This window comes from Scomber japonicus, chromosome 3 (genome assembly GCF_027409825.1).
Source record: "Scomber japonicus isolate fScoJap1 chromosome 3, fScoJap1.pri, whole genome shotgun sequence".
Taxonomy (NCBI): domain Eukaryota; kingdom Metazoa; phylum Chordata; class Actinopteri; order Scombriformes; family Scombridae; genus Scomber; species Scomber japonicus.
Genome location: NC_070580.1, coordinates 14,205,876 through 14,277,964, shown reverse-complemented (window position 1 = coordinate 14,277,964; position 72,089 = coordinate 14,205,876). Strand labels below are relative to the sequence as shown.

At 39.9% G+C, this 72,089-nt stretch overlaps 1 protein-coding gene across 3 annotated transcripts; it reads left to right on the top strand.

Annotated features, from left to right (window-relative positions):
* Positions 1-45,573: 45,573 nt before the first annotated feature.
* dlgap4b (discs, large (Drosophila) homolog-associated protein 4b) lies at positions 45,574-68,231 on the top strand. 3 transcript variants are annotated; one of them, XM_053316580.1, is made up of 12 exons: positions 45,574-46,785; positions 47,010-47,224; positions 48,581-48,682; positions 49,459-49,609; positions 50,831-51,083; positions 51,508-51,660; positions 60,992-61,431; positions 61,985-62,073; positions 62,860-63,347; positions 64,762-64,853; positions 66,787-66,957; positions 67,878-68,231. In XM_053316580.1, the coding sequence occupies exons 1-12, from the start codon at positions 45,574-45,576 to the stop codon at positions 68,118-68,120; spliced, it is 3,609 nt and encodes a 1,202-aa protein (XP_053172555.1). In that variant the 3' UTR covers positions 68,121-68,231. The 3 variants fall into 3 exon arrangements, with proteins under 3 accessions (XP_053172555.1, XP_053172556.1, XP_053172557.1); XM_053316581.1 differs by lacking the exon at positions 51,508-51,660 and having other exon boundaries at positions 48,578-48,670; XM_053316582.1 differs by lacking the exons at positions 48,581-48,682; positions 51,508-51,660 and having other exon boundaries at positions 45,574-46,806.
* The last annotated feature ends 3,858 nt before the right edge of the window (positions 68,232-72,089 follow it).

The following is a 72,089-nucleotide window of genomic DNA, read 5'->3' as shown; positions in this document are numbered from 1 at the left end:
ATAGATATTCCCACAATATGGCTGCTCTACCTGTTATTTTTAGAAATATTGAACAGTGCAGTCATGGAAAACTGAAGACGTCACATTGAAATTTAACCACAGAGCTTATATCGTGTTATGTGACATCAACTACCTTCTCATATACATTTAGCTGTACTGAGAACGTCATTAAATGCATATCATCACAGTAAAAGTTGTTGGTAACAGCAGTGCTCTGGGAAAAACTGTTTTTCACATACATGTGTTGCTTCTGTTGTCTTAATACCTGACTTACCCCCCACCCCATACATAATTCAACAGGGAGCTGGATTTTTGCAGCATGTGATAACAGCAAGTTGTAGAGGAAAGCACCACGACTTAACATCTAAGAATCAGTGACACTAGGAGCCATATCCTGCCATTTTCACTGGCTGCTTCCCCTATGTGAATCTCTCTCTATGGCGCCACACTCCTGCAAATACTCCCTTCCTATTCTGCACCCTTCCATTTTAACTAACCCACCCTCAATCCTCCTTTTACTCAGTGCAATAAATATTCCCCCTTTCTTCTCCTTATATCAAGTGACTGCTCTGTATTTTTCCCTCCAATCTGCGAGGCCATCTGGTCCTCTGTCCTCAGCCGCGTGTCTGTCTGCAGTATCTTTGCTCTCTGAATCCATTTGACAAGATTAATAGAGTGAACCTCAGACAGATATAAGCTGCTCATTTTGATAGGGATTGGTGGGAGGAGATAAGTTCAACGCTGGTCATGAGCAGATGAACAGGCTTTTTGTCCGTTTTTTCATCAACAATGACAGCTCACCTGGCCAATCAATAGGTACATTGGGCAAAAAACATCTTAGCTTAAAAAAAGAAACACGATGAGAGAAAAATAACAAATGCCTCCTATGTGAAATTAGACTGACATGTAAAGCAAAAATTCAACCCCTTCTATCTTTCAATCACAGACACATTGAAACCATCCAGCTGGCAGGATAAACTGTAGTCAGATTAACATGCTGTCAGGTGGAATCCAACTGAAAAAGCTGATTGGTTTGAGATCAGATGTGGTTTGCGAAGTGGACAGCATACAAGTATGTGATCAGTATACAGTAGTTGATTAAACTAATGCCATTTGAAACTAAGTGTACAACATCATGGCTTTCTCACTCATGAAACTTTTTCATCAGAATGTACTGCACTGTGATATCCGGAGCTGTGATAAATGTAGGGGAAAAGTAGAGCAATAGTACCGAAAAACAATAAGCCTTAGGCTTTTACAAGAGCTTTTGTCAAATAAAACAAAATAAATGGTACCACAGGCACTTCTAGGCAAAAGTACTATAGTGGCTAAGGGATATAGAAAATGTACCTTATCTGTGTATAATAATTGAAAGACTATTAAAAATTAGTGTCAAAAACACAATCAAATGTAAATCTGATGCCCAAGAATATAAAGTTTGGATTATTTGCATTAAATACTAATAAAGTAATGATATATCAATCAATCAACTCTGAAAAAAGAATCTCCAGAACCACTGTGGTTATTAAAGTGCACGTGCTGACATTCTCCGGTGCTCTGGATTAGCTGCATCAGCGATACAGTAAGATGTAAAACTAGTGCAATATTCCTTTAACACTGTGACACAAGTAGACGCTGTGACAGTACTGTTCTTGTAGCACAAGACAGTCCAGGTCTGTTTTGTAAAAACTGCTGTGGTGGTTCAACTTACTCTTATGCATGCAACATTTTTTTTCACATACTGCCAGGTGAAAATCTTAATGTAACACAATATTGAGTAAGCATCACACAATGTGAGGATGTGTTTGAGTGTGACCTCAGGTTGATATGAAATATTTCTCACCAAAATGTTTACTACATCACACTCACAGCACAATCTCTCCTTTGGGAACATGAAGATGTGACATTAAAACCCAGTGCAGGCACTACTCATTAAAGACACAGCACACACCCTTCAGCTAAGCCCAGCACCCAGGTAAACTACACACAACACAGCAATGTGATGATTCATGCATGATGTTAACATTTAACTGCTTTTTATGTGTTTACTTACCCAATTATAGTTTCTACCCCTCCAGACACATTCTGTTCTTTAATTTTCTACCGCATATCTCTTAACCTCTTCTCACCTTTGACTTGCATTTTCTTTTTCCAGGAACCAATTTATCTTGCTTGCTAATTAATGAGGCTGGCCTCAATTAAAGCAGTAATTGGACCATATGGAAAAACCAAAACTGAGACACATCATAGACACAGTTTCTTTGTTATCCTCCTGGAAAGACCCATTACTAAGATATGTTTGTTGTGTCTATGTATAAACAATATATGTATTATAGTAAGATTGGTTTAGTAGTAGTAAATGCTTCTGCAGTGAACACTTGATCTGATGCCTTCACTCCCTTTTAACTTGATGAAGAAGATATTTCTATTTCAAATGTCTTAGCATTCAAACATCAGCCAGCAGAATGTAAACTGTGTATGTATCCCAGAGGCAGAAAATTAACACATTATCACAATATCTGATCTATAAATGTGTTCAGTGTTTTGTTTTGTTGTTTTGTGTGTGTGTGTGTGTGTGTGTGTGTGCGTGTGTGTGTGCGTGTGTGTGTGTGTGTGTGTGTGTGTGCGCGCGCGTGTGTGTGTGTGTGCGTGTGTGTGTGTGTGTGTGTGTGTGTGTGTGTGTGTGTGTGTGCGTGTGTGTGTGTGTGCGCGTGTGTGTGTGTGTGCGCGTGTGTGTGTACGTGCGTGCGTGTGTTTGTGTGTGTGTGTGTGTTTGTGTGTGTGTATGTGTTTGTGTGTGTGTATGTGTGTGTTTTGTTTGTTTGTTTTATTTCCAGATAATTTTTGGTCACTTTAGGGCAAAAGAGTTCCTAAACAACTTGGCAAACACCAAGTTATCTAACTTAAATTGGCCAAAAACAGGTTATATGAATGGTACACTAACTATGCAGGCTCTAAAAAACCCAAATTAAAGTAAGCTAAAAAAGCTGGGTCAAAAATATCTCTGGGTTCATGTTTTATGATCTTAGACCAACATGTAGTGACACATACTTTTCTTGTTTTCGGGGTTTACAAATGCTGAGAAATACAGTGCATTTCTGCTTCAGATCAGATCATGAATGTGTCCACTGCCATATTTTGAGCTCAGGATATAAGTAAGCATATCTACCCTTTTTACCAAATCACAATAGGGAAATGTCATCCTTGAAAGACATAGCCCATTAAAGGGGCGAGCGTCATAATGTCTGTCAACTTGCACTAAAATGGAACAATCATGGAGCCTTAACAATGGTTGGAAGATGCACATTTTGTTTTATTTATGGAGAATTGCCCGATTTCAAATATAATTGAGCTCAAACAGAGTTCATGAAATATTTGTATATAATTCTATTGTAATTTTTATTCACATTGTAATATTCCACTGCTGAGGGACTCAGCAATCCCCTTGAGTTGTTAAAACGTCTTACTTATCACTATCATTGTTTTCCAGTAGCCCAGTTTTTAATCAATGAGAGATATTCCAAGAAGACATGTGTGAAATGATTCTTCTCTGTAAGCATGTGCAATAAAATCCACTAGCTCATAAACTTGAGCATTATTACAATAATGATGAGAAAGACTATTATGGCCTCAAGGGCATGAAGACTTTTCCTTGGTATTTCCAGTGCATCAGTATGCTAATTTTCCTGTGTTCCAGTTGCCATGCATGACATACAATGATACATTAAACTGTGTTGCATCTTTGCTTACAATTGCAGCATTACTGTAGTCAAGGGCATGAGAATGAAGAAATTAATTGATATTCAACAACAGATGTGGATCTATGAATATCATTTCACATTATTTTATGCTTTGGTACCATATTACTGAAACCTCAGTGTCATCTTTACAATGACAGTGCTTTACAGTTCTGCAGGAGAACTGTTCACGGAAGTCTCTAACAGCAGGCTGCTCACTTCCATAGCTCTTCAGGAGGGCAGGTTTTTACAGGCTTTTCTTCTTTTTAACGAGGAGACAGGAACAGGGACTATGTAGGTAATGGGCTTTGTTCTGTGTCAGTAATTAAGAGGTGGGGAATATAGTGCAGTATATTAATGCTTTTCTCTTGAAGAATAAAATATAGGGACTTAGCAATGATTAGCACTGTGAAGTGGCAGGCTCCAGATGTTAGCAGGTGTAGCACTTATTAGCACTCCCAGGAGGATGTGAGATTATAAGATATAGCGGTTAAAAGTCAGATGGGTAGGTAGTAGCCTGAAGGTTATAAAGAAGGTTGGGGAGGAAGGCTTGAAACTGGAAGGCTGCCAGTTTATATTCACACTCCTTCCTCCCTAAACAGCTGTAGTCTAAATGTGCAAATAATTAAACGCCCAGTGCCCCAGTGAAGCTGTGTGGTGACCAACAACACAATCGGTCATAGTGCACAGCTCCTTGGCATTAGTGTGTGCATGTGCCAAACCCTCTCAACCCTTGAAACCGTACCTGCCTCAGCCGGCTGCTGTCAACAGGATTGTGTTCATAAGATCCAAACAGCTGGACATGATTTTTGACATGCCATGTTTGATAGTTTCCTGGTGCATGACAGGTAGGATGATTATTCCACTAGCATTTCCATTTAATCACGTTATGACACATTTTATTCACAGGTTTTTGTATTTTGTTAATTTTCATCTCATCATTCATCAGTGACTCAGCTGTGTGAAGACAACGTTAATACCGTAAAAAATCATTATGGTGAATGTGTTAGAAAACATCTGCCTAATTACACATCCAAACACATCCAAACCAAAAACAATGAGCTGAATGAACTTTGATCTCTTATAAAGCTTAACATATACAATAATGTTGTCTAATAGTAATAATGAAAAAGGGGAGGGAGGGTTAGGAAGAATTCTGGGAACATTTGTTGTAACTTGTATTGTTTTTATGTATCTATTTTTAACCTTTGATTAAGTGTTACATCTCATGAATATGAAAATCACTTGGTGCATAAATAAATCATATCTTCAGTGAGGTGCCTGATGGGCATTTTCTCCTTTTCACTCTACTGCTGCTGCACAGTAGCTGCATGCTGCTTTCTAACACCAGTACTTAAACAGGGATCACATTGAACGGGAAGCAGTTAAATGCAAGAGTGGTCATACTTTCACAAGGCATTTTATCTTCAAAAGTATAGGTTTACACAGAACACTATCCATTTCTGTGTCACTATATTTTTTATTATTTGAAAGCTTTCTTAATTGAAAGCCTTGTTTTGCCCCTGTGAAGTATATGTTACCACTATGTTTATATAGACATAGGAGCATATTTCAGACAGCTATACAGAAGTACATTTTATTCTGTAATCGAAGTAGCCTATAAAGCCATTACATACGTGAGTTCAGAGAGTTTTAATACAACCAATGTGACATGTTTATATCTTCACCATGTCTTATGCTATCCTACCTGTGCCAAGACAATGCCTATAACAATATTTTCCTCTCATTATTCCTCCAAATATGAAGACGGAAGAAGCTCTTGGTCTGAAAATATGACTAACTGAACAAAGCAATCTTTTTAAGACACCGTGCACAATTAATCCTCCAGAAGGAATAAAGGATTTAGATTAAGCCCACACAGCTGCCTTGCAATGCTAACTTTAGCATTATCAACATGTCACTTCTGCAAAGCTTCTTTTAACAAAATAGGACGGTCTTCTACCGCTATTTATCAAACTGTGTGCTAATGCTTCACTTTGCTCTACATTGAAAAACATTAATGCTGAATACACAGAGGTTGAACTGGCCTGCAAATATAACCAACAGCACATTTGTTGAGGTTCTGTTTCTGCTCTGAGGCTTTGGTTTGCAATAAGGCTAACGTGTTGACGTGAAATGGTAAATCGACCCTAGGGGGGGCTAGGAAGAGATGAGATTAAGGCCACGTCAACTGGCCACAACTGGAGCTTTGGCATCATCAACACATCACTACAGGATGTCAACATGTCAAGCTACGTGCAAAGCTTTATTGAAACACTGGTCTAGATCATCCAACTAAGCTCCTCTGTCTTTGTCACACAGATACACATACATCTAATCATGCTGCCAACAAAGCAAAACCTAAGGTCATCGGGTCACATCCCAATTTCAGTATCAGTCCCTCACCCGATTCTCTTTCCTCCTCTAGTCTGTAGAGCCTACTAATCTTAGCGTGTTTCATCATCTCTCTCTTTCTATCTATCTTTCTTCTTCTGTTGTAGTCCTGTGTTACTCCTCCATCCATCTGGGATTAACCTCAGTTGTTAGGTCATGGCCATCCCCTATGTAAACTACAGTAGCTGATGTCAACCCATTAACATGGCGTGCTTGGACCTTTCCGGAACTGTGACGCGTGACTTTGTCTGGCTTAGGATTTTAAACCACCTGCTGTCTGCTCCAAATCTGGGATAGATGTTTGGATGTTTGGATGGATAGAAATGGTAATGATGGGGGAGAAGGTAGAGGTTATGTTGTGTGAAAGAGTGTGCCATTTTTTGTTTGTTTGTTTTCTTCCTTTTTTCTCTCAGAGCCACAGTTGACCATGACCTCCAGTGGTCTGTAGCAAGGGAGTGGAGGAGCACATCTGGTGTTTGTGTGTCTGTGTGTGTGTGTGTGTGTGTGTGTGTGTGTGTGTGTGTGTGTGTGTGTGTGTGTGTGTGTGTGTGTGTGTGTGTGTGTGTGTGTCTGCTTCTGTGTGTGAATTTGGATTGTGTGTAAGTTGAGCATCCCATCTGGCCCAGCAAAAAAACAGGACTGGAGCCTGGGGCGTGCTGCGGGAGGGGGCTGTCGCGCACTTCTGTAAAGACGCCCACATCTGTTTCTCTTGCTCTCACACACAGGAAAGTAAATAACAACACAAATACAAACAGCTAAAATTCCAGGAAACAGATACTGCATGTATCACAAAGCTCCATTTTTGAGGCAAAAGCATTTACTGTACAGTAGGTTAGCAAACAGCAGTAATAGACTGTGACACACATATCTTCTGCTGTTGAATTGCACCAAATAGGCCTCAGGCAGGTGTCCAACCCCGAGGAAAAGAACAGCAAAAATAGCATCCACACAAACACACGCATACTGTACTTGCACACACATTCACTCTATCTCTTTCTCAGCCTCTCACAAATCAATGCTCTTTCTCTTCTCAACATTGAGGTTATTTGGCCTATTGGTGAATGTTGCCATTTGAACCATGGTAGCTTAAAATATATAGACACCCATTTTAAAGGCTATATTTTATTACGCAATGTCAATGTGTGTGTTGTCTGTGTTTTGGTTTCTAGCTTTTTGTATAGAAATGCATCACTATTACAGCAGTGTAACCTGATATCTGAATTAAAATGCTCATGAACATGATTAAACACAATTGACCATTTGCTAAAACCATACCCCAAACGCAAATGTCCAATTGTAGCTTAGCAACTGTAACTAGGCACTGTACACCTGTCATGTTTTGGATGTTGTAGCAGCATAGTGATACTTCTATACAGTACATAATGTACGTAGAATGTACGTAGTAAATAGTATGTAGAATAGAGATAAAGATACATATTTTTTACCCTCTCTGAAACAAAAAATAAAAGAGCAAAAGTGGAAGTCAATTTAGCAACAGTAACTAAGAGGACATGTCTTGATTGCTTTGTGATATATATACATTAGAATATTATTATTCTTTGTATGTGGCTTTAGTTAGAGGCTATAATAAATATAAAGGATGAGGTTAGAGCAGACTTTTGCTCACAGATCATAAGGATCTGTATTAGCATAGCAAATAATAATAATAATAATAATAATAATAATACTAATGCATTTTATTTAAAGGCGCCTTTCAAAGCACTCAAGGTCGCCTTACAAGGCACATATAACACAACAACAGTACATCAAACAATATAAATCAGGTGACATTTAGTGCAAAGATAAAGAATAAATAGTATGTATGTAAGTATGAGGCTTTGTGACAAAGCAACTTGTAAGTCTTCTCAAACCTCAATTCCAACAAAGTAATCAAGATGGTCTCAATAGACCTTAGCATCTAATGCTTTTTCATAACTGGAAAAGTTTGACCCAGCTATCATGACTATGGACCTTCAGCATACCATCTTTACAGCTTTTGCATCAGTGGATGAACTAGTGGCACTCTACGATATATCAACACAACAACCTGTCTTTGTGAATTAACTGCTGATGGAAGCTGATGCAGAGTCCCCATTTCTCCTAATTCTCCTTGACTTGAGTGCTGCATTTGACACTATGGATCACATTTTCCTCTTAGAGCACCTCCATTCCACCATTGGATTGTCAGACTCTGCACTTACCTTTCCAGGAAGACTGTGTATATGTCTCTCTAGGAGGATGTGAGTCTAGATGGCTCCCTGTTACCTGAGGGGTTCTGGAAGGATCACTTCTTGGCCCAATCCTGTTTGCCCTCTACATGTAGACACAGGATGTCTTTTCATTGCTATGGTGACGATACCCAGCTGTATAACAAAACTGCCCCCAAGCTCTTCTGTAACCATGTCACATGTCACCTGTCTTAAGGAGATAAAGTCCTGGATGAGCACAAATTCCGTCTAGTTAAACAGCAGTAAAACTGGAACTCTCCTTATTTGCACTCCAGAGTCAGCGAGTCCCTCATGTTCTGAGGTTCTGAGTCCCTCATACCTCATCTAATTTTTGACAGCCAGGACAACCTCATTTCCTCCTCAGTCAGTAATATGGGTATTAGGTTTGGCCCTCAACTGACTTTTGATGACCATATAAGACCTCTTTCTACCATCTCAAAAAATCTCCAATCTGTGCCCCTTTCTAACCCTGTCAGATGCAGGGATCCCTGGCAGGAGCATCCAGAGGTTGCCAGGATCCCGATGAGAGTGCGAAAACATGGATATGTAACACCAATTCTGTTTTCATTGCGCTCCCTGTCTTGTTCAGGATGACTACAAAGTCTTACTCACATACAAATCTATCAATGGACATTCACTTCCATACCTACAGGAACTGATCATACCACAAACCTCCACCAGCACCCTCAGATGTGCCAGCAGCTTGCTCCTCCAGGCCCCCATTACTAAGCTCTGCACCATGAGGGATCAAGCCTTCTGCTCTGCTGTACTATGCTTGTGGAACGGCCCTCCTAACCATCTGACGGTAGCACAGATCCCCAACTCTTTTAAAAAAGACCTAAAACCCTTTCTATTTAGGAAGGCTTTTTCATCTTAAGACTTCTTAAAGTACGGGTAAAGTAAGAATGAATATGTGTTCTAAGTTTGACATACCACAGAAAAGTGTGTTGTTAACCAATCTGCCAAATTTGAATGATTAAAAAATCGCCAAATATATGAAATTGGGCTTCAAAGTTGTATAAGTTCTCTGCTCCCAAACGCTGTAGGCGTGCCCACCGAGTTCGCTGAAACCCCGCCCCCTACCAAGTGTCACCTGTCAATCAAAGTTACCACCTCTACCAGAAACCTGGGTCTGAGAGCTTTCTGCTTAACCAGCGGTTAACTCGGCGGCTAACTCAGCTAACTGACTAACTGTAGACTGTAGTAGTAGTGTGTGCAGACCCGCCCACTAAATCCTGAACACAGAAATTTTGAAACACAGTTTGTGAAGCCTAGCTCCACAATTGAAATCTAAATGGTTGAAATGATTTTTACACATTTTTTAGAAATACATTTATGACCTATTTAGTGTGTTTAGAAGAAGATGTCTGAATTCACTTTACACTGTCTTTAAGTTGTGTGTTCAGTGTTGTTAATACTGTAGCACTTTAAGTTTCACTCTAATAAAAAGATGAAGTGAAAATTAAATATATTATTATTATTATGATTATTACTATAATGATTATGATTATTATCATCATTATTATTATTATTGTCACGGGTGCCAGAATGAGACTGAGTTTTCTGCATCCTACAGCCATTTCCCCCCAGAGACACACTGTGTACTTGGCACAGAAAGTGGTGCTATCACATTCTGTGTCACAGCCACGCAGTCGTATTTAATGTGAGAGGAGGACCAGCAGTCTGGGAAATATGAGTCAGGCTTGGATTTTAAAAACTCTGCAGAAGTCATCACGTCAAGGTTGAGCTCGAGCCTTAAAAACTGCTTTCCTAATTCTTCCACAAAGATTTTTTAAAAAGAAAGGAAGGGAGGAGAACATTCTCGAATAGATTGTCCAGGTTTACGTAATCGTCCTTGGTGTGCTGTAAATTGTTACTAACATACACAAAAACACATCCCACCACTTCAGACATCTCTTTCTTGATATGTCATCATCATCCATGTTTATGCAATACAGTTTGGGATGATTTATTAGCCTTTCTTTTATCCTTTTCTACTGCTGCCATTCATTTCCTGCTGTATGTCTGCCTTTGCCTCCAAAAGTTTGTCAGTCCAGTGCATGAGGCTGCTGAACAAGTCAAAAGCTGACAGGTCAACTCAACCCAGCATACGATGATATGGTATTAATGCATGTTTTTTATGTTAAATTGTAATTAAATTACATTTTCATAAACTTTGACTAAGTCGGTCCACTTGATAATCTACTGTAAGTGTTCTGACCAATGCAACCACACATCAGCTCCTGCTGTAGCAACTTAGGATGAGTGAGGAACTAAAGGGGGTAAAACAACATGAAGTATCTTAATAAAGTGTTGGGCCACTACAAGTGGTGACTGGAAGAATAAGCATCATTCTTCCAAAACATATGCCTTCATTCGATGTTTTGATGATGGTGGTAGAGAGTGCTGTCAATCCAAAATATCTAGGACTGCAACTTATTATTTTCATTACTGATTAATCTGTCAATTATACCCATTATAAGTTCATAGTGGTCAAGGTAACATATTTGAATGATCTAATGATCAGCTGTCAAAAACCCAAAGAAATTCTCATTATTATCATGTATGACACAAGATAAGCTTCAAATCCTCACATTTGAGAAGCTGAAACCAGCTATGTTTGGCATTTTTCCTTTAAAAAACACACACACAAAAACAAAAAAACAATTAAATCAGCAAATTGATTAATCAACTACATTTTGCAGCACTAAATTCCTCCTCCTATAGTTTCTCAGTGGAATTGACATCTGTATAGGCCAACATACAATATGATTCACATCATTTTCAGAATCATCAAACCATTCAGTGACCCCTTGTGTCCAGCATTAGTATTTATTGTGTTGTTTCCTTTTATTTGTCACTGGTATGTATGTCACCATCAGTCAAGAGTATTGTACGTTGTTAAAACTGTTGACCTTGAAATAATGCATGCAGGCAGAAGAATATATGAGTCACTATGATTGACTGTCTCCTGTTGCCTTTAAATTCAAGCAATGTTTTTCTGCGTGCAGTAGGCATGTATGATTGAAGTGGCTCAAATTGGAAAAACTGTTAGGTGGGGCTGTAGAACAGGTGAACCCATTTGCAGATACAGATGAGGAGACAGGAATAAGTTAAAAAAGATATGTATTACAGAGCACAGGAAAGATGGGCTGCAGGCTAGGGAAAGTTTGAGCTAGTAGCTGAGGGCCAGGAGATTGGGGCAGGAACAGTTAGGGGTCAAGGAAGCATGTCCAGAGTGGGATCTGAGGGGACAGAGCAGAGAAACAGGATTGATGAGATAAGGGGTGGGAGACAGGAATCAGAATAGGCAGGACTATTAAGGGAAACAGAAACAAGGAGAAGAACAAAATGCTGAATAGCAACACTGGTAAATAATTTGGCTTGAAGTGTAGCAAACTGACTGATAGCAGAGTGGAAGTGGCAGGGCTGAGTAGAGGTCTTGATTATTGAGTTGGGGTGCAGCTGCTGTGGCTCTGCTCTGACTCCGGCACACCTTCTTCCACTCAATCAATCAATCAATCACAGTCACACAGTGAGAGAAAGGGAGAGAGCCACTGAATAACTGATAACAGGTGATAACACTTTTAACGGTTAATTTAAAAGGCTTTTAAAATGACACACCAAAGGGCTGTTATAGCAATGCATTATTGGTCATCAAGACTATTTGAATTCATGCTTTCAAATTGTGCAGTTACAATAAGCAGAGTGCATATGAGCTCATTACTTATTGAAAATACTGGAAATATGTGGGCTGCAGATATTTTAATGAATGCAAACTACTGTATGTTACACTGTATAGCATACACTAATGTACAGCACAGAGTATTTAACTCTAGGATTATATAAGATTGCCCTTCAGCTATAGATGCTCTTCGCCAGAAATGTAGTGAAAATAAATGTACCCAAGACATGTAATAATTAAATATATATGCTTCATTTTAAAGCAGAACTGCATGACTGAACCAGGTGTGTTGAATCAGTATTTGGTCATGTCAGTACAGTGGACTAGGAGCTTCCCTCTTCCTAGTAAAGCTGCTGTGGCAAAGACGTAAGCTTCTCAATTGGCTTGGGATTGGTTTGAGTGAGACAGGCTCATGTAATAACGTCAAAGTGGTTAAGCCCCCGGGCATCTTTAAAGAGCTTTCAACAGCCACACAGAGAGAAAGACAGCGGAGGAAGGAGGAGGAGGAGGAGGAGGTGGAGGTGGAGGGAAAGGTTGAAAGAACCAGAGAACAACATAGAGAGTGGAGAGACCTTTTTCAGCACGGCCATGAGAACGGTAGAGATCAAAAAGGTGGAGGAAACATATCTCATTAGGATAAAGTGACATATAGTAGCAATGAGAAAGACAGGTAATGCAAATGGTGAGGAGAGAAAAGGCGAGTGACAGAGAAACTCTGTGATCTCACACACCAGCAAACACACAGCTTCGAGTCAGAGATGACTAAGCTGTATTTCCGTGGATTCGCCAATGCCTGAGTACCTCTAAAGCCTCTGGCAGTGACACAGTAATGTTCCCACTCTTCAAAGGAATCTCCCAACGCCTCTGTGATTTACATTAAAGAGGACTAATAGAGTTTCTGTAGTTATGGCTGACACATTCAATTTTACTTAGCATTTTAAATGTGATGTGTTAAGTCTTGGTGGGCGGCGGGAAGAAAGCAATCCTGTTGAGCAAGAGAGTCTGAAGTACTGCGTGTTTAGTGGAGGAGTATACTTGGAGATGCTTCATTCTGACACAAAGCCTGGACCACAGCAAAGGCTATAGTGGGCCGACACAGTGCTCTCTTTAGGATGGTTCAGCTGAAAATGGCTTAAATCCAAGTTTTTTTTCTTTCAAAAGTCGTGCAAGTACAAGTAGAGCAGTATTCATGCTGTTTATTCTCCAACTGAGCTGAATGCCTCTCCCATCCATGATAATTACATATTCCTCACCTGCGAATCTTCCCGCTCAGCCAAACTCTCAGGAGGTGCATGTAGCATGTTATTAATCAGCCACCGAGTTCAGACAAATACGCCAACTCATCCCCATGTTGATTTCTTCTTGAATCAGGTAAATCATGCACAACTCCTGATGGAGAACACTTCCAGTGATACATTTGACTGTCAGTGACTCACCTATTCACATCCTCCAGATTATCTGACTCTAAATCGCTGCAGGAGAATGAGAAAGTCAGGCCAGCTGTCTCATCATTAAGTGAGTGTCCCTGCCTGTAAATGACAGCATGCAGGTGAAAACACCAGTCCTGATCTTTCATCTCTGCGGGTGACACTGGATCTTTCTGTGACAGGCTGACATGGTTGTTTGTCATATTTACACGGTTGGACTCAGGATATCAAGTGGAAAATTAAAGGAGAGCCTCAAGCAGGAGCAGTGCTATTTATTTATACCACTGAAACAGGAATCCACTTTTTTCCCCAGAGAAGGGAATGTGTATGAATAAGAAAACTGACTGGAGTTGCCTCAAATGTTTCTTTTAAGTATTGAGTGGAGAATGCTAATCTGTGTTTTGATCCTGTACTTTTATCAATTTTGGTTGAGGTCATGGTTTCATAAATTCAATATTTGCTGCAGTATATGTGTACAGATATGCATGCCATGGAGAATGAAAAAAATGCTGCACAATTTTTCATTTTTAGTGTAATTTGGTCTGTTGAAATGGACTGATCCTTTGTTTTACTTCATTTGCCAGAAAGTCTTCCTTGTTTTGCATTCTTATGACAACCTTTCCCCTTGTGTGAAAAACATTAAACTACCTCATCAATTTGAATGAGCATTCTTATAACTGTAGCAATATGACACCATCACTGTGTGTATCCGGTGGCTCATCTTTCTGATTTTTTCCAATTTGTCCCCATTTACAATGTAGCACAAAATGTTCGGCATCATCTTGTTGGTACAAAGATAGAACTAGCTGAACAGAATGAGGGCTCAGCTTGAGTTGTTCTACTTTATGTGTGGTTTCTATTATGTGTGTCAGTGTGAAGGCACTTTCAACTAGTTGCTGTTACTGGGAGTCTGGAAAAAGTTGAAAAATCAAAGCCAACAAGAATACATCAAGAATAGTGAGAGATAGTAAGTTAAAAGGACTTCTGGTGACTTTGTCAATGTATTGCAAACAGCTGTTTTAATTTATAAATTATAGAACATTTTAGGTTCACACATTTTAAGTAAAAGAAATGTTGAAAGTCCTCTCTAATGTCAGCACCTCCAAGTCTGAGGCCATGGTTTTCCGCTGGAAAAAAGTGGACTGCACCCTCTAGGTTGGAAGCAAGTTGCTGCCACAAGTGGAAGAGTTCAAGTATCTCGGTGGTCTCACCATGAGGTTGACAGGTGGAGCAGTGCAGCATCAGCAGTAATGTGGGCATTGTGCCAGACTGTTATGGTGGAGAAAGAGCTGAGCCAGAAGGCAAATCTCTCAATTTACCAGTTGGTCTGCATTCCAAACCTCACCTGAGGTTGCAGATACATGTGACCGAAATTAGTTTTCTCCGGAGAATGTCTTGGCTCAGCTTTAGAGATAGGGCAAGGAGCTCAGACATCTGGGGGGAGCTCGGATTAGTGCCATTGCTCCTATGCAACAAAAGTAGCAAGTTGAGATGATTTGGGCACCTGGTTAAGATGTCTCCTGGATGCCTCCCTCTGGAGATATTCCAAGCACCTCCAACTGGTAGGAGACCCTGGGGCAAATCCCTATGTCTTCTAGCCTGGGAACACCTTGGTACCCAGGAGGAGCTGGAGGGCATTGCTTGCGACTGAAGAATGTCTGGGTTTCTTTACTCAGTCTGATGCCACTGTGACATGGTCCTGGCAGAGACTGGATGGATGGAAGACATTGCATTTTGGGGGATCTTTTGCTAAGGAGGCTGCTTTATGGCAATACCCATTTTACAATTGACCAAAAACAGACATTGCAAGCTAGTTATGTTATCTAGAAATACTTTTTTAATTCAATATAAAAAGTTGACTATATCACAATGATTTTCATATTGCCCACACACAGTATGTATAACACAGACACATGACTTGTGTTGACATCGGATGTATTCCTTTAACCCATTGGTTATTCCAGTCTAACCTTGAGAACTGCTCTTAGGGTTCCCTCCTACATTTTGCTTTGAGTGGCTCTAAACTGATCATAAAATAGTGTTTAATTCCACTTCTCAGTAAAGTGTTGTACTCTCTAGTTAATTTTGAAGTGTAATTCTTTGTAATTTAAATATGTCCTATGGGCTTTCTATTGGGAAGAATTGTTTTCCACTGTACTAGTCACCATTGTGGCCCAGTTATTTTGCTCCTCTACTCCTCATTCAGCATGTGAGTTGTCTATACTGTGAGAAATCTGACTTATACTTTGTCCTCTACCTCACACCTCTGTCTTTTGGGGGAGAAATTGGCTACATTTTTTTAAGAAGATGCTCTGAGAGGACAAGAGTGCTTTACTCTGCAATGCAGTTTTGTTTCCTTCAATAGAAGGGAGCACAATATAGACCTCCAGTGTACAATAATGATCAGACAGCATCAGCATGTATCTTGTTTTCAATGTTTTTGTTTGGATCTCCCCTCAGCACCAGTGTGTGCATCAGGAAGAAGTGTGTTGGAAGTGATGAGTAGTAATGCTAATGCGCCTAGTGTCACAGCAGCACATCATGGCTGTACTGAGGCGTCCCTTGGGACCATGTCATAGATGTGGAAATCTGGGGCACTTTCTGATTCAACAGAAACAATCATAAAACTGTCTCCAGATGAAATCAACATTTGCTTGGCTGATTACGGGAAATGATTATATGCTTGACTTTGGGGGCTGTCTGTGCTAAGTGAGCAGTGTCATGAGCCTCTTTTCCTGGACTAATCTCAACTGTACAGATATTAGTCTTTTAGACTAACCCAGAAAAGGCTCAGCAGTAGTTGAAACTTTGACACAAAGACCTTCCAAAACTTGGAAGCAAATCTTTCAGTTTTGAGCTGGAGTCAAAATGTATTTCCCAGTAAAATACATAAGTGAAAGTAATATGGAAAGGGAGAGTTAATTTCGCAACATTATTATTCCCACAATTCTTAAAATTGTAATTTACCTCTACAGTACATTTAATCAGTTTTTGGGACATATATTAATGAATATGTATTGGCTAAAATGAATCTGGTCCTTTCTTTACTGTTTTGTTGACCTCAAGCTGCCGCAGAGCTGCTCTGTTTTGCGGTATTGCTATACAGTTCAAGCACGTCGCTGTATGAGTGTGTGAGTGTAAAAAATGAATTCGATGCACCAAAGAATTCACTGGGCTCCAATGCTAACAAATCCGTTATCTGTCCTATCATTCTTATTTGCAAAGAACAGTGTGTAATTCAGCTTCTTTGTTTTAGCCAGCACTGAGGGTTGTTGCTGTCACCAACAGCAGATCATATTGGCTTTTGCTAATTATCAGAATTTCATGAGTACCTTGATGGCAGCAATAAATATAATGATCTATGTGATCACATCACTTTAATACTAGGAGTTGCATCCCCCAGTTAAACTCAATCATATCAATAATTTAAGGCAAATAGTTTCAAACAAAGACTTCCACTATTTGGATCAAATAAGATACATTTGTTATTCCGGTGTGCCATGTAGATACATATTAAATTAACATGGCATACTGATTTATATAATACTGATTATATATATGTATCAGACTCAGTGGCTGCAGATAACCAATATAAGGACCTGATCGGGACACCTCTACCATATTTTGTTGTCGATCAGTTACATGCATAGTTGTCAAGTGTACAAAATGTTTTGAATCATTGTAAAACGTATGTAAATCACCTGAAACAAAAATCCCTAACTTTTTTGGCTGGTATTGTGTTTCATCCTCAAAAGGATTGAGAGAACAATGCCTTGTAAAACAGGAAAATGAATCACATAGTGCTCCACATTCTCAGCTAAGACAATCAATCCCAACCAGATCTCATTTCCTGAAACTGCCACAACTAAGGTATCGTACTAGATGACCTGATTCCAATGTTACAGTTTGATATCATAGTCTTCATACTGGCCCAGATGTGATTAGCTTAAGATGAACTGTGCAGTGAAGTGCCATAATTCTTGATTGATGAGTAGGACACAGTAATCTGTGAATATGCTCTCCACACAGGCTAGTTTGTTTTGGCACTTACTTTGGTTTAAGAAAAATTGGCTGTCAGAAGAGAACACTTCAAAACAAAGGGCCGCTTTTACCTTGCCGTTGAACCATTCCAACCATCAGGGAAAGAAGCGGAGAAGATTGTTTTAAGTGTGATCACAAGACATACAGCCCTTGATTCCTCATAAACCCAAAAGAGGTAGCAGGCAGCATTTCAAAGGCAGATTCCATATTTCTTTTCTGCATTACAGTAACCTCAATGCGCACATAGTGAATCCTATAATGATAGATGTACAAAGCCTTGTGAAGATTTGGGACTCCATACCGTGCATCCTGAAAAACATTAGGAGCTTTATGGCATTGGAAAAGGAAATCACAGTGACGTCTGGTGGTTTGCAGAAATTATAGCAGCTACAGTATTTAAACTCAAGAAAGTGAACCAAGCACCAGCACCTTTTATATATTTCAGATTTTAAAAGCTAATAGATGCAGAAAAATGCTTATAAAAGTTTTACACTTGTTCATTTGATATTCTAACATTCACATAAACGTGTTAAAGATCTGCAGTAAGGTTATGTCATTTTACAGTATGTGAGTCAATATGGTATAAATATTTTACCAGGCAATGTTCAAGTGAAGCCTGAAAGGAAACTGAATGTGTTCCCCATTTTTGTTGTAAATACCAGAGAAGTGGGTAAAAGCCAAATATTTTATCTTCACATAACATCTTACATGGATAGCTGGTCCATGACATAATAGTGATGAAACACCAAGAACCAGCTGCACAGCAGGGTGTGACATTTAATGCCTCACATGTACCAGACACAAAGTGAATCAGTTGAAAGTATAGTATTCAGTGTTATCATATCAGTTACAAGACTCAAAGTGCAGGGAGATACTGTATGTGCATTTGTATGCTGCACAATTCTGTTTTACCATAAGACTCCACCTGTAGTGCTTACTGAACAGCAAAAAGCTGCACAATTACTGCATTAGACAAATACACAAAAATACACATTTAATTCTTCATTTGGTAATGTGATTACTCATCTCTAATTCCTGTCTTGACAAACTTTCAAACATCAACATTTTACAGTATTAGAATTCCTTTTTTTTTAGATGAATTCAACATTTAGCTTCAGTTAACAGATGTTAACTGATGAATCCAGTTGTCCTCGGTAATGGTAGGTACCGATCATCTGCCTCTGCCTTCCAACAAAACAACCAACACAAATTGAGTGATTATGTCCATTTCCAGCATGAAGTGATCTGCGTATGTATTCTTGGAGGAACACCTGCACTGCTGTACACACACAATCTTGTTGCTGCTGTGCTGTAGCAGATGTCTGTGCCAATGCTCAAAGACTGTCCAGATGTCTGTTTCACGCAAATCTTTATTGGGAGGAAAAACACAGCAGACAGCAGGGCATGCATGGGCCATTTAGAGAGTATTATTCTGGGGAAAAGCATATTGAGACCATTCTGTACTTAGCCTAGATTCCTCTTCATGCTCCTCTGTCCCTATTTCTTCACTTAAAGTCTTTTACTGAAGCTGCTTATTCTTTTGGCATTATCTCTGTGAAAATGGGAAGATAAATATAATTGGATTGCTTTGTTTATTAAATTATGGTGGTTGAAGAAATGTGGCCGTTTAAACTGTGAAGTGAGCACTTTGCAGCTATGCCATCCTTTCCAGGTCAAATGAGCATAAAAACCCACTTTTGACACCACTTGTCTCGAGGGATTTCGAGTTGCAGTAACCTTGAGGCTGTTAAACTAATTGCACATCAGTGTGTTACATGTCAGGTTTCTGTAATGGCCATGAATATGTGCAGCATTTGATTTTAGATATTTTAAGACTGTGACCTCCTTGCAGCCCAGTAGTCTCTAAGGCATCTGTAGCCATTACAACTACGACTGGCAGGCCACTTTTAAACACTACTATTGTGAAAAGAAGCAAAGGGTAAATAATACTTAATTTTACCTCAAATCTGTAATATGTGGCAGTGACTTATGCTGCAAGCTAATATAAATAACATAACCACACAACTGCTGGTAATCAGACACGTTACTTTCTTGTTGTCTAGCTGTCTTAACAGGCTATTGTTGAGGCTCAGTAATGCAGCACTCTGCTGTCAGCGTGAGTGGTCTTTCTTTGTCTATGAGCATCCCATGGGCTTTTACAGTAGGCCAGCCTGTTCTTGTCCTACTTTCCAACATGCCTGTCCTCCCTCCTTGTTGTCTGTTAAATGTGACGTGCTGGCGCTCCTTTCACTGACCTCTCCAAGGTATCCAACAGCATGGCCGCTGGCCGTGGTGATAGGGAGGCTTGGTCTGCATCCATCTATCTTGATTGCCTCTGTAAAATCCAATTCCCTCATCTCATGCAAGCATCCATGCTTCCCATGAATCTGGGCCATCTGGTCAGGTGCTGCAAGCACATCATTTGTTGCAGTTAGGGTTTTATCCCCCATCCTACTTCTTTCTGTACTCTATTCTCTCTTTTCACATGGGCAGCCTGCTGGCCTGTAACTAACAAAGGGCTGGCTGACGCTATGTTCAAGGCTAACAATATCACAGTGGCAGAGAGGGAATGAAGTTCGACTTTTTGCCGTCAGCAGCTGCTCTAAACCAATAAACAGGATGTTAAATTGAGAATTACTGCCATAGCCAGGTTGTTGGCAGTACAGTCAGCCATATTCCAGACAGGGGTAATAGCATCATTGGCAATGCTATGGGTCTCAATGGGCTATAATTGAATGTGACTTATTCAGTTACACGTATATATCTATGTCTCCCACTGGGTCTAGGAAAGTATCTCCTGAGTTTCATCCTGCAATAAAAACGGCAGAGTTTAATAACGGTAATGGCAGCTTAATGGCTGCAACCTGCCAGCGTAATTGAAAATTTGAGGTGTCATATTGCGTCTTTGTTGTCATGGCTCAGTGATGTGATTGTATGTGCACCTTGTAATATAGCTAATAATAAAATGAAAACAGCACACATCTCTCTATGGTGCTGCTTTTTTATTTCATAGTCACCTCACATGGGAAATGATGGTGTTAAACCCTGCACTCACACACAGTGGTTAGCTTCATGTGGACACTTGTTGACCTCAGGCTAGCTTACCACTGCCATTCAGCAACCTTGCTAAGAGGCCCAATGTCCACACTGCTCCCTGCAGCTTCACTGACATGAATTCATCTTGGTTGGTTACAGAGCTCGGCTGGCAGCTCTAACCTGTTGCCGCACTGCTCATCTCTGACAAGGTTACATAAGCTCAGCACAGGCCCACAGTCTCTGTATCTATCATACAGACATGTGTTTGCAACAGTAGCTGCATAATACTGAACATTGATTCATAGTCAGTCTCTGCCTCTTCCAGCGAATAATGGAAAATGTTTTAGCAATGAATCGATCATCTGTTAAACCCTGTCCCTAAATGATGTTGTCCACTCATAGCTTAGTAACTAACTATAGGCATGGCAGACCTGTCAAGTTTAAGATTTATCAACATGCAGAAGCAATGTGCATGGGACTTTAATAGGAGCAACACCCAGTATCTCAAGAGTTTGGAAGGTGGTGGTGCTCTTTTAGATTTTTCAAATTATCTGCCTATAGCAACCAAATGTTATTTAAGTCTTTGGTACATTATAACTGCTGTTTCTTTATTTCCATGTCCTCTACATGGATCAACTCATTCAAATGTTTACATTTTACAAACTTTTACAGGGTTCTTATTATAAATCGAAACAGCTGGAATTATTAAAAAGCCAGCTGGAGATTAAGTTTCCAACCATCTCACAGTGTTATGGCATTAATGTTAGCTTACACCAGCCATTGGATAGCGATGAGAAAAATGCTATTGTTACTTCTGACTGAAATCAACATCCCATTGTTTCAAAACTGGTAAAGAATAAGAGCGGTTAAATCTGCCACTGTTTGTACTGTGGTGGATTCCTTGTAGTTAAAGGAAGATTGGGATTTATTTCTTTGGCTTGTAGAAATTTGTAATAGGGTATATTGATTCCTGCAGTATTTCTGGCAGGAAAGCAAGGAGTAATTGTAGATTATTGGCATGTCTCTCCTACACGAGCCTTCCTCTGCAACCTGCTATTTTCACAAATGTGATGGCCAATGGTTCATTTAGCCAGAACACCCATGCTGGAAAATGCACTATTTGTGGGTTAATTTAATAAATCAGCGATAGACTGGATGATATCCCTATTACGTGTTGGCAGCAGCTTTAAAAAAACCCTGAAACTAATGAGTACACAAAACTACACACAGACATGCCCACTCCGTAGACATAGATATGTACATCATGACAGCTAAGTGAAGCTGAAACATCTTGATCGCTGACAGGTGGGTGGCTGCAGTATAGGTCATAAATCCCACCCTCTCCATGTCGGCAGATGGGACATCAAAATACTGATTGAAATGCGAGAATATAATATCCAAATTGAAGGACCTATTGTTGACATAGATCTGATCTGTCAATCTTTTCCAATGTGAGGTGGAGGGGAGGGGCTAGGGAGTAGGGAGGGAAGATGGGAGGTAGGGAAGGGGGCTTAAGTCTTGAAGGGTCGATGGTTGTACATACATAAACAGTGTGGTTGTGTTTTCCTACGTTTCTGGCACATTAATAAAAAATTAATGAAAAAAAAAAAAGATGAAATAGGTCATTCTTTTTTGTCCAAGTACTCATTCATCACACAAGCAAAATGGCAGTTCCAAGCAAGGAAATATTTTGGCTTTACTTTTGCATAGTGGCAGGAAGTGGAGACACATTGTCCATATAAATATACAGTCAATGGTCCACACACACACACACACACACACACACACACACACACACACACACACACACACACACACACAATGGAAAGATAGGTGGGCTTTCATTAGCATCAGTTTCATCTCCCACCTTTAATCACATAATTTTAAGTAGGTACCAGATAATCCCTTTACCACTTCAAAGTCAAACATGGAGGCAGCAGAGATTAATTGTTTCAGACACTTAAAAGCAATCTGAGGAAATGTCATGTGGTAATTTAGTCCCTATATTCACTATTTCCATGGTTCTCTTTCTCCCTCCCTGCTTCCTCTATCCATCTGTCAGAGAAGCCCTTGACTCTGGTCATATTTGTGTGTTTGCGCATGGTTTTGTGTATGTGTGTCTGTGTGTGTGTGTGTGTGTGTGCGCGCATGTGTGTGTAGGTATGGCTGGTGACGCAAAATAAGGCTTTATTTCACTTTCTATGCCCTCGACATTTTAACCCTGTGCTGTATAGCTGCTGCCCCAGATAGAGAGACAGGTGTTGACTGCCTTGAGTGCCTGCTCCTCTGTCCCTTGTGTGTGCATGTGTGTGTGTGTTTCACATATGTACAGCATGCTTAGTTTGTGTGTGTGCGTGTGTGTGTGTGTGTGTGTGTGTGTGTGTGTGTGTGTGCGTGTGTGTGTGTGTGTGTGTGTGTGTGTGTGTGTGTGTGTGTGTGTGTGTGTGTGTGTGTGTGTGTGTGTGTGTGTGTGTGTGTGTGTGTGTGTGTGTGTGTGTGTGTGTGTGTGTGTGTGTATGCATGGATATTAGTTGGAGGCAGTTCATCTCTCTCTTGAGCCAGGTCCTGCAGAGCTAGCATGCTGCGTTCACAGTCAGCCAGCATTTTACCAGCAGTCTCCATTTACACCGTCTGCCACTCGACTGTCCATGACTGAAACATATACAGACTCTGTGGCTTATAACAGGTAAAGATGAGAGCAGCACACTGCAAGATATATGCAATGTAGTATGTTTAATGTCCAGTCTTCTTACACACAGTGATCAATAGGACATTGACCAGTTGATCCGTGAATGTTATCAGAATAGGAGTAAACAACTGATCCCCATATAATTCATACTGTAGTACTACACAAGGCTCTGATTGGGTTGGGTTGGGTTGCTTTTATACAAGCAACCCAACTTGTAGATAATATAAACAGTTGAAGGAGTAGACTGAGAGTGAGTGCATGACACTAGGGACTGGTGTTCCAAAACTTTAATTAAGTCTCTAATTGATAGGGTCAGCTAACCAACTGGTACATTTTAATTCAAAGAAAAGGAACCAACATTTGTCTCAACAGCCAGTTTTCCTCCACAGTCACTCAACATTGATGATGCAGCAAAAGAATAGAAAAATGTGGTAAATAAATATTGCATTAACAGCAGCTCTAAGACAACGCTCTATAACTTTCAGATTTGATATTACACCCTCTCCTATTAAAACTTACAGTTGAATTTTGTGCACTCTTAAAGAATGACATAAATTGGTCAAAACTCAACTCAACATCACTCACCACTGCACCAGTGTATACTATATATATAGTCATGAATGTACTTTATCCAAAACATAAAATGAAATGATTAGAAATAGAAATTAAAACAGTTATATTAGAAGAGAATATAAATATTCATTTTTTAAGACTAGCCAGCTCAAAATTTAAATGAGGTCTTCAGTTACCAATTTTATGCCTTTATTATTGGGTCTTTGGTTGTCGAAAAAGCGATTTGAAATACAACTGCTGAATAAGAACTGGGTCAACAGAGAAAAAAGATATCAAAGGCAAACTTGACATAAGGGTCAAGTAATTATATTTTATGAAATCCTTTTATAGAGGAAACTGCTGCTGATCCCAATGAAACAGCAGGAAGTAGTGCAGGAGAAAGAAAGACTGATCTTCCTAAAAAAAATAACTGTTTTAAAATGTTCTCTAAGCTTGTTTTTAAAGTAGCGTTTTTTACACTAGGTCTTATATCACTCTAAAGCTGGCCATTAACCACTGAGGATGTGCTTCAATCAAATAGTAAAGGATCTTGTGACACTGTCAAAAAATACAAAAAATTCATGAGGATACAATATAATGAATACTGGTAGTGTATAATTTAGATATTTTTGAGTATTTGTATTAATCTTGTGTGGGTTAAAGTCTCATAATATCTTTGTCTAGCTCTGACACTGTATCCCTGTAGATAGGGGTTATTCCTTCATGGTGAAATCATGTTCTGGTCAATATTGAGATTGTGATGTTTGATAACATTAAAAGTAAAGTTAGACTTTCTTGTTGGCTTCCTGACTTGTTTTAAAAAGGGTGAGAGAAAAACAGTACAAACAGAGCTGAGAGATAGACGGGGGAGCAGCAGTGGTTGAGTGAGCTAGAGAGCAAATGACGTAAGGGAGCAGCGGCAAGAACAAAGCCAGTAAATGACGGTGATAAAACATTATATTCTGAGAAATTCCCTCATCCTAAACTCCTAAGTCAATACTAAAGCACTCCCTTGCTTTGTGAGTGAAGCAGATACACAAGACAAAACAAGAGCATCATTACAAAGCAGAATGAGTCACAATAATCATTCTATCTTTATTATTTTGTTTTCATAATCACCAGAAGCCAATCACCAGAATCAAAAACAATAATAACATTTTATTAATACCCCAGGCCTACCTTTAGACTTGGAACCAGATTGCAGACTCATTAAAGTTTTAAAGATGAGCGAGAGCATAGACTTGGCATCCACAGAAAGATTTAGATTTTCAGCTTAATCTTGTGTGTGACTTTTCAGCCCTGAAGATGGCTTGAGCTGACTGTTTTTTCAGCTCTCTGTCTCTCTCTTTCTCTATCTCTCTTTTTACTCCATCACTCAGAGCACATAGGAAGTTCAAAGGACCAATACAAAAGCAGACAGTAGTCCTCAAACAGTTTCTGATCAGCTGCCAAGCAACAGGGTTCTCGTCTTACACTGACACAGGGCAGCTAGTGGAAGTCCAGCAATTATTCACATCTCTGTGTTCAGGTTAGAGAGCTCTTTAATGTTGTCCAACTTATGAAAAGAGATACAAACTTAGAGCCCCATCTTGGGGTTGGCGTACAGCGGGTGGCGGGCGTGGCGCATGTGTCTTTGTTAGTTTGCCCGGCGCAGTCGTCATGTTCTCGCCCTGTGCCCACGTTGTCTAAATAGCAAATGCACTTGCACCAGTCTGTGCGCCTATGGGTGTGTTGGTCTCAAAATGAGAAGTGGTCAGGCGTATTAGTGGCGCGTTGCTATTTTGACGCTACTGACTAAAAAGAACCAGGTCTAAAGTCACTGGTGCATATGTCACTGTATTTAAGGGGCACATCATCAAGAGTCCAATATGCTCCTACAGTATATAGGCGGGTGCGTAGCGTGCATGCACTGTTCCTGTTACGCACACACAGGCACGTAGCAGCACACAAACATGCAAAACATCACAAATAAAAGGAGCACAATGTGAATTTGTATTATGATGTACATCAATATATTAAAAAGAAGTCACAATGACGTGCCACTATGTATCAGAATCAGTCAATCGCAGTAATGATCAATGAAACTGTTAATGTAGCCAAAGTGACAGCGCTCCTGGATATTAAAGGGAATGGGAGATGACACTCTGATTGGTTTACTGTGTGTTACGCCCAAAACACGCCGATGATTAATGAAGGGACTTAAGTCCAACCCTTTTAGACCATGGGCCTGGCGCAATGACCATTTTCCCGCCGTTAAAATAGCAAGAGTGGATTTGAGCCCCATTTTAACGATCTATAGCACATGGCGTGAAGTGCCTTTTGGGCGTGTCCAAATCCACTTTTGCTATTTTAACGGCGGAAAAAGGTGTCTGCTGTGATGTTTTAAAAGAGTGCAGTAAAAGAGAACAGAAAAACAGATCAAACTGGAGATGTAATTTCCAGAAACTGCAAGGGTAAGAGTTATGGAACTTTTGGTCCAGCCTGTTGGATAATACTGTGAATTGAGAAGGTAAAACATTAAATGAAAGCAGGAAGGGAAAGAGTTGCACTGAAATCAGAGGGACATTAGTGAGTCCACAAAAGGTGTGAGGAGTAAAGCTGGGGACACACTACAAGATTTTTGGCCAGATTTTACCCACAATTTGCAGCGGCTAGTCTGCGCCAGTTAGCTCTAGTAAGGGACAGTTGTCATGGCAATTTGGCGCAAAATCTTTTAGTGTGTGATGTGGTACAGACTCTAATCAGTAGGTGTGTGAGGTGAACAGACTACGCCTGACTCTAATGAAAGAAGAAGAATATGTCTTTAGAATGACCTGTTTTTTCAGAAATGTCTGACTGATGATACAACATGAGTTTATGGTTGTTTATAAATATTCATGTACTTTCTGTCATCATCATGCCTTCATAGTATTATTTCTTGAGTTACACAAGTATTACCACAAATACTTACACGGCCAAAGCGAACAGTTTGCTTATCCAGCATTCTAAGAAATGCTTGGCTAGACATCCCTGGTGCTGCCATCTTCAACTCTACAAAAGAAAAAGGACATCTGTCGCGTACACAGTTAAGAAGTAAGAAGTGGCAGGCCAATAGTCGTTGCGGATCAGATCATCCACTCCAGGACACTCCAGGATCCACTCTCAGATCATATCGTCCTGAAAAAATAAGTTAATATATTGTAAAATAGGAGGGTTCCAGGAATTAAACTATCATGATCAGTCAGGATGCATAAGGAGACCATGCCACTTAACTATCCCCATTTAAAGAAACGTTCATTGTTTTACTCCACATAGGTGGGCTCAGCCAACCAAATAAACACACAACCTATTGACGCCTCTGGATTTCCACCATGATAAAGAAAATGTCTGGATGTGTTCCAGAATGTAACATGTATGAATGTGACATAATCATGATTTGTATATGTGCATAGTTGTGACAGAAAGTTAGAGGGGAGTAGATATGGGGTGTGATAGCTGTAAGTGAAATTCTGCAGCCACTTCTATGGTGGCCCCAAACAACCCATAAAGTTTTTCTTACCATTCATTGTAACCACAACTATGGACTGTCCTGCGATAACACTGGACTTAACTTTGGCTGCGACTGAGACCTGTTGTGGCAAAAAAAAGCAGTTGCATTTTACACTCAATGTCACAAACTTTTCCTGATGCTAGGCACAGGTATGTAATAACAACCACAGATACAGTACGTTCCAATTCAGACCTATGACCCCCTAGCGGCTTGGCGCTTTTCCGTTGTGTGGACACTTCCGTTGTGTTGACTCAATATGCAGCATTTCTCTGTTGCATGTGTGTTTTGGGGGTTTGTGTCGTTTTGGTTTTGCATCTTTGCTGTATTTTCAACATTTTGTTGTTGCATTTGTTTTATGTATTTGTGTGTCTTTGGTTCTGCATTGTTTCTTTGTTTGCACCATTTTTCCATTGCAGAATTTTGTTGTTGCATGTGTTTTGTGTGTTTGTGTGTCTTTGGTTCTGCATTGTTTATGCATTTGCAGCGTTTGGCTGTTGCTCCACGTTTTCCCTTGTCGGCCACCGTAGATAAGACATGGGAATTATAAAATAATGCATTAGCCTAATTAAAATGAGTACGTCCGTGGAAAAAAATGCATATGAATTATTGTTACGATCTCGAATCACGTAACCTCATAGACCTACATACACTCACTGAACAGAGGTTGTGAAAACAAAATGCAGGTTCCTTGATTTCATCTTGTGACAATCTATTAATCACTAATTTGTTTTCTTGTTGAACTAACAAAAATATTGAAGGGAAGCTCTTTTAAAGATGTGTCAACATGCTGGTTGCAAAATTATATTACTGAAAAAGCTGTTCTTTGAATATCAGAGTAAAGGATTATTTTCAAATTTAAAATGAATACATGGACGTGATGTTGGCACGTTTTGTAGTCATGTATACTCACACCTCTCTCTCTGCATTAGACACACACATCTTCCAGTACTGCAGTGACCACAATTAATCCAGTTGCTGGAATTGCAGCCAGCCACTGAGTCATTAGCATAATTATAACATGTTGAGATTTTCAGGAACGAGCGTGTGATTCTCTCCGAAAGCATTGTCACAATGTCTCAGTTGTGGGATTCATCATCAGTCACACTCAAGTTGCCTCCCATCTGCTCTCTGAATACTACAAAATGTATAAGAAGGATAAATTCTCATCATCATCTTGATGAAATGCCTCAACAGATTTCTTAAGCGCTCTCATCTTTGTTGGTACCTGGGCATGGTGACCTTCAGGTCCTGGAGTAATTGGATTTCATGGGTTAAAACTGAAAACAAGGGATTGTTTGATCTAGAGCCGATTACTTCCACGAGTTTGGCTCTCATCCCTGCATTTCTGAATGAGTCCACAACAGATAGGTGATATTACAACACTATACAATGATACGTTGTTATGTCTCATGCAGTGTTCATATGTAGTAGGAAGTATTGAGTGAAAAGACTATTTAATGAATGACCTGTGACATAGTACTAGTTACTGTAGTTATGGCAGCTATTAGTTATGAACAAACATGAACAAGCACATATAAGGAGTATCTGAACATTGATTATATGTGTAAATAGGCATATATATGCTTCATTTTCTCTGAAGACGTTTGTGCAAATACCTCTTCAACAGATTTGTTTAACAATTTCATTGTTTTTATGTTGTTATGTTAAATATACTCAATGGTAATGATTCCATTTTTGCCACTCACAGGAGTAGTGACATCACATCACGCAAATTGTATGTAATGATGGATGTAGCGAGGTGTAATGTCACTGAATAGATTACATTGGAGCCAGTTCAAAGACCAGAGTTGCTGCTTATAAGTCTTCAAATCTTTAACAGAATGACCAAAATGACCACCAGCAAATTTATTAGTGGGCCCAAATTTAGTAATCTAGACCATAATGATGTAAAGTTGATGCTTTTTGAATGGGAGTCAATTTGAGCCAGGGATTTCTTGATCCTGAGGGTACTTCCACAATGGCTTCAGCATCATTGCCAAGGTAGTTGCCAATTGTCATGCTCTTTAATATTTGAGAACAAAACCAATGCAACATGCGCATACTGTAACACAATGTCAATAAAAAATGATAAAAGTAATGGATTAAAATGAGATATGACTGTTCGAAGGCAGTGCAGTAAAAGTATTGCTTTTTCCTCCAAAATGTACTCAGTTTCTGTGAAAATGTTGCATGGTACCACTAGTACAGATTATTTCAAAAGTTAATGGTGTAGATGTAACCACCTCGCAAGCTGAACAGAACCCCCTACTTTAATGTCACAGTGGCCCTTCTACAAAAGTCATGGATAGACCATAATGGCCTTCAAGGGCTCTCGATAATGGATGTTTCTCTACTTTAGATAGCACCAGGATGGGTATAACTGCATAGGTGTATGCAGTTAGTTGTGAGGTGTGGGAGGCCTACAGCTATGTATCTGTAATGCATGTGAATTCAGAAGACCAACAATGTGAAAACAAGGATATCTGCCAAAAAAAAAGAAGAAGGGGGGAAAACCCTTAATCATCAATGCAGCTGCAACATATGAATGATCTAATCTAATGTAGTTGTTTCTCAATTGAGGCCAATTTCCATCAGGATTTAAAGTCCACGCATTCCATCAGTGAGAGAGATTTTCCCCAGCCAGTGAACAGACATTTATAATGCATTCCCTAAATGAAGAGCCCAATCAGCAGATCCCCCCATGCTGATGCCTCAATCTCATTTCTAATTTATCTTTCTCTGCCCCAACAAACCCAATGCCATGAAGTGCAGTTTGACATTAGTCCTTTGAATCTGCTGTGGGCGATGAAGCAGAGGAAGAGTGGTTTGGCATGAATCCCATTCCCAATTCAATCCCCAAAACTCCATAAAGTGCCCTTCATTTGTCTTCGATTCAAGTTCATCTGCACTTTATGAATGAGCTTAAAAATGTGCGAGTTTCTGATCTCCAGGGAAATGTAAGAAATCTTAATGCATTCCTGCTGTAGCCTTGGCTGTACATGGAGAAGTGAGGGAGTATCAGCTTCAGCCATTATCATTCACTATTTCTATCCAATGCATTTGTAGTTGTTGGATGTCTTTAATTCCCCTTTATCTTCTGTGTTCAATTAATGTTGTCCATATTGATAATGATTACTAAAAGACGGTTTTGGATTATGTTCTTGTTCTTGTCATTTAGAGTCTTATGAATAACACTTTGAAGCCACTATGAGATGAGATGACCTTTAACACTGTTAAGAGGTGTATGCATGTGTTTGTGTGTCTGTGCAATTTTTCTTGACATTTTGTAGCAAAAGGTCACAGCACTTTTGAGTTTTGTGTTTGTTGATTCTGTTTGAAAAATCAAAGCATACTGTTGTGGTGAAACTGTTTTTACAAATTTTACAATGGCTCTGGATGTTCAGATCAGAGAGGTGTGTCTAAGGCAGATGACATTTAGTGTTGCTACTGTTGAAGCTGGCTGAAGGGCATCATTCTGCAGCATCATGTTACGAAAGCCAACCAAAGGGACAGATTCAACCAGTTTCAAGCCATCACTGTCAACTGGTTTCATTTAAGGTCAATTCAGCAGTGATATTTGACAATCTCTCAGTCAGTAAAGTGTGATGTCATCCATTGGTAACTGCTCATGGTCTGGGTAATCTTTTTTGTTTAGTGCCAGGACCTTCCAAATAAGGAGTGCGGGGTGTGGCCTTTCACACTCTGGAAATACACCTTGCTACTACAATATTCCTCAACCAAGTAGGTTTACTTACTAACCACATATCCCCATAGAGTTGGTTAAGTGACCCCAGATCAGATATGAGGAACCACGTATTTTGTCATTTGCATAAAACTTGTTGGAATTTTCCACGCAATTTTCCAACACAAGTAGCAAGAACGTTTTAATAATATTCTAACCAGATATTACATTTATTTCAATACTCTGATCTACTGATCATTCAGAATTCATCCTTGGAAAAATTTGACCATGAAAATTTTACTGTACTATGAATATTGCTTTTTCAGCCATTAGAGGAAGAATCAGCTACATTTTAGCAAGGCTGTCAAGTCTAGTGGGGTTAAATCATAGACTATGACAATGAGTAAGATTTCCTCTCCCCACCCGTCAATTCTATAGAGACCTGCATATTTGTTTGTTTGAGATTAATTATAGAAAGAGAATCATAAACAACAATTACACACTCTGTTATACCTTTTGAATATTGATGAGGTACATTTGTTAAGGTTCCTGTGTGGATACTGTATATTAATTTGCATTGAATAACTGTGTAGTTTATGTGCAACCCCTCTCTTGAATGTTTTCCACCTATCAAAGACTACCAACAGACAAATGCCCAAAATATCAAAGAGAGTATCCAACAGTTTTCACACTGAGTAGGATTTATGTCATAGATATGACATAATATATGGAACACAGCAGCATTTGAATATTAACCCTGCATATATGTGAGTGCTTGTGGGGCTGATGAACAAAGGCCTGTTCTCACTGAATTGTAGAAGAAAAGAGGAATCTGTAATATAAAATAAGATAGCTTGGAAGCAGTTTGAAGTGTGACCTCAGGAGAGTCATTCTCCCACAGATTTTAGACAGCACCTGTCAGAGTATGGGCTTTTTGTTGTTGGTGCTGAGGAGCTTGAACTCCTCTGACTGTGAAGATGATCAAAAGAATGGAGAGACAGCTTCTTTAATGTGTCTGATGGAGCTGTAATGTACACTTAACACAGGTAACACAGATAAATCTGAGAAACTCAAACACACATACACGGATACCCATAGACACACTAACGCACTAACACAATCTTGTGTCCAAGCACTGATCAAATTCTCCTTTGTGGACTCTGTGGTGTTATCATACAAGACACATGGCAAGTGTATGACTGTTTGCTGAGGGCCAGGGTGACTGGAATCCTGATCCAACATTGTCATAGCTTCTGTAGCCCTGCAGGTGTTATAAAAGCAACTAGAATATGGATGAGTGGGAGACTGCTGTGATTGAAATGTGCTAAAGCAAGTCGGTGCCTTTGTACTATCCTCTAAGGTGTAGGAGAGGAGACGGAAGAGAGAAAGTAGGGCATAGAAGAGTAAAGTAGACAACAAGGTGGAGCTGCTCGCTGATACTTTGCTGGCCTGAGCCTGCACACAAGTTGCCCTCGAGCACTGGCTCTCAATCAGATTATTTTAGCCCAATTCGCAATGCTGCATGGCAAAGCCTTATCCCCAGCTCTGTGTGTGTCTGTGTATGTGTTCGTGTTTGTCCATGTGGATGTGTGTCCGTAGCAAAAGGTTTTCTTGTTGGTTAACAAGTAAAGCATTGACACGGTTGTACGGTTTCATAAAACATAAACACTGACACAGTTTTCACCATATCTTTTTCAGGATACTTCCTTCTGCCCAGATCAAGGCTTCTGAGAAATGAGCTGCCAATGTAAGTCCTTTGCTTGACTTCAGCATTAAAACTGGTAATGTTTTTAAAAGAATTAAACTGACTGAGAGGTATAATTGAGTACACAAACACCTTGAACCCCTAACCTTTAACTCCCCTCTCCTCACTAACCATCAGGGACGGGATCCACCACTGACATCATTTATTAGTAGCTAATTACCATTCCCTGCAAACACACTGATGGGACTTCAAAGGAGGGCTCAGTGCAGAACAAGTCAGTGAAATTCAGCGTTCAAACACATCCCTTCCCTCAGTGTTCTGCTACAGAGTTGCAACTTCAGGTTTTAGTTCGTCATCTCAAGCACAAGGAAGGCTTAAGGCACTATCAATAATGGATGATGATGTGAGACTTTGCAGCCAGTTTTCCAGAAGCTTCAGTGCTCACTCTCTGTACACCTGGAATCCGGTGTGTTAGCTTTCAAGCACTTCTTCAGAGACGTGTAGTCATGCAGTCAGTGCTGCTTACAGCAACGAGAAGAAAATCACGTTGGATAAGAATGTGAGATGTTAGGTACATATAAATGTTTTTGTTCACTCAAAAGTAGATAAATATAAGTTGTGAACTCCAACCCAGATTAAGGGGTTTATAGTCTTTTTTCCTGTTTAAAGTTGAGTCTTTAGAGTCTTCTTTTTGTAAAACCTCACCACTTGAATATTTTCTAAAATCAGTTATATTTTCTTGATTAGGGTGCATCAACCTATCTTATTTTATCTTGTTTCGAGTTACACACACTAATGTATAGATACATATTTGTTTTTTGTTTTTTTTATTTAGAAAATGTTGCAATATATGAATAATATGTAAACAAGATTTATAGGCCTCAATTATAAGTAGACAGATCTTTTTTCACTCCTGCTGTAGTGTAGTCATATTTTGTAATAGTATGATTACAGTGTTAAAACAGGAGAAGCACAAATGTAATATTTCACACATAATTGCATATCACGTCTGCTGGATTGTGTTTGTTAAGTTATGAACCTTAGCTAAATTGCAAAATATGAGTGAGCACAAGTTGTACAAATCACAGCCATAAACATGTGGATCTGCCTCTTGAAAGTAGCTTTTGAAGGCTTTCATACGGCTTATTCTCCTGGTGCCACGCAGCACATTCAATTTAGGGATTTTTTCCCACAAACATGACCTCTTCTCATATTTTGCCACATCAATGTCAAGCCACTGCTCTTCATTATTTCACACTCATCCATGTGCACACGTGAAAGATTCTGTCTTTGTAGTTTCTCTCTAATATTTTCGTCCACACTTCCTATATCACACACACACACACACATGCACTCACAGAGACATGCATTTGCATATAAATATAGTTCTTGACATTCACACACACATTGGCACACATGCACATGCAGACACCTCTGCAGACCTTCACATGTGCACACAGATTGCCAGTTTCCTGTAGAAACAGGGGTCCTGCCAGCTTTGTTGCTGTGGTTAGGAGATAACAGGAGGCTCCAATCACAGGTCTCTTTTCAATCCTTCCCATAAGGCCCCTAAAGGGAGCCTCTCCGGGGCTGGAGGATGAGAGGGTGTAACTGACATCACACTCACAATAGGCCATGCAAGAGGTGTTAGAATTGGATCTAGAGGTTGCATGAGACACTGCTTTTGTACAGTAACCGCTCATGAAAGGTTGCTCTGCCTTATGATATGACTTTTACTGTGGCAGATTAATTCATGCTTTCCATTTTGGGTCTAAGTGAGACATGCAGCATTTGCCAGGCAATAATCAGATCAATGTTAACTTCACAGAAGAAAGGCAGAAAGGATACAACCACAGTATTGAAACACTATGATCAAAGTGGAGTGCACCCTGTGAATAAGAATGAAGGGACAAGAGCAGGGCTGTAAAGGACAGCTGTGATTGATGCATTACTCTCTCCTAGCTGTCTGCACACAAAGAGATGGAGACTGTTGCAATTTCCCTGATTTACAGTGCAGAACTTCTTCTGTCTCTCTTCTCTCCTCTCTTTGCACACTTGTATTATAAAGTGCTCATCCTGTGGTATTAAAAAGCCTCTTATATATTCACTGAGTTAGTCTGACTTTGACAATGCATAAAGTGCTCTTGATGTCTTTAACTGAGAATGTATCATTTCTATACAATATGAAATTATTTCATCCCATTGACTGCTGCCCAAGACTTTTTTTTTTTAATTGAACACAAACTGAATTGAAAATGTGACATAAACCAAACCATTTTTCTACCGTTTGTTGTTTAAATTGCCTGAAATGCAAAGAAGAAGTGTTGATTTCCCCCAGAGATGAAATGCGCCGCAACCTCTGAAAACCTGTGTATTTTTAGATGAGTCATGAGCCAGATAAAACATTTGTTAAATTGATATGTTTAATATACCAGGACGAACTCACTCGCAAACACACAGCCCACTCACGCAGTGAATAGAAAATGTAGAAAAATTAATTAATGTCACTCCGTGTCAAGTCTGCCAAGGTCAACATCCTCTGTGCCTCAGAAATCATATCACCACAGATCCACATTACCTGCTTCAATGCAGTTGAACAAGGTAATGAGTCCCAACGGTAATACTCTTACCGCAGTGGGAAGGAACCTCATGAGAGCCCGTAGAATAAGAAGACTGCAGTCAAAAAATGCATGTAAATCACACCTTGGAACAACACAAATGGACATTATGGAACATTATTTTTTATTGCTTACAGCTTTTAAATGTGTTGGATTTAAATGATTTAAATAATGTTGAGCATCTTTGTCATCTTATTGTTTTCAACTGTCTCTTCTTAAACTAAAAGTTTTCCTACACTATTTTCTTTCCCGCTGTGCATTGAGTTGTTAAAATCTCAGCTAAGGGGAAGCATGTCAGGTTCACATTTCAATGGGCACTACAACATGAATAGAGCCATATGACCTTCCCAAACAGAAGTCACAGAACTTGTGTTTTTGTAAAAGGGTGGTTCCCATTTTTTTAAGTGCAAAGGATGTGATTTTGACCATGCAAATCCAGTGAAACTCACGCCATGGCCAGAAAACTCTGCAACCCCTCAATTTACATGTTAAGTAGTGTATTACATTAAAGGCCTCAGAGGGAGTGTGTTAACAAGTAATCTTGAAGCCCATTTAATGCTATCTTAGAAGTGAAGTACATTGTGAAGTCAGAAGATTGTCTGAACATTAAGATGTACTGTAGGTGTACAACGCAAGGACAAAACTGTAGATTTAAAGTTACAAATATTCATGTCTCCCTCAGCGTTAATTGTAGTAACTTTGGTTCTCTCCCTCAACATTTCATTTAGCACCAACATCAGGTCAAAAGTAGTGTTCCACTTGTCTAGGCACATTTTCTGGTGCAAGCCAAAGGACTCGCAACATGTGTGGCCAGAAAATCTAATTAAAAATAGCTGTTAATGAAGCTTAAATAAAGTATTATGTATGATTTGCTAATCCATGTTGTATGAATATACAAGCTGAAGGCAATAGCTCATGTCTCCTAAATGTCAGAGCTCCGTGTCATATAAAACCATACGAACCAACTCTGCCTGTCCTGCTGGCTTTATGACTGTTGTCATGGTAACGGCTCATCCCTGCCCTGTCGATCGGTTGATAGGTTGACAGACGGCCATTAGGGTATTATTGTGACGTCACGTGGGGATTGTGAGGCATAACACAAGGTTGACCCACTTGGCATCAAGAGAGGACCCCTGTCGTCCATCTACTGTCACATGGTCACCCTTCACATCTACACAGGAAGTGACTTTACACCCTTTGTTTTCACAGCAGGGAATCTCATTGCGCTGCTGCTTCCTCTGGTGGGGGGTCTAGGCTGTATGGATCGGTTAGACTGACCTATGGCTTCTAGTGTGTCAGGCCAAGGGCATTTTGAAGTGGGTGAGGTTTAAGGCTTATCCTGGTGGGATTTATGGTGGTGCTGTGGCTGTTCATAACAAGCTGCGAGTGACTGCTCATAGCTCATACACATGTGATGCAGTTACTCACAGACAGCAGTGGACCTCACCAGGCTGAAGCTCTGGAATAAGATCTGAAAGCTTTCATTAAAGCTTTCAGATCTTACAACATTCAACTATGAGGTCAAAGTCAGTTTTAGTTGGACTCCATGAAAACATAATAAGACTGGCTGAATACTGAACAGAACTGCAAGTTTTTAGTGCTTTGTTGTTTTCCATTGAATATAATTAGAGAGAGACTTCACTGTGCTAGTTTGGTGTGATAGTTTGATATCAAAGAACAGCTGTGGTTTATAGTTTTAAAGCATGTAATGCCTTCAGTATAATGGATAATGCCTGGATCTTTTTGCCTTTGAAGCTGATCCTCACTGCCTGTGAAAGATGGTGTGTGAGAGAGATTTTTTTTAAGTCTGTGTCTAAATGGTGTCTTTGCGTTCAAGCATTGTAATATATGTGCATTCGTAAAAATATGCTAGTGTCTGTGTGTGCATGCGTGCGTGCATATGTGCACATTTCCATGTCTGCTTGCATTAGTCCTTCTGATTTGCCCTGGATCTAGAGATGGAGGCCACAGCTGTAACCCACAACCTTCGCCTCCCTCTGTGCTTCGCCGTGTGTAACACCCAGCAAGAGACACCCATGTGTGTGTTAGTCCCAAATATAAAAATGTACTTTCAAATACTGTAGCACTTGCTCACCATGTCTTCATCTTAGAATTAGGTTCAGATTGGTTAGTCCTTTTGAATATGAGGTTAATTCAAGAAGCTAAATTTAAGAAACTACCTGCTCCCTGCATTTTGTAGGATATTGTTAGCATTAGTCATGGAAATGTAGATTTAATAAAGAAAGGTTCAGGAACAATTTTTCAAGTCTATCCTTGGCAATACGCTCATGTCCATATGTGCACTAAATGAGTTATTAGTCACTGTAATCCTGGTCATACTGGCTGTGAAGAAATCCCCTCCAAGAACAACTCCAATGTAAAAGAGGGGGGGGGGGCAGATTCCACAGTCAGTTTCATGTAGTCTAACTTTGCCAAATCAAGTGGATATCTTCCAAAGTTTGGTACAAAACTCTGTCTTTGTGTTATTACCCCTACACTGCTGTCCAATTAGAAGTTAACAATGTCTGACAAAACCCCAAGAGCTAACGTTGGAAGACTCTTAAATGCAATTTTGCAAGGAACAAGAATTATGCACTTTGTCCCCATCACTCACACAGGGAGAACGCTAACGTTATTGCCAGAATGGACAGCAGGAACAATTAATGAGAATAAATCTTTGAATACACATATGGGCATCTAAGTACTGAATTAATTAGACCATTCGAGTCCAAAACATTCTCAAATTATCTTTAAATGTTATATGACAATCTCTTTTGAAAGAAAGGAATCTGTCTGTCTGTCTGTCTGTCTGCCTGTCTGTCTGCCTGTCTGCCTGCCTGCCTGCCTGCCTGCCTGCCTGCCTGCCTGTACATATATGTATTTATGATGTACATACATACTTTGGTCCCCCCATACTCAATAACTGTAGTGACATGCATAAAACAAAGGAAATACTTCCACGGGCAGATCAAAACCAGTTTGTCTCATATGCTCCAAGACTGTGGTGATATTGAAGCAACACGACACACTTGGAACAAATCTTTAGAGCAAACGGACTCACTCAAATCCAAGCTGAAGGCACAGAAAATAGGAACGATCTAAGAACCCAATATGATTGAGCTACTTTATTTAAGGATGTGCTTTATTTTATTTTTAAATGCAGCCCTCATTGTACTTGAAATGATTAGACTGCATATTTATAACATCTGTGTTATAATCAGCCCATTCCTGACAGACAAGTTTTGAACGGGTACTGCACTAGTTGCTATGAAACTGCCATGACTAAACAGTTACGGATGAAGTTGTTCATGGGCATTATATACACTAGTCCACACATGAATTGTTGTTTGAATCTCTGCCTGCTGATTCGCTCAGTGGAGTTTCCATGCAGTTGCCTTCACACCTACAGGTAGGCTGTCCCAACATCCCCACAAAGCGAAATCAGCAAGGTCAAATGGGTGGGAGTGGATGGTTTATGCTGGAACTTGGCCAAGATAACTGCTGCCACACAGATGAGAGGTCAAAGTAAAAAAAAAAAAAAATCCATATTTTATATCATCATACAATTTAATGGTTTAATATTTTCACTTTCCTTTGTTTTACTTTGAAATATGCAGTATTTTTGGTTTATACAGACATATTTTTTGTGCTGATTTGCAGTCAGAATCGGCTTTTTCTGCATTGGTTTGAATTATAGAAAAGATAAGGAATAACATTTTTTAGTCTAACTATGCAAAATATGAGTGGTTAACATGTTGTAGCTGTTAGACCCAAGGACAACTAGGAAACACTATTTTAATAAAGGCATTCACAACACTCTTGAGATCTCTACATTCAATGGAGCATGTTCAGCTCCATTGAATTCACTGTATTTTTTATACTTTTTATTATTACTGTAAGATTTCCTCATCCTGAAAATGAGTATGGTCACAACACCACATCATACAGTTTGAGTGCACTAACTTCAAAAACAGAAACAGTTTTTAGGGCATGGAAAGTTCCATCACCATCATAAGCAATGAAGTGGTGCCACTGTCTTTTACTGGCTTCCTTTCTGGCTCACAGTCTTCAGAGATAGGCTAAAATGAGTGGGTCATCTATCACAACAGCGGGGAGAGTGGTAAATTTATAGCTGTGAAAATAGGCCAGAGCACAGCACTGATGGAACAGATAGAGTGTAATTAGGACAAGGTTAGACTGCTTAACACACACACACACACACACACACACACACATGCCGACATACACACTATTTATTATTAATTACGCACATACATGCAAGTGACAGTTTGTGCATTCACTCACAAACACACGGTAACTCAGAGGCATTCAGTGACTAACAAATTATTCCGTTACTTCTCACTTGAACGCATGAAGCCTCATAACTTAGCAAAAAGCTACGAAAATTCAAATTTCTCAAGCAGTCATAGGCAATTATTGTCTTGCGCACACATATGCTGCACATATTCACACTAATTTACACCCTCACACCTTTTTCTGGGATAAACGCATGCATCAAACATTCTGCTAACTGACACACATCTCCTCCTCCAGTATCATTGGGTGTCTTCTCCTCAACTAAAAACTTGGGCTTTTCTGATTTACGTATGCAGAAATTCAACGCATAACTCTTCTGACACCATCCTTTCTCTTTCTTCCTCATCCTTGCTATCTTCCTTCCCACATGCTGCTTTCTGTCTCTCATCTCCCCCTACTTCTTGATATTTCTTCACCTTTTCCCCGGTGAACAGTTGACAACACATTTACTCATTTTCACACCTTCTCATTCCCTTTAGATTGCTTTCATTTTCACTGCCGTCAAAACCCACACCTTTCTCCCCACAGTTTTTCCCTCACCTCCTTCTGTCCCTTCCTCCTCACCAGCAGTCTGTAAGCATTTGCCTCCCTTGTCACATGTAACTCACATTGCCTTTCTGCACAGCACACAAGCACACACACAAATCTGCCCCCCTGTGTTCCAGGGCAGTGCTGTAAGCCTATGGAGCAGATGGGCTCAGGGCTGACTGACTGAGCTCTGCTCTGACAAACTGCCTCTCTGTATAGTGTTGATGTCCTTTGCACAGCCTCTCATTTAAATCTGGCTGCCTACAGACTTGCCAATCCAGAAATTGGCAACTGGTCTAAAAGGCTACAAGACAGGCAGCCCAGAGGCTTTTTGATCTTGAATCTAGCAATCAGTTTAAATATTTCCATGATGGTAAAGGTTAGGTTTGTGAATGAAGAAGCTGGAAATGAGCATTCTCACTTTATCTTAACTGAGGACACATTTGGATTTGGAAATATTCACAAATATATGAATTCAATGATGATCAGGATGGATTAAATCTTCATTTAGTAATTTATCATAGTCAAATATTGACAGGAGTTTTATTTAAAGCAAATAGGGAAGGCTAAAGACCCTGTAATGATGAAGTGTTTTATATCAAATATGAAGTTCCCTTGTAGGGTTCAACCATTTTGGGATGTTAAAGATCATAACTGATCCCAGTATTTTATATAGTTTGAATTTTGCCCCAGTATTTTACATCTTTATCAGTCGTTTTTATTCATTTTCATCCCAAAACAAATTAGCATCAACTTTTCAGAAATTTAGGCTGAATACTGTCACTCCCTGACAATATAGACACAGAAAGTATCAGCTGCCTCAGAGACAATGTTGCTCTATGAGTTTTTGCTTTTCATCATTTTTGTGTTAACTGATTTGTTCTGAGATGAAAAAGGATCTGTATCAGTGACACCCACACACAGCTTTTCATAAGCATCGCTAATGCTCTCTGTCAGTTCCTGTGACTGACATATGATTCTCTTCACTCTGACTTGAACAAGAAAATCCCCATAAAGAGTTCACCCAAATGTGTGTGTATGAGAGAGAGAGAACTTGCCTACACACTGTATAAAAACATCAGACAGTGATGGAACTTGGCAGACCCATAGTCCAGTTTGTATTGAGTGTGATCGCCCTCTTCTGGTAAGTGGTGTGAACTGCCTGCAGCTTTGAGGATGTGGTGGCTGAGAGAATGAGTCAGGTCATGAATTGGACATGATGCCAATGCCCCTTTTCCCCCCTGAAGGAACAGATTGCAGCTCCCCAGTGCACAAGGCAGGGAGATGCTGCCACCAGACGCTCTAGGCAGGGTGTAAAAACACACACAAACACAGACACATTAACATTGTTGTTCGCACACATTTGTGAGCACACAGTTCTCTGTAAGCACTGGACACTCACATACACACAAACCTAGATACACACACACTTATCCGTCCAGCACCAAGCTAATGAATTAAAGAGCTTGACCTGAACTCTTTTATTTCTCTTGTCTAAGGGTCAGAAATGTCACTTGACTTCTTTTATTTGTTGATAGTGTAGCAGAGTTTTGTCAATTCTAGTCAGCGGTTGCACATGAAGCATAAATATTAGCTGCCAGGCTGGAATTTTCATACAGCTCATTTTGCCTTGCTTAGTGAAAACCACAATAACCTGCAAGACCTCCAAGCACTTTGAGTCATTCTGGTGAGCTTAAGACACCATATTTTTCAGCATTTTTATTGAGAGGCCAAAAGATCTAAAAGATCCAAAAACTTGAGAGTTAAAAAGATGCTGTTGCTTATTGACAGATATGCACTCTAACTGTGGTGGAAAATGTTATTAACACCCCCTTGTTTTGACATTCTGATTAATCTCAAACATTGTTCTGTATGTTCTATAAAAGTTGTTTCTTTTAAGTAGCACATACTCTACAAGTAACATGATTTGTGTATATTTTTATTTTATTAATAATGGCATACATTTATCACTTTACTCTACTCCACCAATGACCTGTAGCCTAAATCTTTGTATGTAAAGATATATCACTTGATTTCCCCAGATTTTCTACCACATTATTGTTGATGTTGAGTTTCAAAACATCCACAGAAATTAAGTGGACATAGGAGCATGTATGGGCACTCTAACAACATCAGGGAGTGTATCGTTAACAGCCCTAAAGTCCCGTGATGCATCCACATAGATGTTTTTCAAGATACAAGTTTATTTTATTTATATAGCAAACAGATTTGTTTCTTTACAAGTATTTTATTTTGCCTCATTAAATTTTGTTTGAGGGCTGTGTGGTACAGACTGTTCTTCCACTTCCATCCAGTTAGCATTGTTGCACCTGTTTGGGGGTGTTACATAATTTCAGCTGGTGTGTTGGAATGGTCACCAACTTAAAATATAGACATTTATAGAAAATGTCAATTAGGTCTATAGACAAATTTACAGTGTGTTTTCTGTTAGAACTCCTTAATTAGAGAGAATAATAAAAGTCACTCACATCAGTTTTTTCTTTTATGTCTGTACCTGAAGACTGTTTTTTCATTTTGCAGTATAATTATCTACAACTACTGAGCATTGACAAAAAAGCTAAAATGTTCCAAATGTGCCCAAAACTTTTGACTGGCAGCGTACAGTTTACAATCCTGCCTCCATTAATAATGCGACTATCACTGTCATTTCAAGCCATACTGGTTGACACATTGAGGAGGGTATGCTAAGCTTAGCTGAGTGGCGTGTCACGACGGGATATGAGGCAGTTAGCTAATGTGGTGTAAAAGGATTTAGAGGATTTGACCCTATCAGTAGAGATGGCTCTCAGAGAGCCTCTTGTAATGACACTAAATGAGTCTGTGCCTGCAGCATGCTAATAATGGTGGCATGAAAGCTGGGTCTATAATTTATATGGAGATTATTTTGCAAACAGCTAATTGCCAGGTGTGTGTAAAAGAAATGTTTGTGTGTGAACACTTTATGTAAAGACAAGGTAACACTTTTACCACACCTGCGATGCAAAACATGTCAGTATCTCAACAGTGAATGACAATCCATTCACATTACGCCATGAATTAAGTGTAATCTTGCCGGTGAGCTGCTCTCTCATGTCCCATCACTTACTGTCTGTCTAGCAGTACACTGCAACATGCAATTATCTCATTTTCTCCAGGTTTTTTTTCTCTCTAAAGGTGACCACAGTGCTTTACAGCAAAGTAGTCACTCTGTATTGTAGATTCAAATTGCCCTTTAACAGGAGTACGAAGTGTGTTTCCTCAATGTTTTTGCTCCTGTCTGCTGTTTCCTGAAGATATGACCAGTATGAGATATGGGTGTTTTTTGGGACCATCTACCAGTTTCCAATTTTCATCTTTTAAGAATGGTCTTAAAAAACACATCAATTGACTTCAAATAACCTGCCTCAATAAGGAATATGTGAGGGGAAAATGTCAGTTGCACTTTTACTGCAGGAGTACATGCAACAACTGACTTCCTTAGCATACATTTACCATTTAAACTGTACATTTATTATAGTAAAACTGGTGAACACAAGTTTTTTCTCAGATCTGCTGGAACATTATATATATTATTCATCTTGTGTCACTCCCATTGAACTCAACTACTTTTTGCCTTCATACATTACACCTACTCTCTCTGATAGAAAAGTGTATTATAACTATATTGAATATCAACCAAAACACATGAAAAATAATCATAATAGTAGTCATTTTTAGTTAATGACATTGATATGAAATGTGTAATGTTAGCACTAGTATCCAACAGCAAATGATGAATGCAGGAAAAAAAAAACATTAGCAATAGCCACCCCAAAATGTTCCCTTATTTGGTTCACAAACTGTAGCAAAGGAAACAGTCATGTAGTGTTTCAGATAACCTGTAATCCCAAAGCAGAACAGTAATCTTTAAAACTGCAGTGACTGAACTACACCAACAGAATATGAGAATGCACTATGCGTACTGTTGAGTTTTCAAAATACCTATGTATATATATATATATATATATATATATATATATTTAACAATGGGACCCTCTTTAAAATGCACAGAGGAAAAGTGTTATACATAGATACTCACCATACTTTATTTTGTCATATCTTCCTAAAAGGAATTATATTCCTCACAATGTCTCCCTTTGTTGAGGACGAGTGCAGAACAGGTAGTGCTGGTTGAATGGTAGATCCCTGCACTTTTTCACGACCAAATTAGATTTTATGTTGATGATTATTACATACCTACACCAGTTAATTAGCCATTTATACCATTATTACATGCCTACACTGGTTTATTAGCCACATAAACTAGTTAGTGCATAGATATCAGAAGTCTCTGTCACCTTCACTTTGCTTTTACATAATATCACTCATCCATTACCATCCATCATTTTCTATGACGAGACGTACCATATCTGCAGCCTTGCCAGGCAGGGCATTTGCACAGCTTGACTAGGAGGACAAGGCAGTGTAGCTGCCAACTCCTGCTGCCCACCACCCACTGGCCAATTCCTCTTTACTGGTTTCACTATAACAGTCTGACCGCCATCCTTGGCTCATCATGCAAAAATAGGACAGGAGCTTGGTGACCACTGCCAGGGATACTGACTGGAGATGGAAAGAGGAGAGAAAAGGAACAGTGGAGGAAGGGGAAAAAAGAGAAACAGATGGAATAATGGGCAGACAGAGAGTTCTACAAGCTGAAAGAAAGGGCTATCCTAGAGATTTGGCTGTTGTATATCAAAACTAACCTGTAGTACACAGAGAGGCAGCAGGTAGTGTCATCAGTGTTGTTATTTAGGTGTTTTCATCTGTAATTAAATTTTGTTTGTTTTTAATGAAGGGGAACATAATTCAATATCCAATGCTACCCCACTGATAGAGTTTGATTTGTTTGATTTGATTTGAAGACAGAAAAGAGGCAGTGTTTGTTTACTGGTCGCTGATATGTATTGTACATAGCTGATGGGTGCCAGCAACTGTTCTTTTTATTTTTTTAAATAATTTATGCTGTGACCCACCAGCTACAGCTCGTCATTGTTCCACATATTGTTGATCCATCCACTTCCAGCATTTTAACACAGATGTTCACTGTGGGAGGCAGTGGAAAGCTGGCTCATTCACCACACAGTCCCCTTGCAGCCCTACAGCTGCTTGTTTGTTGTCGGGTTTTGCTCATAAGTGGGCTTGTTTGTGTGGATGAGCTGATAGGCGCTTGTTGAGTTTGAATGTGTATGACTGTGTTTCTGTGTTTTGCACAGTACTATATTAACCAATTCTAAACTTCTTTCTCCTTTCTTGTGCTGTGTTTTTCTTTCCTTTTTGTCTTTTTTCTAGGAGTCACCATCGAGATCATCAGTCATCTTACCTTGGCCTGGGGGTCTTCTAGAGGGTTGGGCCTCCCCGCTATCATGAAAGGGTTGGGGACCAACCATAATAGACACCTGTCTGACTCCTGTGACCCATCTTCAGGCCATCCAGAGGCCCTCTACCCTCAGAAGACCAGCACCCTGCCACGCAGTCCTTACCTGCTGAGCCCCACAATGGAGCACTATGGCACCATGGACCCCCACCTCTACCCCTCAGCCAACCCAGGCTCCCTTCCACCAGAATACATGCTGCCCCTCAACAACCAGCTGTCAAACAGCAGCACCTTCCCCAGGATTCACTACAACTCCTATGACCAATCTGATTTCTCTCCACCCGGAGACAGCATTGGTGGAATAAGTACAGGGACCATGGGTACATCCATGTCTGTGGGCATGGGAACAGGCATGGGCATGGCAGCGCTGAGTGGACGAACACCTATGATTACAAGTGGCTCAGCAACTATATCACATCATATGACCAAGAATCAGGCACCACCCAATCTTCTGGAACAGTTTGATAAACAGCTACCTGGTGGCCGGGATGGATTCAGCACATTACAGTTCCATCGAACATCTGCAGTAGCTGCTGCCAAGCAGCGCACAGACAGTCCTGGTCGCATTCGTTACATGCTGCACTCAGTGCAGAAGCTCTTTGCAAAATCCCAGTCACTTGAGAGCCAGAACATGAAAGGAAATATCAATGGACGCTCCACAGGCAGTGGTGGAGGCTCATCTAGTACCGAAGATGGAGGGAAGCAAAATCGCAGATCCAAAAGTAAAGATCGTGGTACAAAATCAGAGGCAACTTCCAAACGACGACCACGCTCTAACATGTCAGGTTACTGGAGCTCAGATGACTTAGACAGCAGTGATTTGAGCAGTTACCATAATACAATGACCATGATGACTCTGGGGCGTCCAACTGGCCATGACAGTCAAGGGGGCCAGAGCAGATACATCCACAGTGGCTACAACACTATCAGCTCCTCCAAAAGCAGCAATGACATGAAGTATCAGACCCTCGCCGGGCCTGGGGGCGGAGGTGGACTTGGGGGACTTGCGGGACTTGGAGGAGCAGGAAGTATGTTAATGAATGATAGTGATTATATGAAAGGAGGGTCCTGGTCCACATTAACCATGGGCCAACCGAGACAGGTGATCCAGAAGGGCTCAGCCACTCTGGACAGGTCCATGCTCAAGTCCAAATCTTGCCAACAGGAGCTAACCTGCAACTACCTGCAGGTTGGAAGACGGGTGAGTAGGCCTGAGTTGAATGTAAGGCTTGATAAAAGTTTTGTCATGTACATTTGCAGAGTATTTACTCTTAAATATCTGTGTAGATCAATAATACTATCAGTGTCTTTAGCAACTTACTAGGAAGCCTTAGCAACTGGATCATCAGTGCATTGATATAGGAATGGCATATGTAGATATTTAAAAAATTAAAGACTAATTTTGCCATTTAATGCTGCCTGTAGGGGGATTGGAGTAGCACATTAGGCCGCAGTGGGGGTGCCAATGAAATTCCATGTCGACGGATGCGCAGTGGTAGCTATGTGAAGGCCATGGGAGACATGGAAGACAGCGACGACTCGGAGGGGAGTCCCAAACCTTCACCAAAAACCGCTGCTCGTCGCCAGAGCTACCTCAGGGCTACACAGCAGTCTCTGAGCGACCAGCTACCCCCACGCAAGTAAGAGAACAGACTGAGAAACAGAGCTTCATTATGCAGGCCTTATTTCCAGTCATGATCCCTTTAGGAATACTCAAATTGTTTATTTTTTATGAGTAACTTAACAGAGTTGTGAAGTGGAAGGAACTATTTAAGCTATTCTGCATAGCATTGGTGGCTACGGTTCTTGGTATATGATTATTTTATTATGTGGGAGAGTGCTATGTTTCTGTATTAACATTTAGGATTTTGTTTAAAGAGTTTAAAATGGGAATACAGAATGGGATAAAACATCTCGTAAACCAGCACACCACCAACTTGCAACTCTACACCCTGTATGTGAATATACGTAATATACAAGTTACTGATTGAGCCTTGAAAATGTGTGGCTATAAGAAGTGTTCATTTTCAAAGAACCCCCATACACTCGTATAAGAGCACATAATCACAAACACTGATTGGTGCAACCTCTCAATGGTTTTTCTGGGTGTACAGGAATGAAACCATCATGCCCAGCTTAACCATGCCAGTATGCACAAAAATACAAATGTATACAACATGCAGACACACATACACACACACACACACACACACACACAGTGAGACACTGTCCACGCTGCGCTTACTCACGCATATAATTAAGTGGTGTGAGACTCCCTGTTGTCGTCCACATGCCAGCCTTACTATAGCTCAGCTGTGATTGACCTTCTTTTTGTTAGGCCTACAAAGCATCAGTCGAGCTAAGATGATGCAGACAGCATTAATGTAGTTTACACAACTTGACATTTACTTTTGTTATCACTCAACCAGTAAATCACCACAAATCAGCTTCATCTCTCTGATTGATTGGCTTTGCACCTTACTTGTCTATAAAGGAGACCGGTGTGTAAGATATTTGGGAATCTGCTGGCAGAAATGGAATATAATATTCATAAGTATGTTTCATTAGTGTATAATCACCTTAAATTAAGAATCGTGTTGTCGTTAGCATAGAATGAGCCTTTGACATATACAGACGGAGTGGGTCCTCTTCCACAGAGTCATGTTGCACTGCCATGTTTCTACTGTAGCCCAGAACGGACAAACCAAACAATTGATATAGAGAGGACCTGTCACATTTTTTGTCACACATTGCATTACATATATAACAGAAGGAGCATTATTTTGAAAAAACATATACATAGGCTTACCAGATATAAATACCTGCACATATTGCAAGAAGAAAAGATTGAATTCCTTTAAAGTTTTTGTGTAGAACTTTAAGAATCTATTCTTCCCTTAAGCGTGTTTGAATGACTAACCCTACTCCCCCTGCCAATCCCTAATCATTCAACACAACTTTCTTCTGGTCTGCTCCACCTTGATTGGCGTGAGCAGCAGAACCCTGGATTACACCTTGTTGCAGGGGGAGCTGGATGCCCTGTGGTCTCCACTCCACAGTGTGTCCTCTCTGCACCAGCTGGGCAGGTCAATGAGCAGGTCAGTGATAGGTCCGTAAGCCACGTCTCAGGGGTGTGGTGCAAAACACTTATGTTTGATTGGGTGATCTACAATCAACGACTGTGCACTGCCCCCCTCAGACATTTGTAAAGTCAGTGGCAACTCCAAATGCCAAATTCATGCCGGGCTGTCAACAACTGCCAACCTCCCTTAAGCTTGTAAATACCATCTGCCCAGTGCTTTTAGGTGAAAAGTAGCTGATTTTGACACTTAAATGGGAGAATGAGGAAACATCTGTGTCCATAGACCATGGCATGGCAGCTTACTGTCATGTTACTATCACTGTGTGCCAACAAAGAATGTGTAAAAACATGGCTAGCGTGTTATTTGAATAAATCTAAACCTGTTCTTTGGCTTTGGCACCATGATGGCACAGAGAAATGCATCACCTGACATCACCGGCTTTGCATGCTCAGAAATTGTAATGGTTGATGAGAAAATTAGTTAAAATCAGAACAGAGGCTAGATTTTGATAAATAATGACTCATCAGTGAAAATGGAAATGAAAGGGAAGACTTGAATAAAAACCTTATCCTCTATTTATCTCTCTTTCAATTCCTGTTTTGCGGATCGCTCATTTTCTCTCCCAATTCATCTTTATTTCTGCCTCCCTGTCATCATATGTTAACATCAGCGGTTTTCCATATTTACCCTGAATATTACCTCTTGTGCTCCTGACATTGCCTTAAACTTTCCTATATTCTCAATGCATCTCTTTTATTTTGTCTTTCCTCTCAACTCACTCCCCTTTCCAGCTGTCTTCCGTCTCTCAGAGAGCTCTCCAATAACCGCAGCCTGGACAACCTAGACTGTATTGGGGGTACAGTCTCATCTTTGCCACAATGGGATGATGATGACTTCAGCCAAGCCTGCAGCACCTTGGGCAGACGTAGCTGCATGGGACAGGTCAGTGCTTGTGTGGATACGACAGACAGGGATTGACTTAAATGGTGGTGTTTGTGAACAGTGTTAGCCCAAATATTGCATTCCCAAGTCCGTTTCTATTTCTCTATTGTTTTCGCTCCTTAATCTCCTAAATCACCAGTTATTTTCAAAGACCCCATTGTCTGCTTTGAGCCACTAACAGTAATTTCTGTCGTATAATTTGCATTTTCACAGATACAGCTTGAATGACATTAATGAAATGACATTAAAATGAACAAAGAATCCCCATGTTTCAACTGTATCTCACATTAATTGTTACAAACCTCAAAGCCAAATGAGTGACATTGGTACTTTTAAGTCTAATTCATCTACTTACATAAGAGCTATTGACTTCTCAGTGGCAAGGTCACTGAGATGATGAACAGCTACACAAATTGGCTCTGATCTTTTTCAATGAACTAGTCAAATGAGGCAGTGCAAGCTATTAGTACAAGATTTACACCCAATCTCTGACAAGTAACTGCATGACAACAAATTAGTCCAGTGTATAAATGTATTGCTTTAATTTACATGTATACTGTAGCAGCATACAAAATGTGATAGTTATTAGAATTTAAACTCATTTCAGCTCTGTCCTACGTAACATGAATGCAAAGTGGGACAAGTGAAAATCACCTATACCTAAAACTTCAATTTCAACTTGGCTACAAAATGTGCACTGTACGCTTCATATTCTTTTCTGGTATCTCTCCTCCTTACTCTTCAAAGGAAATCTCTCCAACAACTGACTTTTGCAGCATGCAGTTGTCGTACAAATCACAGTAAAAACTTTTGAGAGCGATTCCTCCTTCTTTGATGTTTCCTTTGTTTTTTGTAAGTTGACAAGTCTTATATAGTAGGCCATGTAAGAAATGTCAAAAATTTAAAGAGCATTTTACAGATGAAATGACAGCCTATCCAGCCACTCTGCTCAAAGGGAAGTAAGAGGAGCAGCACTACTTCTACTAAGGTTACACAGCTTTGTGCTCTGCTCTGCTGAGCAGTAATTGAATGTTTTCACACTAACTTTTGACACTCTTTAGTGAATGCTACCAAATGTGTCTCACAGTTGAAGAGTGCCATACAGACTGAGTCAGCATGGCAGTTAGTGGTCACCTCCAGTGCTCAAGTGTGAATGGTCAAAAAAATGTTCTACTTGATACACATACTGCTAAATCCAATCTTTCTTTTTCCTCCGTCCAGCTACGGGACCTGGATATGAGTCATCATTATGAGGACCGCAGCTCCGAGTCCACATACAGAGGTTCCCGTTCCCATTCTCAGGACAACTCAGAGCCTCCAGACTTGCCCATGCCTACATGCTTCCGATCCCGCAGTCACAGCTACCTAAGAGCAATCCAGGCTGGCTGTTCCCAAGATGACGACACAGCATCCATAGACTCAGGCTCACCTCCTCCAATTGACACCACTGTTCACACCTACAGCACCAGCACTGGTGAGTCACTGGCCACAATGCAATGCATCTTGGCTGAAAAACAGATTATAAATTTGCTGCAAATGAATTAATTTAACCTGATAACCCAAATAAATAGGGTAAATGAAGAGTTCTTAACATCAATTCATGACAATAGTGTTTTAATAGCAATAAAACAAAAATAATATTCATATAAACAGTGAGTACTAACCTTTTTTTAAGATAAACATCACACATTAAACTTTGGTAACTATTTCTAATCACAATTTTAATCAAAAGTTACTCTGATACAGAGAGCAAATTCTTGTTTTGATTTTGATTTTCTAAAACTGTTTTTTTATGTCAAAACTTTGACATAACCTCAGTCGTGGTAAGGGATACTAGTCCTCTGACATGCACGCACCAGAATTTTTAGCTCAAATGCAGCCTCTTTTGCCCATGCTAGACGGCCTTTCTACACAGTGGAAGACATGGAAAGAACAGTTTGGCTCTTACCTGATAGCCACTGGCTTGGACAAAGCCCCAAAGGAGAAACAACTTGCAATTTTTCTTCAACGGTTGGGGACAGACAGACCACACATCCTACCCACACGCACAGGTAACAATTTAAAACCAGTTAATCTACCCCTTACAAGCTCCTTATTTGCTGCTGCAAAGAATCACTATCAGGCAAACTTTAGTGAAAAGAGCCAGTGGGCTGGTGACATGCACACAATTCTAATTTAGGTAATCAAACCCCTGCCTTGTCAGTTATTTGACAGCCAGGTATGGGATACATTGCTGCTCCCAAAGCAGATGAAGCATCACTGCATCGCTGTGGACTGTGGTTATCATTATGACTACAAGATATATGCAGACCCTCTTTATCTGTAAAAGGGAGAATTCACATGTCATAATAGCACAAGAATGCACTGGGCTGTTTGCTTACTAGCTTAATTTTTAATTTGCAGTAGTAGGGGAATGCTGCATGATGACACATAATAAGTAGAGATGCGTTTGACAAGCAGTTGCTGATCTGCAGCATCTGCCTGGGTTATTATCATAAAGCACCCACAGAGTGGCGCCCTTCATCACAGTCTTCAAAATAGACCACAGAGCACATGGTGCTTTCAGTGAAAATGTTTCATTTTTAACTTCCAAAATAGTGCAAAGCATGCCAGTCATGAATGTTAGTTGTTATGATATAAAGACAAGTCATTCGCGTTTAAACAGATGAGAAATAAGCGTTTTGACAGATATGTCTGTGCAACATACATTTTGGGTGTATGTTGTTTGGCAGCCTTAAAACATTTAGATAATCTAATGTCTTTAGAGTTCTTTTTCAGTGACCACGGGGATAAAATGTCAGTAATAGAAGTGGGCCACCAAGAAATTATCTATTATACAGTATGTGTTTATTAATACCTTTCAAACTCACCTTAATGTGCGACAAAAATATATTTACCGTCACCACACTTGAGAGTGAAGTGTCCGAGGCGCCCTTGAAGGCACCAGTAGACCCACCACCACGCCTCCCTGGAGCTCAGAGAGACGCCTAACAAAAGGCAACCAAACCCGGCTTTTCTTCTCCACACAACCGTGACAGTTAAAGTCGACTCCGGTTACTGCTGCCCTTAAAATTGTTCAGTTACGTTCACTCTAGACACCGCAGTGATGAGTTTTTGACTGAGTCTGACAGCAGGGTAAGTATTTTGACGGGCTGTTATTGTTAAGTGAAGTTTATGTTTGTAAAGTTAGTGGTCGTTTGCTCGTTTTTCTTGGTTATAACGTTATTGGACGTTTTTTTAAAAACATGAACTCTAACGTTAGCTAATTTACTCACGGTTCGTGCCTTCACTCCCTATCCGAGCATCCAAACAAGGCTAACTTTAAAGGTGATACTTTTACATCACGCTGTATTGTTGACCATGAATTTAACATAATATCATCAGAGGCACTGTCGTCTCCAGCCGAGCATGTCTTCTGTTCGCCTGTCTCGGCATGGACTTTAATTTATGTCAGAGTTCACATTTAAATATCTCAATTTTCTAGCTGAATGTAGAGAGCGTGGCTAATTTGTGAAAGTGGGTCAATTTAGGAAGAGTAAGACGCAAACTGATTTAATGTTGAATTAAGCAAACATTAGTTACATGAAAAACAAGTGGATCAAATAATCTGAAACAGCTCTACCATCATCATACTTATAAACTCTGACATATATTTTCTCTCTGCTTACCTATAGTCTGTATGTTTGTTTGTTTTTTAAGTCTAGAAACATTTTATGGTCTATCATGCTTTGGTGCACACTTGACCATATTATTTAATGAGTATTTCCTACTGTGTTAAGTTCAAAGTATTCAATTGCTGTCCACACTGGCTGTGATGCTCCACAATAGGGTATGGTCAGTGTAAGTGGGGTGCTGTTAAAACTGCATGAGGACAAATTGTATGTATTTGTCTTTATGGCCCTTCAGCTACCTGCAAATTCATGGTTTGTTATGTACCTCGGTTTTTTGGGTCACAGTTTGGTGCTATCTCAGTACAGCAGTAAAAAAAAATAAAGGTAGAAAATAACATTTTGAAAAATGTATTGTCAAACAATGGCTCATTGGCCAAAACTATTACTGAAACAGCTTATTTGTGCTGAGTGGAAAAAGAAAACAGCCTTTTAGTTTGTTGCAAGGCATCAGGACACCTGCTGACAGCTGTTTAATGCTGATTTATGGTCCGACTGTATATAAAGCAGCTGAAACTGGCTTCACCTCCAGCAGCTACAACAGTAACATGCTCCTTACACACTAATGCTTCAGTATTAATAATCTAATGATGTCATGTATTATAATCCGTCAGGGTGACCAAACCACGTCACTTTCCACAACCTTTTTCCCATGATTCCATCACAGGCGTTTTATGTTATATTTTGAACACTTAAATATATAGATATTAGTATTTTTCCAATGAAAATAATTTGAAAATTAAAAAAAGGTAGGATTGTGTTTTATATCATATGTTGTTTTATTGTAAATGTAAATGACACTGTACAAAGTGTAGTTAGCTGTAGCATAACTCCCTCAATTCCGACTCGAACAAGTAAATGCACAAAATGTTTTTACCCTTTTTTTAAATATCATATTAGTTTTGCATCAAATGAAGAGCATGTTCACAACCATACACTTTAATCGTTTTTCTCTATCGGCCAGTTCTCTCGCATTTGGTTTTAACAAAGCAGTGTCAGGAAAACCTACCCTTCAAAACTAAAAACCCAAATTGATGAAAAAATGTAATATAATTATAAAAAAGTTACTGAACCTCAGATAAAACCAATACTTGATCAAAGGTAACATTACAATTTGACAGAGTAATTTATAAAAGGCCCCTGTTATCGTTTCACTGCTGTGATAATGGCACATATTTTTATGATCGTGGTGCACTCAGTCAGTGTTATGAGTCTAGTTTGTCATTCTGACTGCCACAACACTACAGGTTACCAGGCTACCTTGGCTACACTGTTTAGCATACATCCATAAGCATGCTACAGCTAAGTGGCGCGCTGCTAAAATGGTTGGCAATGGTTTGGATCATGGCGCATACAGAACCGAGGTGTCACTTATTGAACATCCTGTATCAAAGGGTTATAAACAAATACACGTACCGTTACACCCCGAGTATTCACTTATCTTCATAAAAGCTGCTGGTTTTTGGGAGCTGGGGATTATTTAAGGGCTGCCCCACTTTTCTCCCACATGGTGGCCTGTGTATCACAACATGGATTAAATCCCATTTTGAGGTCACATTTAATAAAAAAAGGCCTCACAGTTTTGTTACTGTCCTTTTTATTGAAAGCTTCTGATGTGATAATTCATTGGGATAATGGTTGTGGTGACAGTTTCAGGCGAGGTTGTCTATGTCTTGTGGCCGTTATTGGATTAAACTATCCAGATGGGTCAACTGGCAAGCAGCAGGCTACTTGGCAAGCTCTGCTAAACTATTAAACAGAGCAGGACACAATCCACTTTTTTTTTTGTTTCATTGTTCCTGTATCTTGTTCAGTTCCAACTGAAACAGGACAGCATCACTTCAGGCAGTGAGCTTACAATTTATATTGATACTGGTCAAATAGTTCAGTAGGCATCATAAGACTAAAGAAAGTGGAAGCAAATTGTCAACCTTTGTGATGAAATAAGCGAGATGGGAGTCATGATATTATACGCCCAATGAAGGGATTCAAATTTACATTTGAGACCCAAGTATGTTCACTGAATTACGGCTAATATGATGTCACACCAAGGACCATAGTTTACTTTCCCATAATCTATATTACTATCTATTGTATATGACTTTGAACACGATTAGGTCGCTCTGACTGTGGATCAATAAATGACATCTCTGTGTCTCAGCTGGCTACAACAAAACATCCTGATCTGCCATTCAAGTGTAAAAAAAAGCTTAACATTTAAATATAAAGGGAAGTATATTTTAAGCCATATCTTATGTTTTGGAAACTAGAATATATGTGTGCTACCAGCAGTACTGATGTCATTGTGGGTGGTTGGTTAATTATCTCTTCACAGCCTTGCAATGATAAACAGTAAAATGTTAACAAACCACTGTGTGGGTTTTTCTAATGGATTTTCCTATTTTCATGGTTTTCTTTCACGCACATATACCATAATCAGCTATCTTAATATAGCCGAGATATAGCTACTAGATAGTGATGCATTACTTTGCTGATGCATCACTATATGTGGGATGCTATTACAAAGTGATGATAAACCTCAGATTTTGCACTGGTGAGAAAGTGAGGTCATGGGTTTGTTGCAAACTGTTTTCAGCTGCTGCAGCTTTTCTCAGCTAATTGTTTTCCTGCCTTGGAAATCACATCTTGAACCAGGCCTCACTGTGGACAACAGCACCACTGTCCAGATGGCACGAAAACAGCAGTGCTCAGTGCCCACTCCAGATTCCACTCCAACATTCTGGCACAAAACGTCTGCTTGTTTCTGTTGTTAAATTCCCTTCTGAAGAGCAACTAGTTGTTTCTACTGAGTGTTTCTTGTTCACAGGTTCAGCTTAATTGAGAATCAACAGTATTTGGCTTTGTGACCATTTATTCATCTCTGTTCTGTGGCACTGATGAGTGTTAAGATTTGTCTTTGTCAGCATTGGTACTATTGTCAGTAAGTAGTACACATTCAGGACAGGGTTTTATGCTTGCACAGCTGTGGTTGTGTGTTGCTGAGTTGTGTAGAATAAGCAAATACAGGATACCATCTTAATTAGAGCATGTGCCACTTACTGTCTGTCTGTCTGTGGGAAGTTTCTGCCGTGGGTGCATTTTCTTTGTGGACATTTATAATGAATAAGCTGGATTCTGTTTTCTGTACTGTAGTCAGTTTGCTGCACTATGAAATTCAGTTTTTACGCTTCACTTTCATCACTGAGATCTGAGATGTGGTTAAAAAAAACCCACTAGCCACAGCCAGAGTGTGAACAATAGACACTGTGATTTAAGTCCAGACTTGTTTACAATCTATCTGATCACTAATGTGGTTTACCTTTAACCTGTATCTAGCAGAATCACTGCATCTCATAGCTCAGATATACTGTATGTAGACATAGCAGCATGGAAAATATCTGAGTACTGTATGTAGTGGATATGTGTTTTTAAGGGAACCATGTGGTGAGGAGGATGTTTTTGTTGAAAAATAAACTTGACAATGCTCTCAAACATAGATTATCTTTTGCACCTCTGTACTGTGATTTCCTTTTAATTATCTGCTACCATATTTTGCATTATGGATATATTTGTGATAACATAAAGCTGATAATATCGGCCTCGCCAATTAATCGTATCGGGCTCCTCTACTCTATCTCATGTCCAATCTCAGAGGCAGATGTCAGTTATGATTTATGGCTTGTTTTTTTTTGTGGGTAAAGCAGATTCTGTGGTATTAAGACTTTAGGGTGAATTTTGCTCAGAATGATGAAATCATGATGTGACACTTGGAGAGCTGCAGTGCAGGTATCTAAATGCAGGGACACACACACACACGAATGCCCCCTCACACCCAGGGCACTGTGACCCTGCCAACTGTGCGTGCAGGAGCAGAGCCATGACAGTGATGTCCCTGTTCTGTCCAGTATGTATCTCTGTCAACAGGGATAACATGGACAGTGAAAAGCTGTCTCAGCAGATTTTCTGAATGCAAGGATGGTGGTCATAGGCCAGTGGATAAATCATGGGTAGTGGTTTATGTAGCTGAGTTGGATACTCACCAGCAGGTTGCCTTATAGTAAAATTTGAATACTAGATTTACTGTCTTGCAAAATGCCACGAGTGGACAAGATCTGCTCAGAAAATTGTGACAGCTGCAGATATCGTGGCCTTCTTTCTCACCATCTAGTGGATGTCAGACTTGACTGCGAATGTAATTTTCATCTTTAAATAAGGACCTGAGGATGTGTTCCAGTTGTCAAGGATCACACTTCATAGCTTCCCTGGTAAAGTCCAGGCCAGAGTGATGTTTGTGTCGTCCGCTACTTATTTGTAATGAGGGCTGGACTAGAGGGTACAGTAGTAATGAAGGCACAGCCAAGATTTGGGGATGGTCCTGTTTGGATATCATCGCTGTTCACAGATGGTGTGTCCAGGCTTCATTGGGACCTTGAGAGCATTGAATCAGTTTGGTAGCTGCTTTCACAGTTTGGAATAAGGCCTAGACTTAAAACTCATTACTCCATGCTGACAGGAAAAATGAAGATGAACAGTGTAGGAATTCAGGTATGTTTGTGTAAGGTTTAAGAAATCTCAGAGGATTGGACATTAGTAAGTAATGGACTCAGTCTACCATTGGCTGCAACTATTATTTTAACAGTTATTTTATCAATTAGTTGTTTAGTTAATGAAATGTTACAAAATGGTGGAAAAATGGCATTCACAAAGGTTGTTTTTTTGCCTAAATGTCTAAAATCATGAAATGTTAAGAAGAAAATTGAGAGAATGGAACAGGACATTTGGCATTTTAGCTTGAAGAATTATTGTTGAAAGTGTATTTGTTCATCAAAATAGTTTCCAATTACTTTTCTTTCAGTCGACTAATTGTTGCAGCTCTAGAGCAAACCTCTAACTCATGCAACGTTGACTGGTGCTTTTGTTGGGAGGCAAAGGCTAATCTTTTGGTAAGTTTAAGTGCAGTCAATAAACCAAATATGTGAGCAATTCCACAAAAGTTGGTGTTTGTTACTTTTTAACAAAGAGGACTGTGAATCCATTCAGTGTTTAAACTAGTATGAATCACTGGAATTGTTGAGTGACAACTCCATGAACACCTCAGCCTAACAGAGAGATATGTAGAAGGTCACATGAGTTTCGTTTTAGGTGAGGTTGCTTACACATCAGAGATAAAGCTAAGACGGGGATTATGATGAACAACAACCCTTTTGTTTGAGTGTTTTCCCAGCAGCTCACATGTTTGCTGCAAGGCTTTCTTTTAAAATCCATGATGACTTCTCGAGGTTTTTTAACCACACACATTTCAGTGAAGCAACATGATAAATAATGTTTGCCTCATGCAGTGCCCTAAAGGGTTTGGCACGCATGTTTTCTCAAGATCATTTCCTCTCATCTCTAAGGGAAACACTTAGGTTGTCAACGCAGTAAATGTTCAGGAGGTTATGACTCTTGTATTCTCATTTCTGTTAACAGTACAGAATGGCTATGCTTGACAGAAAGATATTGGTCCACTAATCTTAGTCCAGTAGATAGTTGAACAGCCACCTTGAAACAGACTTTAAAATGTGTTTATTTACTTGTTTACTCTGTCATTTATACAAGATGTTGATTTATTAGATTCTCCCTAAGACATTAAGTATATAATTTCATGGGGAAATAATTTAATTAATGTCTGTTATTTGATGGTACTACAAGGAGTCATACCTGCAGTCAGTACTAGGCTATACTAGACCTACTGCACCAAGCAAAACCATCAAAAGCAAATGCAGACTGTGTATCCACAAGTGACAGAAGAATTAATGATTCTTTAAGTAAATAAAATAACACTGACACTGCCATTTGTAATGAAACATGCACACATCATATCATGTTATAGAACCATCATTTCTTCAAACTTGATTTGTTTAGCCTCAAAATGCTGCCTGTTCGTCACTCTCTACCAACTCTCATCTATGATATTGTACAGGTTCCATGAGCTGTGTTTTTCCATCGTGGTGTCAAATAAAGCTTCTGTTTAAGGGATTATATAGCAGCCATAGGGTTCATAATGTTACAGTAAAATTCCCTGTTTAGACTGGTGGTTTCAGCTGTCAGGCATTACACTTTGCCTTTACTGTGTATGTAGTATGGGGGGATTTCTGTGGCCTCTTGATAGAAGGCACCCCAGAGACTGAATGTTCCTGTGGGCCACAGATGATTTTTTTTTAGTCTTTATGTGATCTCTCTGCATGGGAACTCTTGTTACTTTTGGTTTGCATTTGTAATCATCTTGATGAATTAACTACACACCATTGTTGATCTCTTCTGATATCCTGTTTATGTCACAGGCTGAATTCTTTTTCGTATGCCATTTTTTTATTTTCTGTATCCATTGAGCTCATCCATAGACTGTATAAAAGAAATGGACGTAATATCGTGATGTCACCCATTGGTTTGTGGACTGCTGCTCAGAAGCCAATAGTTTCGAATCTGGGCAGCGCCATCTTGAAAATTTCAGGTGCATGCTGGGAAAAATAAAAACATGGATTCTACTTATATGGGCATGAGGCGGGGCCATGGGCGGATCCATGGGCGGAGCCATGGGGCGAAGCTGGGAGGTTGCTATGGTTGCGAGGGCTGTCAACCTGTCAATCACGACGTAGCCACTCTCTAATGCATACCCTGCTTTATCGTCAAATATAAAATCAGGGAGGCCAAAATTTCACAAATGAACATCATACTGCATTGAAGAAGGCTTTAAACTAGCGATTGAGACCATAAACACATTAGGAAAACGTTTACTGAGGTTAGAAATCAAGTGAGAAGTTGGTGAATTCTCCATTGATTTGTATAGAGACGGAAGTCCTTTTGACTTTAATGAAGAGTGGGTCAAACTAACAGTGAAGAAGTGTAGAAACTTCATTCAGAGTTACAGAAAGAGCCTGGCCGCTGTTATGGGCTCCAAAGGCTGTGCTACAACGTCAAGTTAATGGTGCCAATATTTTTGGCCATGACATTTTTATTTGTTTTTATTGTATTTAAAAATATGTTATGTTATAAATCAAAAGCAATGTTTCAGTTATATTCAATATGAAATAAAAATAATGGATACCATATACTTCTGTCAGTTTCAACTTAATACAGAAAAAGTTTTTTGTTTTTTTTGGAGTACCACCAATATTTACGGCTATATCTGTATCTCTCTCTTATCCCATTCATCACTAGAGGCATGCATGTTCTGGTCTTAGGGAGTGGCGCAGTTACCAGCAAATGCTTCTTCCAACTTTTCAACCATTTTTGGTTTTCAGAGTCAGATGGTCAACAAGTTTCCTCACTGAGTTTATCACCTATCTCATGATCAAGTCTTCTGAAGCGTGACGTGAAATTTAATTTAGTCACCTGCGTGGAACAGTATGTTTGCTCAGTGTTCTGCCTGATTTAATTTTCCACTTTAGGGGATGCTTCCCTGATTCTGCTGGTATTCCAGTTTTCTTGCAACAGTGTCCCTGTAAAGCTCATTCTGAGAAAGCTTAGAATGAAGATAAGCAATTATGGGGGTTTTCAGCTCAGTACGGACGTATTTTCTTTTTGTACATTCCTGTTTTGAGTTCAAGATATGACTAAGCCACAATGATTTGCTGAAACTAACATCTCCACTGCTGTCATTTGTCATCCTTTATTTCTCTTTTTTCTCATGGGTTCTCATGTTTTTTCTCCCTTCCACTCTCTTCTCTTTCAGTCTCTACATGCATAACCACCTGTAAGAAGGCTGCTCCTCCACCAGTGCCGCCCCGTACAACCTCCAAGCCCTACATCTCTGTGACGGTACAGAGCAGCACAGAGTCAGCCCAGGACAACTACCTGGATCAGCAGGATCGTAGGTCAGAGGTCAACAGCCAGTCAAGCCACGCACATAGCAACTCATCTGACAGCCTTGACAGCACCCGTGCCAACAGCTTGGCCCGTGGAATACCCCGCCCTCCACACATCATCCCCACTCCCATCGCCACCCCGAGAGAGCCACTCGCCCCCGCCACTGCCAATGCAGCCACTGAGACAAGTGACTCAGTACTCCAACATGATTCCCTGAAATCACTATTAAATAAAGTGAATCTAGTGGCAGAGGAGCCCCTAGTGGCCCCAGCACCCAGGCGTAAACTGTCATCCATTGGCATACAGGTAAAAACATACTAACACAGTCCATGTAGTGCTGTTGTCATATTCTGATTTTCTGCCTGTTGAGCTTGAATCCAGGGGGGAAAAATCATTTTAACATTAATCCTCTGTGGTATATGGGAATGTCTGAGTGTGTCACATCAAGCCCAAAAATGTGCATGCAAGCTAAAGGTCTCATTAGGGTGAATCTCCCCCTATCATTAGAGCTGGCTGTATACTGTGGTTTAGGAGGCAGAGAATGCATATTCGTCGTTTCCCTCAACCATTCTGTTCTGTATGTGCTAAAATAACAGTTTTCCTCTCCATTTTCCAGCCCCTGCACATTGCAAAACTCAGTCAGGGTAACCATTAAGCTTGACATTTTATTGAAGAACAAGCACAAAACTATGTGGATTTTTTTTGTTTTTTCTTCCGAGGTTTTTTGGTTTGGAGTCATTAAGGGTCCATGAAATCATTCATGCCATGATGTTAATTTCTAAGTTGATATTTATATTTTAAACTTAGTCTTCAATTGTACTTTGAATTAATTTGCTTCAAATTGTGTGTTTATTCTAAGGTTGACTGTATTCAGGAAGTTCCACGAGAAGAGACCCCACCACTGGCCAAATTTCAGTCAATTGGAGTACAGGTGGAGGACGGGTGGCAGTAAGTCCTCTTCCTGTCCTTGTAACAACGTGAGGAATTCATATTATAGCTGACTATTTATTCTCTTCACAGGAGCTACTTTGTGTGTCGTATTGGTGTTGTTTAGCAGATTCCTGGCATGTGGATTTACTGTTTAAACTTGTCTCTGCGTATTGTATATTTGAGACCCGTTTCTTGGCTACTGCAGTGTGGTTTGCATTCTGTGCTTGTGATGTTTTGAATGCCAGGAAGCTCTGGGAGGCACACACGCCTTCCTCCTCTATTTTCTTACTTTTGCATGTTGCATTTGGAGTTTGGTGTGTAACAGCTACTCTGAGTCCTGACTCATATTTGATAAACATAACAAGCTCAACCTGATTATTGCTATTGATTCTTCAGTTAAGCTCTCATTTACATTATCTGACTTGTAAACATTTCTTGAGTGATGACAGGAAAAGGGAATAATGTTATGTTAGACAGCATTTATACCCTGCTAATTCTTTCAATGACTTAACAAAGCTTTTTCTCTGAATCTAGAATCTGGGATAAGTGATCTGATGCCAGTCTGTGTACACAGTCGTCATTTACACAGATCCCAGTCTCTGATCGATCCTGTTTATTTATACCTACATTGACCAGTAGAAGTGACTCAGTGTTGTGACTCTCAGACGACCAGTGCCTGTTTGTTCCTTTAATTGAGAGACGATGCTTGAATAATTTATTGTTGTGTTTGGCCAAAATTTGAATGCTTGTTCTGTTGAAAAAAAAGACCATTTGTCACAGTGAGTCTCGCCCTGTTTGTTTCAGGCTCAGTCGCTCCAGTAGCATGGCCTCAAAACAAGAAACAGATTCAGACACACAAGAAATTTCTGCCATTTCCCATATCAATAATACCAAACCCACTCAGAAGAAAGTCATGGTCAATAGTGCCAGCCAATCCATGAGCTCCCCCCCTGGACAGGACTCATTAGACAACGGAGGCACTACTGGTGACACCTCCTCACCTCCACCTCCAAGGCAGATCCTCAACCGCTCCACCACACGAAGTAGCTCTTCCTCTTTCTCAGAAAGTCTGGACCCAGCGCTGGACCCCTCATCACTACCACCTCCAGACCCCTGGCTGGAGAGTGGGAATGGGAGTAACAGCGGCGCCCCCCAAACTGTAAGTGGGGGAACACTTTGTCGGAGAGATGGCCACTGGTTCCTAAAGCTGCTGCAGGCCGAAACAGGACGGATGGAAGGATGGTGCCAGCAGATGGATCAGGAGACCAAAGACAACCAGCTCTCAGAGGAAGGTAAAGTTGGCCGTATACTGCAAAGGAAAACCACATTTGGACTGTTTTCATAGGTCCTGCTACTTCAGAATATTACAAATAAATGCCAATATAATTATAAAATGAGGTGTGTTTGTTAACTTGCTTCCACACCAGCTGGAGGAGATGGCAAGTCAGGAAAGGGGTCCTCAAAATAGTTTGTAAACTGAAAACAACAAGCTAAAAGGGTTCTTTTTATATCGTGGAAGAGTGAACAAGGCTATATAAATGTTTTTACAAATGAATCTGGTTAGCATAGACAGTGGCTTGTGTATTCATATATTTTACATGTGTAGAATAAGATTCTTTGACGTTAGAGACAATGATATTAGATATACAGCATTAGCAGTTACTTGACACAGTAAAATCAGAACAAAGCCAAAATGTACAATCAAATCACGCTGAAGTCAGACATATACGGTGCTTCTGAATGAATCCTAAATCTTGAACCTGCTTACAGAGGTCTGTTGCTGTTTAACCTCAGCACGGGGTTCAGAGCTCAGCTATAGGGTTCTGCCTTAGACTGTACAATCACTCTATCAGACATACACAGCATGGAGGGGATGATGCGGTAATACCTGGGGTTACCACACACGAGCAGGCCTGTAATCCCCAGAATTACACAAATCTACTCTGGAACTGATTAAACCTCCAGATTAAATTAGTGCTTCAACATCAGCCTGACAAGCCATTCAGCACACACACAAATGCATACTTTATACACAAATAATTAGAAGGCTTTGGATGCTTAGTTTTTATCAGAAGCACTGGATCAATTTATGAACAAAGCACCATGTGTCTGTGACTCCACAGGTTTTTTACATTTTTTTCCAAAAATGAATTTCCATGTGTGAGTGTGACCCTTTTTTTAATGGCAAAGTAGTCAGCGTTAAATCTGATGCAAATCTGTAGTCCTGAGCTCAGTCTCACCACACTATAATCACATTGCCATAACTTCAAAATCCAGTGATCAGATAGGAGTCCCAATTTTGTCAGGGCAGATGTTTGCCCTAGTTTTTGACACATCAACAGACCAGCATAGTGAATACTAACGGACAGAAGGCTGGAGTATCTATATAAGCTTAGATGCCTTTAAAGAGGATAACATTGTCCAATACACTGTAATCCTCTTCGTGCCACCCTGTGGAGTAGATTTCGGCAATGCATTGCAGGGCACACCTAAATGTCTACAGTTGTTTTTTTCTTTTGCATGGTTATCAACAAGAGAACACGTGACGCAGGTGATGCTGTTGCTGTACATGCAATACATGCAGCTGTTGGTGTGTTTATCATCATGTTTCCTTTTTTAAAGTTGAAAAGCTGGAATAACATGATGCATGTCAGACTTTCATTAACATATGTGTATTGATCTTTCTTTTTGTGTTCCTCTCTGAAGTGCTGGGCAAGGTCCGCAGTGCAGTTGGAAGCGCCCAGCTCTTAATGTCCCAGAAGTTCCAGCAGTTCCGGGGACTGTGCGAACAAAACTTGGTAGGTATCAGCCCGTTGTGATAGGCTTTCTCACAATTAACTGACTAATCTGGGAACAACCATGATACCCAGTATATTACGCATGGTGAGCCACCAGCACAGCTTATAATAAGCCAATAAGCCATTCCTCTTGAGTGACGTGTTTAACTGGCAATGACATATGAATTAAAGCCAATTACTGGCACATGACACTCTATAACACAATAGCATCTCAAATTTTTAAAGCATCTGTTTTACCTGTTGCTGCATATCAGGTTCAACTTCCATAATATTGGCCAGATGAAAGTCAGTGCAGGCAGAACATTTAACCTAACATGTAACCTGTACAGGTACAATCAAGTGCTATACAAGGTAATAATGGTCTAGAATTCATTGTGGAAAGATAAAGAGAAATTGTTAGATAGAATATATTTGAACATAAGAAAATCACACCACCACTCATCACAAGAGCATTCAAAAAACACAATAACATGGCCACATCAATAGTCTATTTTAGGGTACTGTTAATTGTTACCATTATTACTGTTTCACAGTTAATGCATTCATTGATGTCACTGCATTGTGTCCTGTGATGACTAAGCAGTCTCATCTGCATCAGTGTGTAATTCCCTTCACTACTGTAGCAATGATTAAACATCTTGTATTGCGTATTTTGCTGAAAATGCAAATTGAGCAGCTCTCCCGTAAAGCAGCTTAGTATACTTTCATCTGTAGATTGACTCAATTGGGAATGTAATCATGAGAAATAATTTCTCTCCTGTTTCATGAACTTTACAGGTCAGTTATTATGATAAAACATAGCTCACATGCTGTGATCTGTGTCCCCACACTTTGGGGGCACAGATCACAACAGTGAGTGCAGCTGCTTCAGTATAAAGAAAAGAGCGGAGCCTGCACAAACAAAAGATAGAATGTCTGGAGCGTTACAAACAGTGGCTGTGTCAAGGAAAAGAGAAGTCAGAGCAGGATTTACTATCTGCCAATCTGTTCCTGCTTTGCACAAACAAACACTGAAGCAGCTGTTTGTAAGAAACTCAAAGGTCAGTCTTTTGTTACCGTCAGCGTTAACTTGAAAGGGGACACTGAATTATTTCATTTCCTTATCTTATTAAAATGTCAAAAATGTCCCTTTGTGTCTATGTGGCTCAACATACAGGCTTATTTTTTGGCTATAATGACGAATTTTTGGTGTTTTCAGTATTTGTTTAGTTGCTGCATTAAGCCCTATTGATGCTCTTTATTTTGGTGTAGAGTTAAGTTTGACAAAAGAATTAAGCTGTAATGGCTCCCTCTAGTGATACATATCGAAAGAGCAGCACTTGCTTGTGTGTGTGTGTGTGTGATGATGTAGTGACACAGTGCTGTGATTCTTAACAGCTAGACTAAACTGCTTAAATCACAACCTTTTTTTTAAGGAAAAAAAAATGTAAGATGTCATTTCACCAGCTCTACCATCCATCAAATCACACATGAAGCAAACAAACCACCCTCTCCTAGACATGCCCATATTGTCATTTCTGTCACTTTTAGGTCAAACATAAGTCAAGCATTTTTTATTTTATTGTTGTTTATTTATTTGTTTATTTTGGGGGAGGGATTGCTGTCAGAAACTACAACTCAAAACCAGAACAATATGTGAACTGGAAGATAAGCAACATGCCATCCCCCATAACATTCAGATAGACAGTGTAATGGTATAATGGGCTCCGACTAGTTGATTTCACTGCTGGTTGTAATGGACAGCCTACACCAACAGATAAAATAGAAGTTAATGGGTATTTTTCCACTAAGTTAAAGAGGTGTGGCATTATCATCCTGTGATGATGTTTGTTCTCTAACATATTTTTATAGTCCACACTATAGCATTCACCACATCCTCAATCCTCATCATTAATTCATTGTTCATCCATTTTCATTCCTTTCTTTTGGTTAGAATGTGAATGCCAATCCGAGGCCCACAGCCCAGGACCTGGCTGGTTTCTGGGACCTGCTGCAGCTCTCCATCGAAGACATCAGCCTCAAGTTCGATGAGCTCTACCATCTCAAGTCCAATGACTGGCAGTCTGTGCCATCTGCGGCTGCCCAGTCGCCCCCTGAGCGGAAGGTACTTCCCACCCCTGCTGCCCAGTGCCCTGGCTGGGGTAGGAAAGCCGCCGAAACCGGCCTCTCTCCTCCCACCACCACCACCACCATTTCTCCCACTCTTTTTTATCCCCACTTCAATTTACCCTCCTGTCCCTGCGTGGGATGAACACTAACAGGATCCTCCCTGTCCAGTACAAAGGGACCAGAGAGATCCCTTTAGACATGCATGGGAAAAAAATCATCTCAAAGAGGGCTGTTGTGTGTTTTTAAGTGTAAAGCCCCGCTTTGAGCATGCATGTGTCGCTTAGTGATGTGCTTGTTGAAGTGGAGCATGGCTGAGATGCACTGGCTCATGTGACAGAAGGCAGTCTTACTTTTGCTCCTTCTGTTAAAATGTCTATGCTTGTGTTTGTGTGTCCTTTGTTGGAAACTGTTTGTAACTCTTTGTCTTGTGCGTGCGTGCGTGCGTCTGTTGTTCATGGATCCTTTAACTGTTGAACAGCTCCTGCTTTATGTTGCTTTGCATTGCAAATGTATTGGCTTTCTGTCTTGTGATCCTTTTTATTGTGCTTTAATTTTGATCCAGTGTGTCCATCAATTCATGTTACCATTTCATGTCTTTGAAAATTGTCATACAAATGACTGTTTTTCTCAATGGTGCCTATTTTTACCAGTTGTCTATACTGTCAGTGTTTTTTTTCTGTTTTTCACCTGAAATCACAGAATATTATTTGAAGCTTTAACAAAAACAATCCGCACTGGCATACTGTCTTTGTCAAAGTCCCTGTCTGCCAAACCTGCCTGAGGAAGTAGCTCTTGAGGACAGTTTTCATATTACATTCTCTCACTGTTTTGTATCTGTCTTTTCTCCTTTCTCATCCCTTCACACATCACTCTGTCCATCTTTCCTCTGTCTGTCATGTTTCACTGATGCGACAGGACGAGGAGAACGTGGCCCCTCCGGCATCAAAGAAGCCTGGTAAGGGAAGACCATCGCTGGGCCGCGAGAAGAGCGCTGACTCCTCTTCCACCTCTTCTTCGGCCTCTGCAGAGAAGCAGAGACAGGAGGCTCGCAAGCGCCTGCTGGCTGCTAAGAAGGCTGCCTCATTTCGCCAGAACTCGGCCACGGAGAGTGCAGACAGCATTGAAATCTATGTCCCTGAGGCCCAGACACGCCTCTGAGAGACAGAGAGAGAAGGATGTAAGGTTGGATCAAAGGACAGATAAGTGTCACTTATATACCTGGAGAAAGGAGAGGAAAACTTTTGCCATGCAAATGAGCTACTCTGAGTGAACATGGATGGAGGTGGGGGGAAGGAGATTAAAATCAGGGTGGGGGTCGATTTGGGCATTTTTGACTCACTCATGCAGTTATAGGCTGGTCCTGGTGGCATCAAACACTTATTTATCAAAACACAACATGACAAATTGAACTTTTGCGGACTTGACAGACTACGAAGCAGGAGACTCCTCATTTGAGGCTGCCATTGAAAACCTCAGCTGATGAACTTCGACATTTCTTGTTACTACTCTTGATATCATAAAAATTGTTATGAAGATATTGTTATTATGATGCTTATATCCTAAAGAATCTAAATGAAGACTGTTTTAAACGTTCCTCTATCTTGGCTATAAGATTTATTAAGTGGACAGAAGTTGAGCATCTATGCTTTTCTGTCTCCCATCGTCCTCCTCTCTTCCCAGATCATTGGCCATCTTGTAGCTTTGCACAACACCGCCTTGTGGCCATCACACAAACTACATCCACTGCGCGCACACTACAAACACACCTATGTATGTCTTCCTTGTATTTATTTGTTTACTTTCTTTGTCCTCTGTTTTGTAAAAAAAAAAAAAAAAAAAGACTCAGTTTAGATCAGGTTATTATGAATATTTTTGGACTACGGTATAATGAAATTGAAAGTCAGGTTTGAAGGGGTATTTATATAGTTCCTAGCAATTAACTTTTGTGTGTATTTGTCCTTCAAAATGTTTTTGTGTCAAAGATTTTAGACACTGGTGAGAATCTGTAAAGTTTAGTTTCTTAATGGTTTTGAATGAAAGCAAAATATTAACAGCCACCGAGCATGAAGATTTCAATCATTTCAGAATGATAATGGCCACAATACTTATTTTCTTAGTAGGGAAAACATATGTACCTCCCTTTTAATCTATTTTGCTTCTCTGTTTCATGAACAATGATTTTAATTTTTTGCTGTAGCTGCAGCTAATGTGAATACTTCAATCAGGATTTTTATTCCATCTGTCTGTTTAATGCTTCTTTAAGTGCTTTAATTAACCTCACTTAGCATTCAACTCATACATCTGGAATGAATCTAGGGACTTTTATTGGAGCAGGCTGAGTGTGCAGGATAATATTGTGTCATTGGCTGTGGGGACACATCAATTCATGGTGTTCTTCCTATTATTTTTTATACTACATTCTCCAAAAGCATTTTTCTTTATTTTGCTTTCCATCACTCAAAGCTAGATCAATCTTAGTTCTTTGCTACCATTATTCTTATCCCCCCATTGAACAGCATCCAAAGTACCTGCACTTTTTTATTCTAAGAAAGAATATTTAATTAAAGCATTGCATACATTCATCATTGTGTTTTTCATCATTTATTAAATGCTGCTGGTTTATTTTTTCTTTCATGGAAGACTGCATAAGCCAAAGATGAATTCATCTCATATTCATCTCATGTATTTAAATGTCATCAGCAGGAATCACAACAGTAACAATGATTACTTTGAAAACAGATGGACATGACAGTAACCACAAAACTGCACATATAACAGGTTTATGATTTTAAAGTGAACATGCCGACAAGCTTGACCACAACTGTCCATCACTAGCACAGTAGCCTTGGTGTGTTCAGAAAGTTGGAAAGTTAACAGAACCTCAACTTTTCAAAACATTGAACAGAGTGTGTGTGTGTTATCCTTTAAATGCTATCCCCTACTTGGCCTGGTCACTAGTTTAAAAGTTTTCCTTCTGACCTCTAGAGGGCAGCTGTGCTTAATTCTCAATCCAAAACACAGTACATTGTAGTAAATGCATACAATGTGAAGGCATTGTCATCATCAAAGAACATTCAAGTTACTGACCTGTCCTGTTTTGCATGAATGGGACACATTGTGTGCATTACACATATTTACAGACTCTATCTTATTTAAAGCCAATTCACAAAACCAAGAGCTCAACCCTGGGATCTCATACTTGACAGTGTAGCTCTATATAATTTTACAGTAGAACATTTTACAGTGCATAGCCAACCATAAAGTTAACCCTGACCTGCCTTCAACTACAGCTGTTTACCTGTCTTCCATGTTTGGTTTGGTTTCTACCAAATGGTAAGCAAACAAAACTTAAGTTCCACTTCCTAATTAGTTAATCTATTGCAGTGTCACTTGTTGCTTTGGCTGTTCAAATGCCTCTTTTCTCACCCACTGTGACCTGAAAATGCAGCCTGGAGCTTTGAATTGAAAAAGCCAGGATGACCACCATTCTTTCTCTATCTTGGCCAGAGCTTTCTCTTGATGGCAAGCCTTTTGTTTGCTGTTGTGTTTGCCTGCTGGGGATTACTCTCAGCTAGGAAAAATAGCTCAGGGGTGTCAATAGCCTGTCCCCTGGCTTCTGTCAATGCCCCCTTTCCATTTGACCGCAGTGGACAGCATCGTTAGCACCTGGTTGTCTTGTGTGTGACTCAAATATCTGTTGTTGTCTTTGATTTCTGAACACCAGGGGGAAAAATTGTCTGACAAGTTGTTTTTCCTGAAAAAGCAAAGTGGCTGTCCCCTGCTTAGCCACATATTTCAGATCGATTGGGTATTGTCACATTTTTTAAAGATATGTGTTGATTTTATATTGAATATGCATCTTAAGAATGAAAACATTCTAAGAAGAAAGTCTTATAATATATTTCAACAGTTAGATTTAAATCACTTTACCAGATGTACCCACTGCCATTTTAAAATAATCAACATGACTTCATAACATATCATTTTCCTTTTTTTTTTTTTCTCCATTTGCCATAACCCCTGCTGTCACCCTGACTTGAACTCAGATCAAACACAGTGTGGCATCTCAAATACGCTGAGGGAAGGAGGGCAAGAACACAGAACAAGTTATATTGTCATCTAAACATCACAAAGTCAAAGGCAATACTTTTCCAGCTTGGATGTGTAAAGTGTCAAGAAATGCCAGTTTACAAAAGAAGTGCATTCTCAGCTCAAGACAAGACTTCTTCCCCAATACACATTGCTTTAACTGCAGATATCACTGGAGACACACCTTGGTCTGTTTCCTGAGTATGGTTATCCATGATCCAAACAGCTGCACAGTGGGGGGTTTTGCTGTTGTAAAGCCATTGATTTGGAGGTGATAATGGTCCCATATATGTCTGATGGATGTGGGCTTTACAGTCAAAACTGCCACACTAACAACACATGTTTAAGCAGCAGCCTGTTCTGGTAAAACAGCAGTAAAACATTTGTATTCAGGCACTTTTTTTTTTTAAATCTTTCTTCAAGCATATTAAACTGTAGTAAAGTTGGAGAAGTGTATTATCACCCATATGCAGGAAAAAGCAATAGTCCTAAATGTTAAGCAAGATTATTAAAACATGTCATTTTAAGTGTGTTTATGGTCAGAATTGTGCCATCTCTTCTGTGACTCATTTTTCTCTTCTAAAAATAGGTTGTGCCAGCATTACACATTATAGAAACCTAAGCTACCCATAAGAGATTGTTTGTATTTGCTACTCTTTCTGTATTCCTGGACTAAGAAAAACAGTTTGACTGGTAGAGGCTAGAAAAGACAGACAAAGAGAAACTGGTTAATCCCAGGAAGAGTGTATACCTCAGATGGGATACCAGTGGATCCACTCCACATACTGTAATCCAAAGGCCTGCTTACAAAAAAAAACAAGCTCATTAGCATCTACTTTGTTCCACTGGCATAAAACTGGGAAAGGGGTGAGGGGCAGAAATCTATACTCTTACGACAAGAGATATATGATGTAGCAAAAAGTGTCTGTAATATACTAGAACAAATATTTTATGAAGCAAGCACATATTTTAAAGTGTAAGATCTGTTCAGTATTATACTCTATAGGCTGTGTGTGTGTGCGTGTGTGTGTGTGTGTG

Coding starts and splice junctions, on each gene's coding strand:
- dlgap4b (XM_053316580.1), top strand. CDS start 45,574: ATGAAAGGGTTGGGGACCAACCATAATAGACACCTGTCTGACTCCTGT. Junction 47,225..48,580: donor GACCAGCTACCCCCACGCAA/GTAAGAGAACAG, acceptor TGGCGTGAGCAG/CAGAACCCTGGATTACACCT. Junction 64,854..66,786: donor GACTGTGCGAACAAAACTTG/GTAGGTATCAGC, acceptor TCTTTTGGTTAG/AATGTGAATGCCAATCCGAG.